General features: G+C 35.0%; 3 protein-coding genes and 1 non-coding gene across 5 annotated transcripts; 2 read left to right on the top strand and 2 right to left on the bottom strand.

Moving 5' to 3' along the window:
- Positions 1-20,399: 20,399 nt before the first annotated feature.
- Positions 20,400-24,168, top strand: LOC127120344 (protein MAIN-LIKE 2-like). The gene is made up of 3 exons (XM_051050757.1): positions 20,400-22,730; positions 22,812-22,902; positions 22,990-24,168. Exons 1-3 carry the CDS (start codon positions 21,946-21,948, stop codon positions 23,176-23,178), a joined length of 1,065 nt encoding a protein of 354 aa, XP_050906714.1. The 5' UTR covers positions 20,400-21,945; the 3' UTR covers positions 23,179-24,168.
- A 6,410-nt stretch (positions 24,169-30,578) lies between these two features.
- LOC127120343 (serine/threonine-protein kinase SRK2I) lies at positions 30,579-34,268 on the top strand. 2 transcript variants are annotated; one of them, XM_051050756.1, is made up of 9 exons: positions 30,579-30,887; positions 31,172-31,246; positions 31,327-31,428; positions 31,513-31,566; positions 31,702-31,794; positions 31,940-32,032; positions 32,379-32,483; positions 32,568-32,666; positions 33,706-34,268. In XM_051050756.1, the coding sequence occupies exons 1-9, from the start codon at positions 30,741-30,743 to the stop codon at positions 33,763-33,765; spliced, it is 828 nt and encodes a 275-aa protein (XP_050906713.1). In that variant the 5' UTR covers positions 30,579-30,740; the 3' UTR covers positions 33,766-34,268. The 2 variants fall into 2 exon arrangements, with proteins under 2 accessions (XP_050906713.1, XP_050906712.1); XM_051050755.1 differs by having other exon boundaries at positions 30,583-30,887; positions 33,624-34,268.
- Positions 34,269-34,390: 122 nt separating this feature from the next.
- Positions 34,391-38,067, bottom strand: LOC127120342 (probable disease resistance protein At5g66900). Its single transcript, XM_051050753.1, has 4 exons — positions 37,146-38,067; positions 36,427-36,830; positions 35,682-36,318; positions 34,391-35,400 (listed from the first exon to the last, which is right to left on the bottom strand). The coding sequence occupies exons 1-4, from the start codon at positions 37,774-37,776 to the stop codon at positions 34,565-34,567; spliced, it is 2,508 nt and encodes an 835-aa protein (XP_050906710.1). The 5' UTR covers positions 37,777-38,067; the 3' UTR covers positions 34,391-34,564.
- An 8,930-nt stretch (positions 38,068-46,997) lies between these two features.
- Positions 46,998-47,069, bottom strand: TRNAW-CCA (transfer RNA tryptophan (anticodon CCA)). Its single transcript has one exon. It is a non-coding gene; the product is annotated as a tRNA-Trp (tRNA).
- Positions 47,070-72,089: the final 25,020 nt, after the last annotated feature.

Below are 72,089 nucleotides of genomic sequence, written 5' to 3'. Positions count from 1 at the left end.
CTCGTGATGTCAATGTTCCGCTAAGTGGCGCATACCACCCGCTTCCCATGAATCACTCTATTCCTAAGTTTCCTAGATTTCACTCATAGCCTGGGTATTGGGCCTTTTACCTCGAGTAACTCCCACCCCAAACAGAGAGATCACAGCACAGCCAGATGAACAGATGAATATGAATGAATGCAAACATAAATGCAAACGATAAATGCAAACAATAAATAATGAATGCAATAAATAACAGCACAAAGCAACCAAAACCCCAACCTAGAGCGCTAGGAGAGACTCGCTTAGGGAAGAAGGACCAGCACAGGTCAACTTCTCTAGCATTTCCCCAGCAGAGTCGCCAGCTGTCGCATCCGCGAAAAACAACCGACGGGCTAAAACAAAACAACACAGAGCCGCCACCGTGCGTTATTTATCCCAAAAGAGGGAAAGGAAACGCTCAGAGTAAACCTGGAAAAAGCATGGTCTCGCGACCAAAGAGAAAGGGTACGGGAGTCGGTTACGCAAGGGGAAGGTATTAGCACCCCTCACGTCCGTCGTACTCGACGGGATCCACGCTCTAAGAAAAGAAAAGGTTGCTAAAACACCACACACACACACGCACCGAAGACAACACAGGTGGGGTTAAGAGGAAGAGATCTCGATAGGACATCCCATCTTATGCCTACGTATCTCGTCTGGAACGAGAATCAGAGCTGCCGTAGTTCGGCTCACGCACGCCAAACAAGACACACACACCCACAGGCAAACCTGGAACCCGAATGCCAATCGCTGGACTTACATCGGCTTCCGAACCAAACAAACACAATCAAGATACGGACAGCCAATCGCTGGGCTTACATCCATATCCTGACACACAAGAAGATTAACAAGCAAACGCACACAAAAAGAAAAAAAAGTGCCCGGAGAGACCTCGCACGGTCTCCTGCCTACATACCTCGTCTGGAACGAGGATCAGGGCGATGTAGTTCCCCTGAAAGGGAAAGAAATTCTAGCCAGAAACCAAGGGGAGACACACTACCAGGGAGCTGTACTCGAGCCTAGTGTTATCATGCATCATTGCCCTATGTTATGGTTTCTATCTACTTGCACAACAGCAAGCTAATCCTAACCAGGAAGAACAAGCATGCAAGCATAAATCAAAATAAAACAAACATTTCAAACAAATATTCACAAAGCACACACTATATCCAGTCAAGTGAGGCTCAAACAAGGGTGGACTGCCGAGGCAAGTCATCTGTACAAGGTAGAGTTAGCTCTTAACCTTGTCATTGAGAGGCTAAGGTGAAGCTGATGAGAGGTGAGTGAAGATTAGACTTCACAGCTCTTATCCCTGACCAGGGAAAGCTTCAGACAAAGGAGCGTGGGTCCAGAATGGAGGGACCCTTCTACGCTCAAAGACTCTGACACAACTGTACAAAGTACAAGATCTTGGGTTTGTGCCCCAATGCATCTACATAGTGGTGTGAGCAGAGGGACGACTCAACAGAATAGCGGGGGATAGATTGCATATCCCTTGGGTTCCGCCAATTGCCTCATAGAGGTCTTTACCTGCTTGGCACAAAAGTAAACAATCACAAACATCGCCTCTTAAGGAGGACTTCAGACAGTTGTCTGGCTAAATAACAAGCCAGGTCTTCCAGACTACATGAAGACAAGAGAGTCTACCTCAACTGGTTTATACAACCAAGCAGCAGCAAGCAAGTTCTTAAAGAACTTTAAGCGACTTAATGTACCTGAAATCAATCAAGTATCATCAGTACTCAGACAAACCAGCAGTAAACAGTAAATGTCAATCTGTACAGTCAAACACAAATTAATGCACACAAGTGCAAGCCATGAGCCCAAGCTCAAGCATCAAATCCTACAACACAAAATCAATGTTAGTTGACAACATCAAACAAACTCAATTTACAACTTGCATTGTTCTCCTTATGCCTTTTGCATTTCAACCTGAAAATCCAAACCAAATGTGAGAAACTAGACCACTAGGCCAAGCCTAGGGTCCAAAGGAGATAAAAAATCCTAAACAGCAAGTGAAAATTATCCAAAATCACAATCAAACAAATTAAAAGCAAATGCAATTGGTCCCATGCTCATATCAATCACCCTTATCATTTCATGCACAATTTAGTATCAAACATGCAATTTGCAACCTCAAAAGACCAAACAGAAAGATCTCAATCAAATCCATATCAAAACAATCCAATTAATTCCACAAACATTCACACCTAAACAGGACACATTAAATGAATATCATGTCAAATTTCAGCTCAATTGGACAAAAGGAAGTAGGTCAATGAAAATCAAGAAGTCCAGACACATTTATACAAGCCAAAACAAGGCATCCAAACAAGCATTAACTTCCATAAATCATAAAACAGTGACAACAATTAAGAAATGAATGGGATCAAAACCACAATGTCCTATAATGTGTCTACAATCCCCATGTCAAATTTCATCTTCATCCAATACACTATGAGAATTTCACAAACAAAATGCCAACATGTGTCACACAAAGTTACCAAATGAACCAACAGAGAAGAAAATTATCAATCAATTAGAAAATTCCATCAAAAATTCCAGAAACAATCACATGTGATCTCAACATACAAATGATCATCCACACAAAATTTCAGCTCAATTCAACATCTCTAAGCTTTTTAAATAAAATCATGAAGTTGACCTAGCTTGGTGTGACACAAATTGTCACACCTTTAATCAAAAAATCATATCTCAACAACCAAGTATCCAAAAATCACAAACTCTACATGAAAATCACCATCAACATGTCCAAAACAAGCACAAAAAATTTCATCCATTTATTTGAAAGTATCATCATTTCATGAAGGATATGGCATGGTATGTGCAAATGTGACAACATCAAGCAAACCCTAGGCCAATTAATTTTCTACACATGCAAAAAATTCTCAAAAATCATGATTAAATTCTACACATTACAAGGAGAATCATGGAAAAAATCTCACAAAATTTGGACAAAAAATGAGTGAGTTATGAATTTTACAAGTTGTGGCATCAAAATGAAATAAAGAATGAAAAAGAAATAGAAATAATATAAATAAATTAAAGAGGAAATGGCATTCTTGTAATACTAATGCGCCTGGCCAAAACGGCGTAGTTTCAGTTAGATTGCATGGCGCGCTCTGATAGGCTAAAACATGGCGGTAAACACGATTTGAAATGAGGCCAGGCGAAATGAAGATCAAACTCACTATTTCATCGCGTTCTTCATCAAGAACCAGTCAGAAATTCCAGAAAATGAAAATCATCAAATCGCAACCAAAATCTACAAACTTATAACCAAACGAACCGTCTTCCAACATAGATCAAAGATATACAAACGATTTCTCCTAATTCCTAACATAGCAGCGGGATCGAGCAAAAAAAGATATGAACACAAAACTTCCAAACACGATTTCTCATCCTACACCTAACCAAATCAAAAACTAAGAGCATCATGTTCATCTACGTTGCAAGCTCTACAAAAGCCATGTAATAGTTGAAGCAATGAGGAGATTCGAAAAATACCTTGTAGATGATGGCAGATGTTGATTTTGATGTTTCACGATGCCAAAGCCAAAAACAGATGGAGATTAAGGTTGAGGAAGATGAATGGAATAGCTAGTTTAGCTTCAGCACGATCCAAATGCAAGAATTATCAAATCACCATTGATGAGCAAGCCTTGAACAGTCCACGATCTTGAGGTTTTTGGCACCAATTCAGCAAAACAGAGGGAAATTGAGGCTTGTGGAGAGTGAATCCAAGAAGAATCAGCAAAAATGATGAAGAATTGATGAAGTTTTGATAAAAAATGCTTGATGAGATTTTGAGAGTTTTGAGAAAATGGAGGGAAAGTTTGTTATGGATCTTGAGAATTGTGATTGTGATTAGCATTTTCTGTTACAGTTAACCATTTATACCTCACACTAATCCATCTCTTAATCTCAATTATCCAAAATTTGGAAGATTAGTGTAATTGCATTTTTAGGTGCTATGTCAAAAATGACCTTGCCAAATATTGCAATGTGACAGCTCATGACAGTTCACACAACTTCTAAATGGTATTTGGAGTGTGTTGGAATGGTTCTCATGTTCAAATTCCAAGTATTGCTCAAAATCACATATTCACACCAAAAATGCACTTAAGTCCACTTGAAATTTGACTTTTTGCATTGACCATTTTTGATGAATTTGGACCATACACCATGAAAGTACATGTGAAATGGGGTTTGCTCATAAAAAGATCACTCAATTTGGACATTCCATGTGAAAGTTATGCCACTTTGATTATAGGCATTTTTGGAAAATGAATGGACCATAACTTGCCAACCATACATGGGAATTTCGAGTTCTTGGACTTTTTGGAAAGGTGAGAGCAAGATCTACAACTTTCATGTTGAACAAATTTTCATTTGAAGCTTTTTTGGACATGTAATTTTGTAGTGAAAAACTTTCCATTTTTGGAAACTTCCATTACAAGTCACTTTCTATTTTTGGAAATTTTTGTCCTGACTTTATTTTCTTCATTCTTGAGCTTTGACATGTCAAATGAAACTTGTTTCAACATGAATGAAGTGTATCCAACTCTCTCCCACCTACAAATCCATAAAATCAAGCACAGTTGACCACAATTGACTTTTTCAACTGATAGATGAATTTGGCAATGCACTGATCCATCTGAGCCCCAATTCTCTGATGAAATGGCTCAAGGATGAAACCCTAGCCTCCATAAGCTCAATACAATCATGAAATGATCCCCATATCCATCATAGACCCCATCTCCTTGCCAAGCCCTGATTGACCCAATGCAACTGATTAGGGTTGACCATTGGTCAAAACCCTAATCTCAAGGTATCTGATCAATCTTCTGAATCTCCTGGATGATAACAAAACCATGATGATGATGATGTATCATTTCAACCAAGATCAAGACCAATCTCCTTGAGAAACCCTAATTTGGACCACAACCCTCAGACAGTTAATGATCCAGTCCAATGAAACCCTAACTTGCACCATGACCTCTTCATCTTCTGATCAAGACTTAGGAGGATGCCTTGCATAATGTAACCACATGATATGCAATATGCAATGCCTAATGACCTAAAAATGATATGCAATATGTTGAGCCAGTCCCAAGAGAGGAGGGCAAATTTTGAGGTGTTACAGATAACCATACAACTTATAGCAGAAGGGCTTCAGGTGACCAAATTTCCCACAGTAATGGCATCTCCATTTTTGGTGTTCCCCTTTCTGTTGTCTTCTCTTCTGATGTTGTGACATATGACGTGACATCACAGGTTTGCTTTTACTATGGCTGCATTTAGGTTTGGCTTGAGGTTTGAAACCAGTGTAACTACACTCAAGCTTAGATTCATTATACCCAATGCCAGATTTGTCTCCTGTTATTTTTCCAGTTTGGAGAATCTTATCTAGGGAGTCAGATCCATTGTTTAACATTCTTACATACTTGGTCATCTCTTCTAGTTTAGAATTCAAGGACATAGCTTCAGTTTTTAACTTGGAGATGATTTCCACATGGTCTGCCTTCTCATTCTCCAGCTGTACTATCTTATGGCTTTCAACTTGTTGACTTTCATCTATCTTGGCCTTCAGAACCACTACTTCTGTTTTTAATTTGGAGATGGTTTCCAAGTGTTCTACCTTCTCATTCTCAAGTTGAGTTATTTCCTTCTTCTGGCTTTCAACCTGTTTACACCACTCTACACTTTTGAGGCACAACTTTCTGTAGGTAGTGGCCAACTCTTCAAAGGTTACTTCACCATCACTTGAGTCTTCATCAGAATCCCATCTTCTAGTCAAGGCAATCATAAGATTTGCAGATTCTTCTGTTTCACTTCCATCTGACTAAGTGGCAGCAAGACTCCTCTTCTATTTCTTGAGGTAGGTCCCACATTTAGTTCTAATGTGTCCATACCCATCACATTCATGGCACTGAACTTCTTTGGGCTTTTCATCTGACCTTGTTCTTCTTCCAATATTGTTGGATTTACTGATGTCAGATGCGATGTTCTTGACATTAGCCTTAGATCTTTCATCCATCTTTTTTTCACTAGCTTGTTGAACTATCTTCCCAGCATTGCTACATCATCTGCCAGATCTTCATCAATATCTGGACCACCTTCCTCCTCTTCCTCCTCAGTGTTTGACTTGAATGCTATGCTTTTGGCTTTCTTTTCAGATCCATCACACATTCCCATCTCAAATGTTTGAAAGGATCCAATTAGCTCATCAACTCTCATATTGGAAATGTCTTGAGACTCTTCTATGACTGTCACTTTCATGGCAAATCTCTTAGGGAGTGACCTGAGTATTTTCCTCACTAATTTTTCATCTGACATCTTCTCACCAAGGGCTCCTGAGGCATTATCAATTTCAAGGATATTCATATGAAATTCATGAATATTTTCATCTTCTTTCATCCTTAAAATTTCAAACTTGGTAGTGAGCAGCTGCAGTCTAGACATCTTCACTTTAGAGGTGCCTTCATGAGTGGTTTTGAGAATGTCCCAAGCATCTTTAGCCACTTCACAGTTGTTTACCAATCTGAAGATATACTTATCTACACCATTGAATATAGCATTCAATGCTTTAGAGTTCCCAAGGGCTAAGTCATCCTCCTCCTTGGTCCATTGTTCTTCAACCTTCTTATCAGCAGTAGCTTCTCCATTCTTGGTAACAACTGGATGTTCCCAGCCTGTTAACACAACCTTCCAAGCCTTATTATCCAGAGATTTTGGGAAGGCTATCATTCGAGGTTTCCAGTAGTCATAGTTGGATCCATCCAAAATAGGTGGTCTGTGAACAGATCCTCCATCTCTCTCCATAGTACCAAAGTATCGTCCCTAAATCTCACCCAGAACCAGAGCAGGATGCCTGCTCTGATACCAATTGAAATTCTGGTATCAGATATGAGATGTCGAAGGTAATGTCACGACACTAATATCTGAGTAATGCAAACAGAATACAAATAGAGAATAGTAAATGCAAGAGACACAAGCAATCGTTAACCCAGTTCGGTCCAACTCACCTACATCTGGGGGCTACCAAGCCAGGAAGGAAATTCACTAAAATAGAATCAGTTCAAAGACTCTCCGTACACTTCAACAAGTTACAGTCTTTCTCACCTAATCTCTACCCGTGCAATTTCTACCTAAGCACTCTTAGATATGAGAACTCACTCACTTCCCTACAATCACACCTGTGATCTTAAACAACAAACCCTTGAGAAAAGAAAACACTTTTCAATAACACACTCTTGATTTTACTTCACAGTTTCAATCAAGAAGACACACTCTTGATCTTGCTTCATAGCTTTGATCAAGAAGACACACACTTGATCTTGCTTCACAGCTTTGATCAAGTAGACACACATTCTTGCTTAACAGCTTTAGAGTGACAAATTACAACCACAAATCAGTCCAATTCAATCATCAAAAGATGACTTGAATGGCTTACAAGTCTTACGACTAAACAGACACAAACCCTAGCTCTCTCACTATATTTCGCTCAGTACTGGTTGTGTGTCAAAACAGGTTTTCTAAGTCCCTTTTTATAGAAGCTTTCAGCTGGGCTTGGACATCTTGAAAACCCTAAATCTATTTTCCCATCAAATTTTTTTATAACAGCTGGTTAGATCTCCTTGGAAAAATAAGTAAATCAGGTTGTAATCCATGATTGAATGCGCCAGCTAATCAGATCTTTAATCATACATAGATTGCCATTAATTGTGCAATCACAAAACACCAGACATTCACACTGAATGTTCTGTGTACAGGATGTCATGACATTGGGTCTGACATTCTGGAAAAATCCTGCATAAATCAATAATTCCTTTTATAACTTCCAGCAGGTACAACCATATCAGATGCCATGACCTTGTGTATGACATCTTGAAACAATCCTGCATGAACATGTCTTTCATTTAAGCTCTAGCAGGTACATCCCATATTAGATGTCATGACCTTGTGTATGACATTCTGAAACAATCCTGCATGAACATGTTCTTGAACTCCAGCAGGTACATAGGATATCTTATGTTAAGACATCACACATAACATCTTGTGAACACTATTTGTTTTACCAAAATTGCTGCCAATATTAAGAATCAACAGTTTGATTGAAGTGGGTGTGACAATTCAAAGATTATCCAAAGATATTATAAGGATGTTGCAACATTCTGAACCACCCGTTTGTAATGACATGTAATGTTTAATTTATGTAATGTTTATCTATGTAATATTTATTTTGATATTAATTTATGTTGGTTTTCCATTTTGCAATTGTTGTTCATGTTTGTTCCTATTTTGAACTAACATAGCATATTCTAGAAATCTCACAAACTAATGAGCTAATGAAGGTTACAAAGAGCATCTCGGAATCAACTTTTTGTGTATACAGAGATGTATCTCCGAACCAAATTTTAACAGAATAAGTGTTTCTCAACAATTTCATTTGAGGTGTGTGTAGTTAAGGTGCGTTCAGAAATGCATCTTTGAACGCTGAGGGTATTTGAGTCCTTTCACAGTGGTGGGGGAGAACACATAAGATTTTTTAATATATTTGAAAATTTTGGTATGTACCATATTTTTCAAAATATCCATTAGGTATTATAGGTTACCAGATTTTTCAAAATATATGGTAAGTATTATAGGTTACCATAATTTTCAAAATATTTGGTAAATATTATAGGTTATCGAATTTTTCTAAAAACTCTGATATTCATGCATCAGGTTTTTCAAAAAAACATTATTTCGTCCATAATTTTGCACAAACCCATGCGTTTTCACTGAAAATTTACGATATTTCATAAAAAATTTGTAAAATATATGGTATTTTTTTTTAAATATCGGATATTTCATCATATAAAGGAAAAAATTGCAAAATATGAGGTACCATATTGAAAAACCTGATAACTTTAGACAATTTCAAAAAATTTGGAAATATTTAGTTAAGACATACCGATAATAACAACCCTCGTGTATTTTATATACTAGTTAGGTGAATTGCTTAACACACACTTATGATTACTTCCCCACCTTCGTGAAAAACCAAAAATACTCTTAGAACCCATAAATGAATATTCATACGCATCTCATACACACATATTTCATTCGTTTTTAAATCACACCCCAATTCTATGAATAAATTCATTTCAGAAATGCATTTTTGAAGGCTTTGTGAAAATGCATTTTTATGTAAACTATTGAACTAGAAAAAAATGCAGAAACTTATTTTATAGTCATCTTTGCAAATAATATTTTTATTATATAAAATCAAAAACTAAAGATACCTTATATTTTGAGATAAAACATATTTCACATTGAATAAAAAAACATGTGTTATCCTGTCATAATTATTGTATATACTTTGGACTTATTTTGTTAAAAACAGGGGGGAAATCCATAAATTAAAAGGTAATTTAGCCTCAATTTAATTGTCTGTTGTTAGAAGTATCTATGACTTGGAGTCAATTCAATGGTGTATTACAACTTGGAGAAAAAAATGTATGATCATAAGCTATCATTTTTACTATGCATTACGCTAAGAAATCAATAGAGTGGTTGAATTTTCACTTGTTATTTTGCTCTAGTAATATGAGCACTAATCGTTGTGAGGTAAGGGATAACTGCTACGAAAAACCAGTGATAGGGTCACTACCACTGAAAACCCCTCTCACAACAATTGAAAAAGGGATACCACCACGCATGACCAATAATTGTGAGATAAGGGATAATTGTATGTATGCTCTTTTCTATCACGGACATCTAACCGTTGTGATAAATTAGGTAGTGTGCTACCTATCATAACGGTTATATTAAATAACCATATATATATATATATATATATATATATATATATATATATATATATATATATATATATATATATATATATATATATATATATATATATATATATATATATATATATATATATATATATATATATATATATATATATATATATATATATATATATATATATATATATATATATATATATATATATATATATATATATATATATATAACAATTTAAATTGGTTTGAAAGATAATAATCTGAAAAATTAAATTATTCTTGAAAAACAACTCAGACGCTCCACTGTCTTTCGAATTGCATGCATCTTGTAATTCATCTATCCCTCTTTAACATATATAATTTGGTTCAATGCCCCAAGTTCTTCAAAGCAACCGTTCATTCTCTTATATTTTATTTTGCAAAACATCAATTTGTTGACGAATTTCGAGTCATCATCATCACTATCATCATCATTATTTTAATCGACGATGATGATTATTATGATGACAATGATGAAGATGATTAAAAAATTCTCAACAAATTTGATGTTTTATAATATAAAATAGAAGAAAATGAATTGTTGCTTTGAAGAACTTGAGGCATTGGACCAAATTTTATATGTTAAAGAGCGAGAGATCAATTGCAAGATGCATGCAATTTGAAAAACATTGATTGAGGGGTTAGTGAAATAAGCTAATTTTTAGATTATAACCTAATTTTTAGATTATCATTTTCAAAATAAATTTAAATGAAGGCATGTTTAGTGAGGGGTTAGCGAAATAAGCAATCTATATACGATATGATAAACTCGACTAGAATTACAAAATGAGACAAACATTTTGAACAACAACAACATATCAACTCATAAAATATTTCATAAATGTACCTTTTATTGAAAAGATTCACGGAGAATGAAGACGAAGAAATGATCTACTTGTCTCAGAATGGAATCCATAATGAAAGGAGGATAAAGTTGAAGTGAGAACGGTAAACTTGTGTCTCATGATCTGGGTCTTTAACACAAGTATGCAACTTTCATATTAGCTTCTTTCTCCTTGTATTTTTTTTCATTGCAACATATAAAATTTATGAACCACACCTACAAGTCAAAATGTAAATTATCATATTAACCTGATTTGGAAACATAAACCAGCATGACATTCTAATCATACAAACAACATGTTAACTTGATTTAGAAACATAAACTTGCATGACATTAACAACATGTTAATATAAATGGAAACCCAAGTAATGTCTAATACACTGATATCTCTATTGAACATAAAGTTTTAGATTTTAAAGAATAACTAGTGTCATACATGAAATATATATGGTAATGATTCATTTCAAAAACAAATGTTCAAGTAGAGATAACCCAAAAAACATGAAACTCATGTCAAATGAAAATCCTAAACCCTAAACCCTAAACCCTGAGTTTTCTGCCAAATGAAAGCGTATGAAAAACAAATAAAAATGGAAGAGCCTATACGCAGAAGAATGGAAGAAAACATATGAATAACATGGAAGAAATATTATGGAGAAGAAGAAGAACGATAAAGCGTATGAATTTGACTACCTTTTAGTATGAAGAAGTTTATGAGGACGAGTTCACTACATGTGGAAGAGAGAGATGTCAGGGTTTTATTTTGAGAGTGACGACTATTATGTATGAAAGTTTGATAACTTCACTTATATATATATATATATATATATATATATATATATATATATATATATATATATATATATATATATATATATATATATATATATATATATATATATATATAATTTATCACATCGGCTGTTAACAAAACTCGTAATAAAATGTAAGTACTATTCACAACGATTTCTAGTAATAACCGTGGTAATAAGTATTTTGATATTAATATATTTATTAAGACTATAGCCATATATCACAATGGTTTTTATTAAGGACAGTGATGAAATGTCTTTGAATAAAATAATAAAAAATCCAGACACTTGTTATTAAGCCCTTAGTATGTTAGCACATACACAACCAAAACATGAGAAGAATAACTAGAACAATATCCAGAGATGCACGAGCATTAGATCTGTTATTGTACATAAGTTCAGTTAAATGAAGTTATAAAACATTTACAAACATAAATAAAATATACTCAAATACAAGGGTCATCAAACTGAAAGAAAAACTTAAATCTTTAGGATCTGAAGCTCCCTTTACCATTGAAGCATTCTGTCTTCATGCCTAATTGAATCTAAGAAGTTATCATAGTCATCATCTGACTCGGAGTCACTTGATTTCATTAGTTCATCAATAATAACTACTATCTTTCTTATCTTCTCAGGATTCAAATTGGTGATCATTATCTTCTTAGTGTCAGGTATCCCACTAGAAGGTTAAATGATGATGTTATTCCTAACATCTCCTGCTTCATTGACCTTATTTAACCAAGACTCCATCATATTACCAACATCCTTAGGAACCTTAATTTCTTTGATAGATACGTTCCCACTAGATTGGTTAGATAAATCTTCAGAATTTTGATTCATGTTGAGATGAAGAAGCTTACAAGGACGAGTATGTTGCATGTGGAAGAGAGAGATGTTAGAGTTTTGTTTTGAGAGTGACAACTATTCTATGTGAGAGCTTGATAACTTCGCTTATATATATATGTAACACTTATCACCACGACTGTTAAAAAAACCCGTAATAAAACGTTAAGTATTATTCACAACATTTTCTGGTAATAATACTGGTAATAAGTATTTTAATATTAATATATTTATAAGACTATAAAGACAAACACTTCTTGTAACAAAAAATATTGGTGTTGAAAATCGAACCAAGTAACTTTTCATCTATTACCATGATTGTTATTAAGGATCGTGATGAAATGTCTTTCAATAAAATAATAAAAAATATTTGTACGAAAATTAGATATTACTACGATTGTTTAAACGACTGTAGTAATACGGTGTTATCAAATGTATATTTTATAGTAGTTGGTGGTTCTAAAGATACATTTTTGTATTCTGTCTGAGGTGAATTTAAAGATGCATCTCCGGATCAATTGATCTCAAAATTAGTGTCTCAGTTAAGAATACATGAGATGCGCATATAGTGAATATGAAGATGCATTTTCAAACTAAATCTTTTAAAAAAAAGATGTGACTCACTTAACGTATTTTGATGTATAAAAAATGCGTCAGAAAATACAAATTCAGAATCAAGCAAATATTTTCAAAATTTTATAGTATAATTTCACCTGTTATGGTGGAATTAACAATTTCCCTAGTTAGTATAGATAGATTTCTAGAAGAAACTCCAAAGGGAAGAAATTCAACTTTTTCTTTGATATTTTGGTGTCATTTTTCACGATGACACAAATGCATGATCATCAATAGTTATGATAACGAGGGGAACATCACTTACTTGAAGAAATGACCAAAAATAAGATAATAAATTTTCATTTGTTTTATGTGAAAGGTACTGATTTTGAAGTGTGTACAACCGTGAAAGTATTACTCCATTTGCCCCTTTAAAAAAAAGAAATTATAAATAAATTGCTCATTTTTATTTGTTGATTTTAAATTTTAGGTGAAATATATCACTTGGTTTTTTAAGTGAGGCGTTTAACACGTTAATTTAAAAAAAATTATGAAGCAAATTAGCTATTTTACTTTGTATAAATATAAATATTCGTCGTTAACTTTTAAAATCATTTATATTAGAGAAAGTTGAGGTTTTTAAGATTTATACTATGGAACTGAAACAAAATGTTAGATTACTCTAAATTTACTCCCATGAAGTCTCAAAATTGATAAGTACATATATATGAAGAAAAAGTGTGTTAAATCATTAATTTGTTTTTAAATTTTAAATTTTTTTAACGTGTTTAGAAATTTTTGAAAATATAAAGATGATATGTAAAGCTTAATTTTGCCAAAGAGTATACATAACAAACAAATCAATATTGTAATAATAAAATTGTTTAAAAAATTATTGAAATAAGTATTTGTGAGAATTTGAATCGAACTCTAATATTGACAAGAATAACTTGATATTTCAACAGGAGTTGTGCATGCTGTAATCGGAGTCTGTTCAAGCATGTTGTCGAAATATGTTAACTTGTATCAAGTGTTGTTATTGTTATGTGTTTTACCAAAGTTGCATGCTCACTTCAAAGAAACTCTCTTGCATGGAAGAGATTCGTTGACGTTTGAAGATGTTCAATTTGCCATGTACTCTAAGGACTTGAACGAACGAAAGGAGCATAAACCATCTTTAGTTGGCAAAGGATTGTCCGTTAAAGGAAAATTCTTGAATAAAGATGGTAGGTTTGAGAATAAGAAGGGTAGATTTCAACATAATTCTTATATGTGGCATCCATAAAATTTGTGTTGAAGATTGAGCTATGGCACAAGAGACTTGGTCATGTCAATGAAATAGGCATGGTCAAATTGTCGAAACAAAATCTATTGTATGGTGACAAGGTCGAAAAACTAGAGTTTTGTGAACCTTGTGTATTTCGTAAATCTTGTAGAATTAAGTTTAACAAAGAACACACGAACCCCTTGATTACATTCATGCTGATCTTTGGGGGTCTGGAAGGAATCCTTCACACTCATGTGCAAAGTATTTCCTATCCATAGTTGGTGATTATTCCAGAAAGTTATGGGTATTTATTCAGAAAGCTAAGGATGAAACTTTTGAAAATTTCAAAAGTTGAAAGACCCTGGTCGAAAACCAAACTGGCAGGAAGGTCAAGAGATTGAGGATCGACAATGGTCTTGAATTTTGTAATGAGGCTTTCGACAACTACTGTGTTGCGTCTAGTATTGCAAGGCACATAACTGTTGCAGGTACTCCTAACAAAATGGTTTGTCTGGAAGGTTTAATCGAACCATTCTGGAAAGTTTCAGACGCATGCTGGTTAGTACTGGATTGAAGAAGGTGTTTTGGGGCAAGGTTGTTGCAACGCAACATACCTGATAAATAAGTGTCCTTCGATTGATTTAGGGATGAAGATACCTGAAGAAGTCTGGTCAAAACATCCACCTGATCTCGATATATAAAGTTATCGAAGCTCCGTGATCAATTATTTTATTACTAATTTCTACCATCGATGTAAAGCTAGAACAACTAAATATTTGAGTGTTTTCAGTTTGACAGATAAAATTACCGGATAAAAAATTATAATGATAAACAAGACTTAAGGTACATGAGTCATTGTCTGAACATACTAAATTGAAACATACTCTCTTAGGTGAATAATTCGTTTGCTTTCGCTAGCGTGAACTATTCATCTGCGAGCATTATTTTGTACAACTATAAAAATGGTAGTTTCTCAACTAAGTTTGAGACAACCTTTCAGCATCGCCTTAAACCCAATTGTTTATAAATCTATTCTCACATACTGATGCATACCTATATAATCGATATCTGAGTTACCTCGACTTTCGCAAACGATGTAAAAAGTTAAAGTCCTCAGACTCTAAAATAATGTATAACCCTAAATTCTCATAATTGATTTACGGATGATTCAAATGGGGATGTTTCATGAGCCAAGTCTCAAGACCCATTGTCCTTAATAAACTACTCACGCATGACTACAAACAAAGCAAAATAGGCGTTCAAGTAAATAGTGTTCATGATTGAAAATAAAAGGAAAGCAATAATAATAAGTAAGGAATAAATATAACTTGAATAAAACGAAGTAGACTTTGATTACTAAAAGAAAATTTGAGTACACAAAGTTGCAACTTTAAAATTCATGAAAATACATTCAAAAATCAAAATTTTACAAGTTTTGATATTCAAAATTCAAATCAAGGTAATGAGTGGTTAAAAACATATCTCTCTTGTTTAAAAATAAAAGTTTTTCAATAATGTAATTCAAATCAATCTAGTTGATGATTAAAATAACTAGGTAAAAATGTTTGATTAAAAAACTTTTCCCCTAAAATTTGAAGAAACACATGAAATTAGCGTTCAATTTAAAATGACAACACAACCCTAACTTTTGGAGCACTATTTTTATTTTTATCACTCACACTTTTATCGATTGATTTAATTATAATGCTATAAGGTTGAAGATGTAAATTTTGTTGTTGTTGTTGTAATACTATGGAATGACTCTTATGTTTTAAATTATCATTTTTCATACTGTTGTCTGTTTATAGTGTTTTTTTTTCTTTCAAGTTATGAAAAAAGATATTAAGGATCTGTTTAATTTAGTTTTAAAAAATAATTTTATTGTTTTTAAAAATTATAAAATTAAAAATCTGTTTGATTACAATGTTTTAGAAAATTATTTATAGAAACACTTTTCATTTTTATTGTTTTTAAAAGTAAAAAGAAAAAACAGGTTACACATGTTTTCATTTTTCAATTTTACGTATTTAATTTGAAATGAAAAACACGGAGAAAAATGATAATTTTCATTAATGGCAAAACTGTAATTATAAATAATTTTATTTTGTTCAACCACTAAATCACTTGAATGCATAATGAAGTACAAATAAAACATGGAATGTGATGCACTTGCTCCATAAGTTTGTAAAAGTTTTTTTTTTCAATTTTATTTTTCTAAACTATCTTTGACTTTGCAAGAATTTTTTTTTTAAATATCCAGAATTTTAAAAAAATTTTCAAAATTAACCCATTTTTCAAAAAAATTACACAAATGGGCAAAATTTGCCCTAATTGTGTACATAGGCGCCACCCTAGTTGGCGCCTACCCTTAATGGGTAGGGCAAGTCGCCACTAGGGGTGGCGCCTATGCCCAATCCCATTTTTTTTTTTTTTTTTTTTTTTTTTTAAATGTTTTATTAATTTTTTTTTTTTAATTTTTTTTTTTAAATATTAGATATTTGATAAATATATTTTTTTTATAAATTATATTAATTTATATTAACACTTATATATAAATAAAATTATTACAAGATATATATATATATTAATTTATATATATATTAATTTATATATATATATATATATATATATTAATTTAATTTATAAACAATTAATATTATACACATTTAATTAATATATATAAATATTTATTTACAAGATATATATATATATATATATATATATATATATATATATATATATATATATATTAATTTATATATATATTAATTTAATTTATAAGTAAATAATATTATTTATAAATTTTTGGGAGAATTAGGGTTAGGTAGACTGGTGTACAACCCAGATCTTTTCCTATAAATAAAGTGTTATTTCCTTGCATTTTCTTCAACACTGTTTCCTACCACCTTCTGTATCAAGTTGAGTTCATGGCATCCCCAAGACCGTCGTCATGGCAGCGAACATCATCAAGGCGCCCGGATCCTGAACCAGTAATCGTAAAAAGGGATGGGCATGTTATTTTCTCGCCTTTGAAACCCCCAATGGAGATGAAATTTTGGAACATCCGTTCGTTGGACCAACTAAAAAGGTCCTTGATGTCTTGGTTAGAGGGAGATTACCAACCTGGTGAAGTCATCAGAAGGATTCAGAGGCTTAGAACAAGGTTCTCATTTGAAACTGGAGAAACGATACGCTGGTGGGTTGAAGTTGAAAGCGACATTGATTGCATCCAAATGATGCATGGATCAGACGACATAGTGTTAACTGTTGTAATTTCTTAGATTTTAATGGTTGTTTGTCATGTTGTTGTTGTATTTGTTATTGTTCTAGTACTTGTTCTTGTTTTAGTACTTGTTTTTGTTCCAGTATTTGTTTTTGTTTTAGTAATTGGTGTTGTAATGTTAGATGTTTGTGTTTGTTGTTCAAGTGTCATCTTCTATTTGGAATAAAAAGTAAACTTTAATTTAAAATGATTTTGGTACACAGATTTATGAAAGTGAAAACTAAGTTGTGGAACTAGATCCACGATATGGACATTTGTTCTTATTATGCCCTAGTTGTCTACATATGCTACACTTCCTCTGCATTTTCTCTGCGACGTCCATTTCAGTTCTAATGCGCCTGCTATTTGGGCGACCACTTTTATTCCGCCGCATCGATTCGTTGTGCCAAACAATTTCCCCGTCATACTCTGGCCAATACGCCTCCAATGCTACCACCGGAAAGGGATTGTCGTATACATTGAGCAATGTTGCAACTTTGTAGATTGGAGACACTAGCGATAATGCATCGAAGTGGCTGTGTGAACACGCTGCAATGACATGGGAACAAGGCATACGATACGCCTGAAATTGACCACAGTCGCACCAACGGTCTGGTATTAGGACCCTATACTCTTGTCTGGGCAGCCCTTGGTTGTGGTCAATTGTTTCCTTGACACTGAAAGTGTGGCCATGGCGGTCGAACTCCGTAACCCGATGGCTGCTGGCTTTGGCGGATTCCTGCCTCATAAACTTCATGCAGGCTTCACTATAAACCTGACTCGTCTGCAACACTTCATTCCAGCGCCTGCCCCTTGTTACGAACAACGTTGCCATCCGAAAATAGGTCGCACTCACCAATGCGGTTACCGGGAGGTTACGTATGCCCTTAAACACGCCGTTCATTGATTCCACAAGATTTGTTGTCATGTGGCCCCACCTCACCCCATCGTCGTACGATCTAGTCCACTTCGCTCTGTCGATATTATCAATCCACCTCCCTGCATCAGAATTTGCCAACACTATTTCCCGGCGATAGTATTGGAATCCAGGCTGGTTTAATGCGTACCCCGCGTTTATCAAATGTTGCTTCAAAAAGTTATCCTTGAACTCCCGCATAAAATTTTGTGCAATATGCCTGATGCAGTAGACATGGGTAGACGGGGGGTCATGCCAGCCATTTGCTGGATTATTGTATGCACTGTCTATTGAGGCGTGCCTGTCAGAAATAACGCAGATGCCAGCTTGTGGAGTCACGTGCGTTCGAAGATTCTTAAGGAAGAAACTCCAACCAGCTGCCGTTTCTCCTTCCACCAATGCAAAGGCTATTGGGAAAATATTTGAATTGCCATCTTGTGCGACCGCCATCAGTAACGATCCTTTGTATTTCCCATACAGCCAAGTTCCATCGACTTGAACAAGTGGTTTGCAGAATGTGAACCCGATGATGCATGGACGGAATGCCCAGAAAAGTCTATGGAAAATTCCATTACCTTCTAGACGAGTTCCGTCAGGGGATTGTGCAGGCAAGGTCTCCATTATAGTAACCGTCCCAGGTGAATACAATCGTAGTGCAGCCAGGTAGCGTGGTAGTTGTTTGTATGATTCCTCCCAGTTACCGTACACCAGTTCAATTGCCTTGGTTTTTGCTAACCAAGCCTTTCTGTATGACGGTGTATATTTGAAAACAGCCACACAATGGGAGATAATTGTTTTGACCTTCAGTGACGGGTCAGCCTCAACTAGAGGTAATATGGAATGGCAGATCATGTCATGGCTAAGTTTGCGATGATCCTGTGCCATGTTGGTGTTGACGCAAATGTGAGCTTGAGATATTGACCCTATCACCCACGCGTTATGCTTCTTCTTGTACGATGCCATCAACCTATATCCACACTCCGGATTTTTGCATTCAATAACGTATCTTTCCGGATTTGATTTGATAACATCGTAGTCAACACAATTTTTCAAGTGCCAGTTCTTTATTGCTAACAGACACTCTTCCTTGGTACGAAATTGGTCACCCTTCTTTAAGTCCTCATCAGACCTCATATATGGGTTGTAGAACATATCTGATGAGGGCTCATCCTCGCCCAAGTTAAGTGTTGTGAAGTGCGCAGGAGGTGAGTAGCGTTGCGCTATAGGTATTTGAGGTTGGTCTTCGTCTTCAGAATGACGGTTCACCAAGTCATCAACCACGTCTTCAGCATCATCAACCACATCGTCTTCAACGTGGTGCTCAGCATCTTGTTCGTCATCAATCACAGGATCAATAACCTGTGATTGAATATTCTGAGTTGGTTGAGGTTGTTCCAACACAATGTACAACACTATGTAGTCGTAACCAGAGTACTCATGGTTACGAAGCATGTATTGTGTCTCCATGTCATTTTGAATCAATGACTTATAAAACTTGACAGAGTTGTTTTCTGAAAAAAAAGGTTGTTGATAAAAAATTTGGGACACTGGTTGTCTTAGTTTGGACTCAATCTTCCTTTTCAGATAAGAGAAGTCAGCTCCTCTATTTAGACAAAACCGAGTGCATTCGGTGTTTCTAAATAGGAAGCCAGACTTATCACATTCATAAGTCTCACCGTTGACGTGAGCTTTGACTTTGTATTGTGAAGAAGATGACATGTTTTGTGAAGACATTGTGAAGGTTTTGTGAAGGTTTTGTGAAGGTTTTGTGAAGGTTTTGTGAGGGTTTTGTGAAGGTTTTGTGAAGATATTTTCAAGGTTTTGTGAAGATTGCTGTGAAGATATTGTGAATACCTTTGCGAAAATGTGTGTGAATATTTATACTGCAAGAATCTTACTGAAGATTGCTGTGAAGATATGTGTGTGAAGATTGCTGTGAAGATATTGTGAATACCTCAGAGATTCCCACGCATGCCTTACACGTGTCACACCCTTGAATGCAACACTCCCACCTAGTCTGTACTAATGCATTCCAACCTATCCACCTAGCCTGAACATAGTCTCAGAGATTCCCATGCATGCCTGTTCCCCATCAAGTCTTCACCACCAAGTCTCAGAGATTCCCTTGCATGCCTTACACGTGTCACACCCTTGAATGCAACACTCCCACCTAGTCTGTACTAATGCATTCCAACCTATCCACCTAGCCTGAACATAGTCTCAGAGATTCCCATGCATGCCTGTTCCCCATCAAGTCTTCACCACCAAGTCTCAGAGATTCCCACGCATGCCTTACACGTGTCACACCCTTGAATGCAACACTCCCACCTAGTCTGTACTAATGCATTCCAACCTATCCACCTAGCCTGAACATAGTCTCAGAGATTCCCATGCATGCCTGTTCCCCATCAAGTCTTCACCACCAAGTCTCAGAGATTCCCACGCATGCCTTACACGTGTCACACCCTTGAATGCAACACTCCCACCTAGTCTGTACTAATGCATTCCAACCTATCCCATGCAGGTGTTTTGGACTTTTTCTACTTTTATAACACATATACGCCAATTAGTATGGCGTAACTAAATGAAGTATTCAATTTAAAGTTGTAATAAAACATAAAATAATTTAATTACAATATAATTATTTGTTTTTCTTTTTGAAAAATATTTGAAAGTGCACGCGTACACCACAATAATAAATATTTGAAAGTCAAATTTCAACCGTTAAATAAATTATTGGGGGATATCAAAGCTAAAATTGGATTCTACTATCTCTGTGACACTTAACTTCTCATCTGACCTGTACAGTGTGACACCTATTCTGCAAGATTCCCACGCATGCCTCACACTTGTCACATTTTTGCATCATCAGATTCCACCAAGTCTTCCCCAAGACAAGACAACTCCCACCTAGTCTGCACCTAAGCATGCCAACACTGCCACGTAGTCTGCACCTATTCTGCAAGATTCCCACGCATGCCTCACACTTGTCACGTTTCTGCATCATCAGATTCCACCAAGTCTTCCCCAAGACAAGACAACTCCCACCTAGTCTGCACCTATGCATGCCAACACTGCCACGTAGTCTGCACCTATTCTGCAAGATTCCCACGCATGCCTCACACTTGTCACGTTTCTGCATCATCAGATTCCACCAAGTCTTCCCCAAGACAAGACAACTCCCACCTAGTCTGCACCTATGCATGCCAACACTGCCACGTAGTCTGCACCTATTCTGCAAGATTCCCACGCATGCCTCACACTTGTCACGTTTCTGCATCATCAGATTCCACCAATGCATGCCAACACTACCACGCATGCCTTACACTTGTCACATTTTTGCATATTCAGTTTACTTGAAAAAGAGTATAAATAGAGGGTCATTCTTGCAAGTTTTCATCTACCACTAACACTTTTATTCAGAGAACTCAGGCGAAACTTCTCATCCACCAAGCTTCTTCCTACATTGCAGTCATGTCGCTTCTTACCATGGGCCAAGAACACAGAGGAACTAGGGCAAACATTGCCTCATTCGTAAGTTTTTCTTGAACATTGCCTCTTTCGTATGTTTGTAGTTAGTTTTTTAAAAGTCCAATATAATAATTTTTTATATTGTTTGTTTTTAAAGGATCCCAAGAAATTTCGTCAACGTTCACACCCAATGCCTTATCCAGACCCATGGTGCGTACCTTACATAGAGCGTGCGGGTTTCGGTCATGTAATGCATGTCGTAAATGCCACCATTGATGCCAAATTCATTTTGGCTCTGTGTGAACGTTGGAGACCTGAGACACACACCTTTCACCTACCAACTGGTGAATGTACCGTCACATTAGAGGACGTGTACATGCTTTTAGGTCTTAGAATAGATGGTAAGCCTGTCACCGGAAATGTTCAACAGCCTAACCAAATATGTGTTGAAATGTTGGGGGTAGATCTGGTCGAGGGTGAGGGGTCTGCCAAAGCAAGGGGTCAGGGTATTAAATTATCTAGCCTACAATTGTACCACGACTCCATAACTTTGACTGAGGAATCCTCCGAACAAGAAAAAGTCATAAAAACCCGGGTTTACATTATGCTATTGTTTGGGAACTTGCTATTTCCCGAAGGGACGGGAAATAGCATAAATTTTATGTACTTGAGTTTGCTCGGGGACATTGATAGAATAAGCACATATAGTTGGGGTTCTGCAGTATTAGCATTCCTATATAGCTCTTTGTGTAAAAATGCACAAAATGAGCACTGTACATTTTCTGGATGTTCTTTTTTGCTTCAAACATGGGGGTGGTGGAGATTGCCGAGGCTAGCCCCAGAAAATCCTAATGACTACTCCTTCCCCTACGCAACTAGGTAAATTTATGATCTTATTTCATTTTGTATATTTATTCTATAAATATTTGTAACTAATATTATTTATCTTTTTTTGTTTAGGTTCATTACAACCGGACTGGATTACAGTCTTACCCCCAAAAATAAAATTATATTTTATCGTCAACTGTTGGATCGTCTCCGAGCACAGGATGTATTACCACTAAATCACTCAACTTCTAACTGATTTATTAATGTCATGCATTATCGATAAATAACATATTTACTTTTTTCTTTGCAGTTTATTTGGAGGCCATATTTGGGATTGGAACATCAACCAAACCCCGAAGATGCAGCTGTTTGGACAGCAAAAACGGCCATAATGCGGTTCACCACTGTGGAGATGCACCAAAGTGACCGTGTCAAGCTTCAATTCGGAATGCATCAAGACATCCCAGGCCCCCAATGTCCATGGAACCTTGGCATCTAAAAAAAGTCAGCCACCAGTGGTATGCCCAAAATTGGAAGGAATTTGCTAAGGAGTTTCGAAAAATGTGGAAAGACCGTGCCCACTATGTTCTACAATTTCCGGTGGCGCCCAACGAAATGAAGCCGACAAGGGAATATGTGGAATGGTATAGAGCAAATACCAATCCAGAAATGATTGTGTCTGACCCGTTCTATTTGGACGATCCCCGGATGCAACAGCCATATTTCCAACAACAACAACCACCACAGTATTCCCAACAACAACAACCACCACCTTATTACCAACAACAACCACCACAACCATTTTACCAACAACAACCACCACCACCTTATTACCAACAACAACCACCACCACCATATTACCAACAACAACAACCACAACACATGTCCACCCCCCAACCAAATCAACAATACATACCACAAACTCAATCCCAATACCATGAAGACTACCAACAACAAACTCAACATTCCCACCACCATCAACAGTCCCAACACCTACCACAATATCAATCCCCCTACTTCCACCAATCCCAACAATTCCAACACGGCAATTTCCCAAGCTCTTCCAGTCCTCCACCTAGCCCCGACACGGGTATACAAGAGGACTACCAACAGGACTACTACACACCACAACAAACATTGCACTTTGGCCAACCCGATTCAACCCTAAACTACCAAAGACCACAATTCGAGGGCGCACCCAGCAGTAGTCAGTTTGTCCCACCGAGACAAAGCTTCGAGGGCGCAGAGGGGACCCGTCTTTCCTACAGCACTGAAGGGACTTCGACCGAACCACAACGGCAAGCGGCAAGGGGGCGCGTTAGGGCAAGGGGTGGTAATAGGGAAGCACCACCACCACGTGAACCGTCTAGGCGAGTAACTAGACCTCCCCCGTGCGGATCGTACAAGGGACCGCATCATATGTGATTAATCATATCTTTGTAATATTTGCCTTGTTTATTATTTAAATAAAAATATTTTCTGTTTATTATCTTTATATCTTTATCTTTATCTTTAAAAATATTGTCTATCATATCTTTATACATATGTAAATTAATTTTTTTTCCAAAAATTTACAAATAATATTAATTACTTATAAATTATATTAATATATATATATATATATATAAATTAATATATATATATAAATATATATATATATATATATATAAATAAAAAAATTTAGACAAAATATATGTGTGAACATAAATTAATATACTTAATAAAAAACATAAATTTATAAATAAAAAAAAATTAAAAAAAAAAAAAACATTAAAAAAAACATTAAAAAAAAAAAAAAAAAAAAAAAAAAAAAAAAGGATTTGGGCATAGGCGCCACCCCTAGTGGCGACTTGCCCTCCCCATTAAGGGTAGGCGCCAACTAGGGTGGCGCCTAAGGGTAAAAAATGGCCAATTTTGGCCATTTGTGTAATTATTTTGAAAAATTGGATATTTTTGAAATTTTTTTGAAATTTTTGGATATTTAAAAAAAAAATTCACTTTGCAAAGTCTCATAGATTCATAGTTACATGATATTGACAATCTATTATATCATTTTTTATAATATTTTTATAAATGTAAAAAGTAAAAGAATATTATAATTTTAAGTTAAATATTTTTTCCTTTCAAAATTATCAAATTTTGTTTTAATTATCATTATAAAAAATTATATTTTAGATTTTATAAAATTATAATGCAAATAGTTTTAGTCTCTAATATTTTATCAACATATTTAAGCTATTTTTGTAAATATTTTTAGAGTATTATATATTTTTTTTTAAATAAGTTCAAAATCTAATATAAAAATTCATTTTTTATCTTGAGAATATATTCAAAATTAATGATCACGTGTGAGATATAGGGATCCCACTTTTGAGAAGGTGAGATTAGGTTAATGGTGAACTAGGTGACTCAAATGCTATTTAGAAGCTCTAAACCTCCGTCGAGGAGTGGTACTAACAAATACTTTATCATTCAAGTTAGTGATTATCGGAGGTGAGAGGTATTTAGGATTACAAAAGTTTGCACCTTGATGTGACCCCATTATGGATACACTCTAGAGACTCAATCTATCCAAAATGATCTATGTGGCTAATATGACAACAAGACTAACATAGTCAACATGGATCACCTTGATTATGAAATAAATTTAGAACGAAACTCTGTTAGAAGTTATAATTCGATGTTTTGTAAAAAAAGCTAGTATTCAACCTTGTAGAAGTAGTTAGTCGAAGTAATAAGAGTCAATTGTATTCGATAGAGTCGAATACAACATATAGTTGTTGTGTCGAAGGTAAAATATAAATTTGTATGTTTTAGGTTTGGTCCTTGATTGCATGTATATAGGCATACATTTGTAGTTTTCAATAACACTTCATTCTGTAATCAGGGCCGACCATTTCATGGTGCAGCATGTGCCGTAGAACAGGGGCCCATATTTTGGGGACCTACTTACTTTTTTATTATTTAAACAATACATTTTACACCTATTTTTACAAAAATATGTGTAAAATCTATATGTTTTCAAAACCTATTTTACACCTTTGTTTTAAAAATAGGTGTAAACTCATAATTTACTTTTTTAAACTTTTTTTTTTAATTTCGGTATAAATTTATATTCTTTTAGGTCTATTTTAAAATTAAAACAGGGCCCCCAAGTTGATTAGGACGACTCTGTCTGTAATCACTTTAGATTTACTCAATAACATTTTTCTCCTCTCTCTCTTCTTCTTTTTGAAACCCTAATTATTCCAATGGTCCCAACAAACTCTTCCCGGAGATCTTCTCGAAGCCATTATTATGAAAAAGAAGAGTCTGCTCATACTTGATCATTGGGGGAAGTTGTACATAAAAGGTATTTCTGTTGAGAATGTATCAAGTGTGAGTAGTGTCGATTATAGTCCCACATTAATTGGAAATATGGAGGCTTGAGCATTTATAAGTGAGAGAACCCACCCACTTATCACCTTAAGGTTTTGGATGAATTATGGTGTGTCTCTCACAAAGGTGTTGCTTTAAAATAAATAAGTCTCACAATGTTCAATGCTCCATAGTGAAAAACTCCCCCAACAAATGGTATTATGAGTCTTTGGTTCGAGAAATGGACCAACTTACTTGTATCGAAAGTCAACGACGCCAGTGTGGTGAATAAGAAACGTTTCGTTGAAGAGTGTCTGCGGCGCCAATGTGGTGAATAAGAAACGTTCTATGCGGTACAAGAGTTTGTGGAAGTAAGAAGAGCTTTCACTTGAGGGGGACCATTGTGGGCTCACACTTGAGGGGGAGTGTTGAGTATGTATCAAGTGTGAGTAGTGTGGATAATAGTCCCACATTGGTTGAAAATAGGGAGACTTGAGTATTTATAAGTGAGAGAATCCACCCACCTATCACCTTAATATTTTGGGTGAATATGTGGTGTGTCTCTCACAAAGGTGTTGCTCTAAAATAAATAAGTCTCACAATGTTCAATGCTCCCTAGTGAAAAATTCGCCAAACAATTTCCACCTCTTTCTTAAATGTTTAAAGCATATGAATTCAAATACATCCTTGCCAAAGTCCATGAAGGTATATCCGAGCAACACCTCAAGGATATGACCTTGGCTAATAAAATCTTTAGAGAAACATACTATTAGACTTAAATGGTCAAGAATGCCGAGTAATTTGTGATGAAGTGTGAAAGGTGCTATAAGCATGAAGACACACAAATCCCCCCTATCTGAACTTAATCATCTAATTGCACCATGACCACTCTTCTAGTGGGGCATGTATATATCCTTGGTTTTTTCCCATTTGCTCCAAGGTAGTCAAAGTTTTTGATAGCGCCGGTGGATTAGTTTTACAAATGGACTAAATTTGTGGTGTTAACAAATATCACAACCACAAACATTCACACATTCTTTAAGTGAAATATCATGGCTAAATATGGCATTGTGCAACCTATCATTAAATACAAACGGTACCCAATTTAAAGTTATTGTCTCCTTATAAACCTTCTAGAAACGACTCATAGTTATTGCATGTTGTGTTATTCATAATTACATACGCAAACAAAATTTACTCAATGAGTTGTTTATGATATGAGAAGAAATGGATCCTATCAAATTCGAGGGGATGAATGAAGGTCCTATCATAGAAGGAACAAATTTCAATGCTAGCAACTTAACAAAGTTATCTAATGAAGGTCCAATTGAAATGAAAATGGACAGAAGTTATATTAAAATGGAATGTGGGTACACCGTAACAATTAATTGAACCAGTTATCTTTCTTTTAGATTTTCTTAGAAGCAACTTAAAAATTTTGGTGGTTATTTTATGAATACTTATGTTTACTTTGATACTTATCCTTATGATATTGATAGATAACAAAATATTCTGTGTAAATGAATTTATAACTCGACTTCAAAAATAGATTAAATTATATGAGTTCTAAAAAATTAATTATTAATTATAATAAAAGTCTTTTTAATTTTACATTAGTTAATAATTTCTTTTTTAAAATAATCATACTATTAAATAGTTTTTTTATTTTCTCATTTCTAAAACTATTTTTAAAAATTAGTTCACCAAATAAATATTTTTATTTTTTCTCTTCTTAAAAATACTTTTCTAAAACATATTTTAAAAAATGAAAAGCAAAACTATTTCAAACGGGCCTTAGTGTTTCATTCTTATAATGTTTCTTCTAATTCATGTTGAGGTCTCAATAAAAATATAAAAACTAAGTATGTGACTATCCTTGCAAGATCATGAACTACCTAATTGGTACGCCTCTTAATAAACTATACACACAAGTTTCTAAAATTAGTGTTTAACAATTGTTTGACAACTATTGATGGATGATACTTTTTCGAGCTAGCTATAAAATCAACAATTCCTTCAAAATATAACTCAAAATCAATCGGACCTAAGAGTTATGAATCAAATTAACATTTTTTTAAATATAACTCAAAATGACACTCATTTTCTTCTTGATCAAGTAGGTCCACAACTTTATGTTGTAATTATCTATAAATGTAACAAAGTATTTGTTACATCCAATTGAACCTACTTAAAGAGAACCACACACATCTGAGTAAATCACTTCAAGAGTGGCTTTTGACTTATTTCTTGCATCCTTATTGAAGTTATTCTTATGTTCCTTTGCTTGAACACATTCTTCACACACTTCATTTGGAATATGAATTTATGGTAATCCTGTAACCATGTTCGCTTTCTTCAGGTTGCTAATGTCATTGAAATTCAAATGACCAAGTATGTAATGCCATAGTCATTCATCTCTGTTAGCTATATTTTCCAGACACCCGTGTTCCAACACATTAAGTTCAATCCTGAAGGTTCTATTCTGAAACATAAGAGCCTTCAAGATTAACTTGTTACTTAAGTCTAGTACTCCCATCATCCAGTTTTTAATTCCCACCTTGTAATTTTTCTTGATAAGCTAGCCCATACTTAGGAGATTACTTTTCATGTCAGGTATGTACAACACATTGGAAATCATTGATTATTTGCCATCATTTCACATGATCATAATATCACAATACCTTCAACACTTAAGATATCATCGTTAGCAAATTTCACCTTATTCTTCATTGAGGGACTGATTTTAATGAACCAATATCTTCTTCCAGTCATGTGTGATGAGCAACCTGAGTTGAGATACCATCAACAACACTTCATCATCTTCTTGTTTTACACGTCTTGCATCACCTTATTGATTTTTTTCTTGCCTCCTTGACATTGACTTACATAATGTCCATATTGCTGACAAATATAATACTGAATATGGCTCTTGTTAGGCTTTCTTCCATCACCTTTTCCTCTACCTACAACACCACTTACGTGATTGCTTTAAGATTGTCTCTGATTTGATGAACTACCTTCTTGTTGGGTTCCTCTACTAGTCGGATTTGTGTATCCTTCTATACCTTTATTTCCATTCCAGTTTCTTTTTCCTTTCTTATTTTTAGATGACCGTGCTTGTAGAGCCACGTCACTTATTGTCTTGCTTGAAGATCTTTCAGCCATTCTTTGCTCATGAGATTCAAGCGTCCCTTGAAAATCTTGTTTTGTCATGATTGACAAATCATTCAATTCTTCCATGGCTACCACCACATGATCAAACTTTGGAAGTAATGACCTTAATATCTTTGCAACTGTTGATCTTGATGTCAACACTTCTCCACATATTTTGATTTGATTCACCTGTATCGTTACTTTGGTGAAGAAATCAGTAACACTTTCGTTTTTGTCCATCTAAAGCAATTCATACATTCTTTTGTGAGTTTGTAACCTCACATCTTTCATCTTCTCAGCACCTCCAAAAAACTTTTCCATGATGTCTCATGGTTCCTTTGATGAGTCTACATCCCCTACATTCTCAAAATTATCTGAATTAACACATTGATGGATTATAAAGAAAACTTTATAATCTTTATTCTTCAAACCTTTATGTGCTACCTTTTGTTCATCAATGATATTGTCGCTAATTAATGTTACATCATTCTTCACAAGATCCTAAACGTCTTGATAGTAGAAAATGACCTTCATCCATTCAATATGAGAAGATTTGGAGGAAAATGCTCATTTGGATGATTCATCTTGATTTAATGTGTCCCATAATCACATACAATGGTCTAGATACCAGATGTTGGAATTAAACCCCAATCTTGGAGATAATACAATCAATCTTGATGAATAATAATCAATCTTTCTGATTGATTGCGTCTCTTGTTCTCCACCATTTATTTGAGTGAATAAACCACACATTGATTGCAAAATGATTTTACTTTACACTTAGATTTGAGGAGATGAAAAGAAAAGATAAATTTTAGTTTCAGAGAATACATAATTGTCGGAAAAAAAAGAAGAATGTATTGGACTTTACAACAACAATGAATTATATTACTAAAGTAATTACAAAGTGATGAGTTAGTTTAATCACATAGAATCTCCTTCTATTTATAACGAGATTTATTACATTTCAAGTAATCTTTAAAATAATTAACTCAACTGTTATATAAAAAATACTAAATCCAACTCTATCAAATTCTAACTGATTCAATTTTATTAAATATAATATTTTTAAACTCTGTCGAAATAAACTTCTATGACAATTTCATCACCTTGGTTTGAATATTTCTACTATAAAAAAAATAGAATTAATATAAATGAATGAATTAATGATACGCCTCTTGATGGGCGTTAAACATTGAACATTTCTCACTTAATTGTCACTTAATTTTTTACTTCCTTTTTATTTCCCACTTGATTTGATAATCCAAACACAAAGCATAAAGTTAAAGAGTTCCAATTCAAACTGAACTCAAGTGGCTGCGTTCTGACAACAACACATGACCAACCCAATTTAACAAACCAATAAAACCGACAAAAAAATAATAAAAAAATAAATCCCACTTGCACCATTTGCATAGTACATTTCACAATTCATTAAGACAGTGACGACCCAATCAAAGCAAACAAAATAAAAAAACGCCACAATGTTGCTTACTCTCCAACAACAACCGTAACCCTCTCGGAATCTCTCCCCCCGCCGGACCACCACCCATGGATATACCGCCGATCATGCACGATAGTGACCGTTACGACTTCGTTCGTGATATCGGATCGGGGAATTTCGGCGTCGCCAGACTCATGACTGATAAACTCACCAAAGAGCTTGTTGCTGTCAAGTATATCGAACGCGGAGATAAGGTTAGGTTTTCTTTTTCTCTTATGTTTCCTAATTCTTTAGATTATGCATTTATTATTGTTATTAAAGATACTAATAATAGAATTACTTAAATGAGGTTAATCACTATTCTTAATCCCTGTGTAATTAGTTACTTTTGCTAATAATAGAGTCTTTTCAGGAACTAGTGTATTACTAAAATTACAACAAAATATGATCTTTTTGAATTGAACTTTACACTGCAATTTTCGTGCTAGTTTCTTTATAACTTTTGCCGATTCAGTGTGATTCTTATTGTGTGTCGCAGATTGATGAAAATGTGAAGAGAGAAATAATCAATCACAGGTCTCTAAGACATCCTAATATTATCAGGTTTAAGGAGGTTAGTATGTTTCTATATTTTTTTATGTTCAAAGAAGGGAATTTATATTTACGGAAAATGTTCTATGAAATGTCCCTCAGGTCATTTTAACACCTACTCATCTGGCCATTGTAATGGAATATGCATCTGGAGGAGAAATGTTTGAACGAATCAGCAAAGCAGGGCGTTTTACTGAGGATGAGGTCTTTATACTATTTGTTTACTTTTCCTATCATTCATTGAGAATAATTTGTACTTGTAATTTACTTCTCATTTCTATGTTGCAGGCTCGCTTCTTCTTTCAACAACTCATATCCGGGGTCAGCTATTGTCATTCAATGGTAATTGGGCTCCTCTCCGTTCTCCACTATTTGATATGAAATAAATCGTGTTTAAATTACCTTAGAATCTAGCATAGGTAGTGTTCTGGGGTGCCAATCTTTTCAGTATTATGTATAATTTGTATCTTTATGAAGCAAGTATGTCATCGAGATCTGAAGTTGGAAAACACGTTGTTGGATGGAGACCCGGCACTTCATCTGAAGATTTGTGATTTTGGATACTCCAAAGTAAGGGTTCCTTTGTTTCTCAAGATTTCCGTTGTTTGAGTTCTGTGTTTTATATATTTTACTGTGATTGGTATGCAGTTGGCGAGTAATTTTTGTTTTAAAGTAATTATTATCTTAGAAATCTAATATATCATGTTATCGGCAGTCTTCGGTGCTTCATTCACAGCCAAAGTCAACTGTGGGAACTCCTGCTTATATTGCTCCAGAAGTACTTCTGAAGCAAGAGTATGATGGAAAGGTTAGAGTATTCAGTTTATGACCTTGTTGTTTTTCTGTATAATATTACTTTCATAATTTGCGTAGAAAAATTCGTGAGCAGTTCTGTATAGTATTCTTTTCAGTTTTTTGAAATCGCACACATGTAATAATGTACCCGCATTTAGTAATTTATGGTTGTAAGAATACTTTATCATACTTTTAATCTGCAATATCACTAGTTAAGTTCTTACCGATGAACTTATATTCTTGAGTCCCACCCCCGTTTTTGGTGGTGCGGTGAATCAGACCTTTCTAGTTTTCATGCTGAGTATGTATATTAAGTATTTTAATGGTTTTCCTTGACGTTTCCATGCATTTTATATCAGATTGCCGATGTCTGGTCATGTGGTGTAACCTTATACGTGATGCTAGTGGGGTCATATCCTTTTGAAGATCCCGATAATCCGAAGGATTTCCGGAAGACAATTCAGGTTGATCAGATATTAAGCTGTTTGCATGTTTTGTTTATGAGCCTCTGATTGTGAGCCCAACTGGTTTTGGTTGGTTCCCTGCAGAGGGTTCTCAGCGTCCAGTATTCCGTACCAGACTTTGTTCAAATATCTCCTGAATGTCGCGACATTATATCAAGAATCTTTGTTTTCGACCCTGCAGAGGTAATTTCTATTTCCCAAGAACTCACTTCTACTCAAATATCACTTGACGAACACTATACAGTTTCTGAAGAATTTGTGAAATATATGCTAGCAATCCACGTGATGTTGAACAATCCAAAAGTAAGGTAGAATTTCGCCATAATATTCTATCCATGACTATGCTTCTATATCCAAATTGTTAATCTCGAGATTACACTCTTCCTGTATGCCGAGCTTTGAGAATAACTTGTTATCTGTGAATTTGTCAATGAATTTTTATTTGTGATGCTATGTTGTCTATTTTGGCCTCGTTGGAGCTATGCAGTATGAACCCATCTTAATTAAACTTATTTGTTGATTGCAAATTGTTTTTGTGGTTTCCTTTGTTACTAAGGCAGAATTCATTATTTACTATGCACATAGTATTAAATTAAATTATGTTAAGGTACTACTATAATGATTTGGATAGAAGCATGGTCATTGATAGAACATTCTGGCGAAAGTTGTTCCATGTAGCCGATCCCATTTAGCGGGATAAGACTTAGTTGTTGTATGTTAAGGTACTACTTTAATAACTGTTTCAAAATTTATATTTTTGTATTAAGTAAACTCATTGAGATTCCAAAATTTCATATTTTTGTATTAAGTAAACTCATTGAGATTCCAAAATTTCGGAGATTCTTAAGTTTAGCAACCTTGAGTATATCTACTGTTTTAACATATCTTAATGTTAAACCTTTTCATTATATAGGTTCTGCACTTCTTTTGTTATATATGAAGCATTGTTTAATTGTATTGTCGGCATAGATGCATCCATTACTATAGAATAAGAAAACATGATCATAATCGGCAGGGAAAATTGTTGATTGCAAATTAAAAGCGAACCTCTTGATTATATAGGATAGGGATTACTAACTTCCATTCTTGCTAGTTTATTCATTTATTTGAATCTTATGAATCTAAATATTAATGTGGCAGAGAATCACCATTCCAGAGATAATGAAAAATGAATGGTTTCGAAAGAATCTTCCCGCTGACTTGGTGAATGAAAATATAACAGATAACCAATTTGAAGAACCGGATCAGCCTATGCAGAGTATGGATACGATCATGCAGATAATTTCAGAAGCTACCGTACCAGCAGTTGGGAGCTGTTATATAGACCAATTTATGCCTGATAACCCTGATACGGATGATGATATGGGCGAAATAGACTCTGACTATGAACTTGATGTAGATAGCAGTGGTGAGATTGTATATGCCATATAATTTAATCATCATAGTGGTCACATTGAAAAGGAAGCACCTTAAATATTGAGCTTTATGGCCTTCTCAGCCTCACAGCTAGAAAAAAATATTCGGAGACTATTTCTCATGCAGACTCGATGATGCACGAAGTTCATCATGTTGATTTATATATTGTATGCTCTTTCGGAACATCCAATGTCCACACCATTTATATGTATCACTTTTGTGAGTCGAGCAACGTGTTTTCTACTACTATGATTTAGGGTGTATAATGACATTTTTTTAGAACGTGGAATGGCATAATATGAGCAAGAGAAGATATCTACCTTGTGTGGTATATCTTATTCCTGTCTGCTATCTTTAGTTCTTTGCGAATTTCTGTTGAAGCATTGATGTACCTGTACTTTTTTTTTTGCTTCAGTGCCAAGTTAAATGCATGGGAAAATACTGTTGTTGTTTATTACAGAATAATAGTCATGCTAAATTAACACATGGAGTAATCTTTCACGCCCCAGTTATGTATATTACATTTACAATACTGTCCCACACAAACTCATGTTTTGTTACAACAGTTTACCTGGACAAGATTATGGTAAAAACAGAAAAACTAACGACATTGTTTTACAAGTATCAACATGACTTCAGGTCACTTTATTTTCAGAAAATAACACTCATGAACGTGTTCCATGAAGAAAATTTAAGTTAATATCTACTTTAGGCATCTCTATCTTTAGATTTGGAATGTTGGGAAAATGTCCCCACAGCGCAGCACCTTCCTCATCACAAATCACAGATATTTTATGCTTTAAATTTCCAAAATTGATGACAGAATGAGGCAATTCACTCAAGTTTGAGCAACCCTTCATGTAAAACTTCTCAAGCCTTTGCAAGTCACCAATATCATTCGGTAACTTTGGAAGACTCACACACTCTGAGATGTCGAGACAACAGAGCTTGTTGAGGCCTCTAACAGATTCTGACATCTCTACTAAATCAGAGCAGGAACAAAGCCTTAGCACTTCCAGATTCTCCAACTTTGCAAGATCTTGAGGCATAGCATTAAGCTTGTGGCAGTTTGTGATACTGAGCTTCTTCAATGTGGTAATGTTACAAAATCCATCAGGCAATTTAATCAAATCATTGCAATAGTCAATGCTCAACTCCACTAGATTTGGCATAGCATCTGAAACTTGAATAGAACAGCTTTCAAAAGCATTCTTTGTATTGCACATATGAAGGGATAATTTCCGCAGATTCTTCAGTCTGCATAGACAAGGGACTGAAACCTTCTCCAACCTTATTCTTTTCAGGTTTGATAAAAAACCAAGTAGCTCAAACTTGGTTATTTCAGAACGATGGAAACCATAATTAGTGATTATTAGAACTTTAAGCTTACTCATTTTCTCTGTGAAATCTGGTAATGAGTACTTGTCAGATCGAAGATTTAAAACCAGAATCTCAGCTTCATCAGGTTCCATGTCACACCAATCCGAAGAAAATGTTTCATCTGTAAAAACATCATATAAGAGAAAATCACCATAATCATAGAAGATGATGTATGACAAGAGAATTAGTATTTCTTATTGCACTTTCTGTTAAAAAACAATACTTTCAATCAAGTGAATGCAAGAACATTGGTAGATTCAGTGAATAGATAACCCTGTCAAATGAACTAATAAACTTTGTGAAACCATTAGCAAAATCTCTTAATACAATTGCTTTGTAACAGCGGAGTTAATTTTTTCATTTGTAAGTAAGTGTGCATATAATTTAGAGATAGAAACATACCAGTTGATATAGACAACACACGCGCATCAACTTTTAGCTGTTTCGGTTTTACAAACATTCCGGAGATGAACGAGTACGCACGACTAATGATTCCTTGCTGATTCTGTCCTATCCACCAATCAGGACGACTATCTCCATTTAAGTCGATGATCAGTCTTTTTCTCTGTTCAATCGGTTCCCCTTTGCTTTGATGAATTGCCAATTCTCTGAGGAGATCGTGCATCATGACATAGTGGTTATTGTAGTACTTGTCTGTTTCTGTTGCAACTTTCCTTGTAGCTATGAGATTAATCAAATTCCTGGTGATTAAATCATGGACAATGGCCATTGCTTTTGTACCGTCTTCGTCTAAGTCATGCAGTTCTGCCCACATATCGATGAGGACGGTAACAGGAATCCTCTGGTCTTCAGGAAAAAGTCCCATATCCATGAAGCACTCCTTCTGATTGATATCCTCCAATATATCCAAGCTTTGTTGAAGGAAACAAAGCAAGTTAGTAGTAGTACTATTAAATTCCAGAATGGATTGACTCTGTAAAAACTCCTTCATGTTTTGCCACTTCTCAAAAGGCTGCTGACAAAGTGATCCGGCGATGACCTGAAGCGCCAGCGGCGAACCCTTACAACCTCTCACTATCTGTTCATGGAAGTGAAATCAATAAGTAACATCTAAGGCTTAGGTAACTAACTAGTATGCATTTGTGTACTACATTTATACTATTTAGTTGGATCGAAGAGAAAGCACCTCGCGAACAAGATTTTTATCAGGCATGTATGAGCTGTTGTGATTCAATTGCGCGAAATGATGGAAAAGGGCCACTGCGGGACCATGATCGAGCGGATCCAACTGGCATGGGGTGCCAAATCTTCTGAATGCAACCCTTGAAGTCACCAAAATCTTATAATCTAACATTTGGAATTTGAACTTCTCAACAAGGCCTTCTGAGTTAGGCCAAACATCATCCAAGACTAACAATATTGGTTTTCTACCAACTTGCCTCAGAAGAAGTCCCAAACGGTTAATTGCTTCTTCATCGGTTTGAAACTCAGGCACACGACATCCACAATGCTCAAATAGTGTCTGTACAATGTTCTTCAAGTTGGGATTTTTCGAGACGGTAACAAAGAAAATGTTTCCACCAAACTTGCCTAGTCAAAACAAAAATAGCTTTCTAAATCAAGGAGAATGGATTGTATTCAAATGAAGCAAAATGGAATACAATGAAAGTGCTTATAGTATAAGTCATTTCTATGATAAAAGATAAAATAAAACCAAATTATTTTCATATAAGCTATAGACAATCCTGGAGAGCTTATGAAAATAAGCTGAAAACACTTTATGAACATGTTATAGCTTATAATCAATAAAGTCTGTCAAACAGTTTGACAAGTTGTTATATAAATAAATAAGCTCAAAAAAGTGAATCCAAACATAGCCTAAAAGCAATTAAGTAGAATTAGTACCTTTGATTTGTGGATGCCAACAAAGCTTCTTAGCAAGAGTGCTTTTACCAGAACCACCGAAACCAGTCAAAACAAGCACAGAAACCCCATCTTTAATCAATTCCATCTTCAACTTATTCAAAGGCTCCACCATTCCCAAACACTCAGGCTCATCCGGAGCACCACACAAACCCCTAACTTGATTCCCATCAAACTGACCCAAATTCTCCTTCCTCATCAAAATCTCCAAAATCCCATTCACCTTAGCCAAAACCTCAATCAAATCCTTCTTATTCTCAACCTGAACATTAACAGACAAATGTCTCTTAAGCCCTTCATCTTTCTTCTGAAGCTTAGATTGGTAACGAGGAAAAGAAAGAAAGTTCCATAGAGTAAGCTTCTTGCTTTTCTGCACAAGCTCGTTACCTTCTCTTATGTGTTTCTCTAACCTCTCTATCTCTTCTCTTGGTCGATCCAACAAATCGTTGTAACCTTTCATTTCTTCAACTATAGGAGCCAAAGCTTTTAAGGTTTCTATGTTTGTTTCGAGTGTTGGACCAAATTCTCGACCCTTCTTGATTGTGAGAAGAGCGTGTTTCACCGCTTCTCCCATTACAGCTCCAACGGCACCTCCACTGAATAGATCTGCCATAGCTATGCTACTCTTGTTTGTGTCTGTAACAAAGAAAGTGATGTTATGGTTTTTTGTTTTTGTTGAATTCAATGTTTTATAATATTCGAGGAAAACAAAACATATGAATGGTTATTTATAGCAGAACTGTTTCGTTGACTTATGATTTTGCTCTTTTTTGCTAGGACTATGGTTACTATGTTTGGTGGGATAACAATAACACAAGTGAAAAAGAAAAGAAAAATGTTAATTTTGTGTTAATAATTCAGGATAAATATATTTTCAACAAATAGATTGACGCTAAACTTTTATATGGATGAGAATGAGGAATAAGGTTTTTAACGCACGTATTTATTTTATTTGGTTTCCAAACACGTATATAGCTTTTTTTGCTTTTAATACATTATTCTAATACCGCGTTTATACGATACGTGCGGCATGAAACTCTACCGCCGAACTAGCCGTCACTCTATTTGTCTTTAAATTCTAACTTTCCTCGCTTTTTCCTTCACCTAACAGCATGTAACAATATTTTGGTTTATTCTTATGTGACATCACGGCATTGTTTTTCTTTCTTTTAATTTAAATAACTGGGTTTTATATCCTTTTGCTATTGTGTTTTTGTTTTCATTAAGATTTTGGTCCCGCGATGTTTGATCCTTTCGTTGCGGTGTTTGACTTTTTATTTTGCCCTTGTTTTTGTTTAATTAAAACTGCTATATAAGTTTCAATATATTAAACTAGTAAGATATTTGTATAGATCTATGTGCACTAATTTAGTATGCACATTTGTATATAAATTAAATAAATATTAAAATTTATTATATTTATATATGATAATGAAAAAAATCAGAGACCAATAAATTCATAATGAATGCAATATAAATTAAATATTATTGTGATTTTACATAGTTGTTACCTAGGTAATGAGGATGAGAATGAATAAGTGATGAAATCATGCTCGCACTTTGTACGAAATCTTCAGAGTATTATTCACATATATATATATATATATATATATATATATATATATATATATATAATATATATATATATATATATATATATATATATATAATATAGTTTGATTTAAGCTTTACAAAGTAAGTTGGAGATTGTGAAAATTAGTTAGGGTTTTAAAATCAATTTTGTTAAACTATTACAACTAACTCTTCACTAACTTATTCAATTTTCTATTCACTCTAATATCCCCCACAAATTTAGAGTTGGATCAAAGAAATAACTTTGAGTTTGGATTTGAATTCATGAAAATTGTATGTGACAAAGGCTTGGTAAGTGCATTGCCACATGCAATGTTCTAGGGATGTGTTGAATGACAAACTTGTTTGCATTCACCCTTTCACGTATAAGATAGATGTTAATCTCAATATGTTTTGCCCTTGCATGAAAGCACAGGATTGTGGAAAACCATGACTGTATTAATGTTGTCACACAACTGCGTTGGTGTTTCAAGCTCTACATTTGTTTCTTCAATGAATGATTCTATCCATAATAACTCAATTGTAGTATGTGGAAAAGCTCTATACTCAGCTTCTACACATGAGCATGCCACCAATAATTATTTCTTGGAACTCCATGATATGAGATTGGGGTCAAAATATACACACGAGGCAGATGTGGAACGTCTAGCATCAGGGTCATTTGCCCAATCAGAGTCATTATAGGCTTTGAGAAACAGGTTATGCACTGAGTTTGTTGGATTCAAAAGTAAGCCATGATTTGCAGTACTGTTAGCCTGAAAATTTTAGCTGGAAGAATTTGACAAAGAATGCTAATAATCACGTTTGAAAATGCTAAGTGTCAAGAACCTCAAGAAACACAAGAAATTGAGTTTTTAAAAATGAAAACTTTTTTAAACCAACACAATCAAACAGTAACACGAACAAGAAAAATAACACAATTATCTTTATATTGGTTCGCTGTTAACGAAGTTATCTCTAGTCCACCCGCCAAGGTGATTTTGCCTTCACAATAAGGACTTAATTCACTATAATCGAAACTGATTACATACACATAAAGACTACTTGCATTTGTCTTCTTGAGTCTATCTGACTAAAACCCTAGTCACTCAAGGAATACACTCAAACAAATGAGATTTACAAGAATGTGTTTACAAGATTGCCTGTAAGAAAGCAGAATAACACAAGTTTAGTACAATGAATTTCTCACACAATAACAAACAAAAACTCTATATGTATTCCTATTATCTATAAGCAATAATATCTAGTTCAACAAAAAAACATTGTGTGTATACGTGAAATAGTAACGTGAATTAGCAACTTATCCAATCTTCCAAGTCTCATCTATATAGGTAATGAAAAGATCAGTTGGATGGTAGAATTTGAATAGGAAAATTCATTGTCTTTTTGTATAACGGTTTCCATAGTGGGAGACAAAATGGTACAATAGTACAGTCGTTAGCCCATAAAAACATCGTAGTGGAGGAAAGGTTGATCTTGTACTGTGTACTATTTTCCTGATGTAAAACCTTTTAAACTTATCTTCTAATCTTTAGAGGCTTCTGAGTAAATGATGTTGAAGCATGCTTAAAAGGATCAAGAGACTAGTTGAGAGAATCTTCAAAACTTTAGTCTTTAGAATCTTGACACAGTTCCTCAGAACCCGATCTTCAGAGTCTTCATATCTTGTTCTTCAGAGTCTTCAAAACTTGAGAGCGCAGAATCTTGAAGGCTTGACATACCTTCAGAGGCTCTTCTATCAGAGTCACATGCAGAAGCTTTAGCACAAATGTTCATCTAAGAGCTTTCTAGTACTTGACATCATCTTGTAAAACATGTTTGTATCTCTTCAGAGTCAGAGTGTGTTGAGCCTAAAATCTACTGACATCACACATTAATTCTTCAAAGTCAGAACCTGTTAGCAAAGGCTGCACACTAGACAAAACCATTAGGGTACAAAATTATTCTCTAAGAACCAATGCACTGTTATCATCAAAATTAAAGGCCAGATGTATAACCAAATCTTGTTCTTAAAATCTCCCCCTTTTTTATGATGACAAAACCATGTAGTTTTATGAATAACTCTTACTTGGTTTAATTACATAAAAACATCAGAGTGAGGTTTGTAAGCCCCCCTTGAATTTTATACTATTAAAATTATTTTACAACTTATAATTTCAGAGTTAGGTTTGCAAACTCTCCCTGAATTTAAGACTTAAAATAATCTTCAGACATATAAAATATCTCAATCAACATAAAATAAATAACTTCCCATAAGGAAGAAGCCTGATTACTTATGGATGTAGTAACTTTTCAGAATGCAAAAGCATTGGTACATAAGTATTTCATTTCAGAAATGACTTTTCTTGAGTATAAGAAAGTCTGGTCATCAGCTTAAAACAGAGCATGATTTGTCAGAGCTTTCATATGACTGGTTGTATGTTTGGTTGTTATCGGAACTTGTATACGCCTGGTTCAGAACTTCATCTAGGTCAGAACTTGTATAAGCCTGGTTCAATACACACCTGATTCACTTGAATTGAGTTCAGAACATGTATATGCCTAGTTAAATGCAAACTGCCTGGTTAACTATTCTGAACATATGCCTGGTTAACTCGAACTCAAATCAGTTTGGTTAATGCCTTAAAATCTGAAACACTTGGTTAACATGATGAACTTATTCAAAGTTCCCATAAAAGTTACTAGTGTTAGAAATAATGTTAACGACATGTTTGGGTTTCAGAGTTAGAATTAGGTATATCAAAATCAATCATTATTCTCCCCCGTTGTCATCAATAAAAAAGAAATAAAGACAAAGTAAACCAAATAATCTTCATTTCATAAAATTGATCAACAAGTATAGAAATGAAAAAGACTGAAACTAAGAAAACAAAAGGTTTTAAAACACAAGGGTTTAAGAAAGGGATTACAGTCTTGATAAGATAACTCCAAGCATCCCTTTAATTTTCGTTGTCTTCTCAGCTTGAAACTTGAACATCTCATCCTATTTATCCAGCCTATCTCTGACCATAAAATTCTTAGCCATCAGGTCTTCCAAAGTCTTCAAAATGATTTCCTCATAAACCAAAGTCTTCTTAACCCCAGAAACACTTCCAACTTCAAGAGTCGTCTCAGAAGTAGCCAAAGTCAATTGTTCTAGTTAAGGATGAGGGATCACTTCTGGAGTAGAAAGAAGAAGCGTTGGATGAACCTTCAGAAGTAGAGATTAAACTATACCAAAGAGTCTGACATGGAAGTTCCTTTTAGCTTCCTTCGGGTACATGAATTCCAATTCTTCAAAGTTGACTTCAATCCAAATTTTGAAGTTGTTGGTCAGAGCATACACTTCATATAGGTTTGCATTAGAAGTGGAAACTTTAGTGAGAGTGTTCAGTATGGCAACAACCTCACTTTCAATCTGTTGAAACAATTCATCCAAAGATGTGGGATGAATGTTGGTTTGAAAGAGTGTTTGATCAGACTAGGGTTGAGTTGTTTTATCTAGGAAGGCAATGAGCTCAACATCTGACTCAAAAAATTATTAAATCATGATCACACACTGTACATGAGATCTTAAGTGTATTGTTCATTAAATATTACATTGCATAAAGCTTGAGATATATAGTTTAATTCAAGCTTCACAAAGTTAATTGGAAATGTGAAAGTTAGTTAGGGTTCTATAACTACCTTTTCTAAATTATTAGTACAACCAACTCTTAATCAGCTTATTTAATATTAAATATTATTGTGCAACAAAAAATTAGTAGTAAGTACACAAATTTTTAAAAGATGACAAAATTCAAACATAATAATAATATAAATTAATGTATTGACAAAGTTGATGTTTTAGGTCCTTCAAATGATTTTTGCATTAAAAAAATTATGTGAATTTTCAACGGTAAAAAAGTATACCATATTCATATAGAAGGTCTAAGAAATATTTTGTGTAAGATAGAGAAATTCCTTCTTTTAAATGTGAAACTTCCAATCCTAAGAAGTACTTAAGTAATCTCAAATATATGTTGCTGAAACTTGTGTCAAAGATGATAGGGAATTGCCAACTAGTATATGTCATTAATGTATACTAGGATAGTTGTGAACGCATCACTAGTTTTGAGAGTGAATAAAGAATAATCTGAGATGGACTATGTATAACCTTCTTGAACAAGTAATGAAGTCAATTTCTCATACCATTTTATGCTAACTTTCTTTAGTCCATACATACTTTTTAAAAGCTTCTAGACCTTGGTTAGGCATGGCACAAGGAACACTTTCAGGGAAGGCATATGTACATTTTGTTGTAACTCATAATGTAGGAAGACATTGTTAACACCTAGTTGGTGCAACAACCAGGTGTGAATAGCAGTAGTTGCAAGAAGGGTTCTAATATTTGTAACCTTTTCCATAGTTGATAATATGTCAAAGAAATCCAAACCTTCAATTTTGTTGTATTCTTTGGCTACCAATATCTCTCAATAATGACATCAACCTTATGTTTAACCTTGCAAATCCACTTACTTTCAATATGATTGATTGGCATGAGGTGGTAGATTTGTTATGGCCCAAGTTCCATTTTTGTTTATTGCTTATGAATGCCAATGATCAGACAGACAAGCTTCCTTATAAATCTCAGGCTCAATGTTGTTTGTTATAGATGTAGTGAAGAAACGATAAGATTTGGACAAACTAGACAAAAAATCAGAGGAAGAAATATGATAAAGAATAGGGGAAGTGCTTGAAGTTGAAATGTATTTTGAAATGGATGAAGAATTTCACACATAATGTGAAAGATAATTTAGTGCATGTCTCATTCTAGTAGAATCAAGTGTACATTTTCTCAATGTAAAAAGAGTGATGTCATGCATTAAGACATAAAAAATCATTTTATTATTATGTGTACAGCGATAATATTTTGTCTTAATGCAAAGGGCTTTTATTATTCCATTGGGCTTTGTAAATATTTAACAAAGTTGATTTCAGAAATGTCATTGCCAAATAAAACAATATCATCAACATATATTAATAATGCAGTAAAAAAAGCATTATGATTTTTTTGTAAATAAGGAATAATCAGCATAAGAAAGTGTATATCCAATAGAAAGTAAAGAATCAGACAGTTTTGAGTACCATTGTCTATTGACTTGTTTAAGTCCGTAGATGGACTTTTGAAGCCAGCAGACCTTGGTAGTAGAAGATGAAGTATGAACAGGTAAAATTAAGCCTTGAGGTGAAGTCATATAAACCTCTTCACTTTAATCACCATGTAAGAAAGTGTTATTTACGTCTAATTATTCTAAAAACCAACATTTTATAGAAGCTAAAGCAAGAAGGGATCTTACCGCAGTGAGTTTAACAATGGGAGAATAAGTGGCAAAGTAGTCGACACCCTCAAAGTGAGTGTATCCTTTGACAACCAAGCAAGCTTTATAGAAATCTATCGAACCATATGCATTATACTTTATTTTATAACCCATTTACAACCTATGGGTGTTTTATTGTGAGGTAAACCTACTATGGACCATATATTGGTTGAAATTAAAGCATCTAATTTCGTTTTCATAGCATTTTTTTCCAACAATCTAATTTGTAGGATTGGTTATAAGTCTTAGGTTCAGTTATAGAAGAAATTGAAAGACATAAAGTTTTATAAACAGGAGAGCAATTATCACAATATAAAATAAAAGATGAAAGAAATGGGTTACCATGAGATGTAGCGTTGGTGGATGGATTTGGGTGAAGAAGATCACAATGGTAATCTTTGAGGTATGTAGGGAGATGGCTAGTCCTTCTTGATTGTCTTACCAGAAGGAGGGGGTGGAGGGGAAGGGGTATCATGAGGTAAGGGAGAAATGTGAATATCAGGGGCATGACTGGTAGGTTGATTTTGAGGTGCGATGTAAGGTGTAGTATGTTCAGGAGGAGGCAAGGGTTAAAGATCAACATTATATGTGTAAGAGGGTAGAGGTGTGGGATTGGTGGTGAGTTTTGAGGAATTGTGAAATGGGAAGACAATTTTATAAAAAACTGCATTACGAGAGATTAAAAATTCATTGGATTTTAAGTCATAAAGTAAGTTTCCTTTGGTTCCATGTCTATAGCCTAGAAAGATGGTTTTCCTAGCACGGGGGTCAAATTTAGTCATATGGGCATGTATGGTTGAAGCATAAGTGAGGCAGCCAAAACATTTTTAATGCATTAAGGCGGGGGCTTTGTTGCATAAAAGTTGGAAAGGGGATCGATGCTTTAACAGGGGGATGGAATTCTATTAATAATGTGCACAATATGTTGTATTGAAAAGTTCCAGAAATGTTTAGGGAGGCGAGCTTGAAAAAAAGAGCTTGAGCAACATTTAGTATGTGCTTATATTTTCATTCTACTAAACCGTTTTGTCGGGGGCATTCAACACACGAACGCTGATGTAAAATTCCTTTGGCATTAAATAAATCATGCATTCATGCATTAACAGTTCTTGACCATTATTACTTCTAAGGCATTTTGGAGACATGGAAAATTGAGTTTCACTAAAAGATATAAAATTAGAGAGAGATGTTATCTTGTTTCACTTTTAAGTTTCATCAAAGTTATCTAGGTAAACCTATTATAATCATCTACAAGAGTAAAAAAATATTTATGTTCATTAATGGATGGGGTAGAATAAGGATCCTATATGTCAACATGCACAAGATCAAAAAATTTAGAAGAAGAAATAGCACTAACAGGGTAGGGAGATTATTATGTTTATAAAAATGGCAAGTATCACAAGGGCCACATTTATTAAGGGGAATTTGGCAGAAATACACTTGTGAATTGAGTCAGAAATGTGTCTTAACCTATGGTGCCATAATTTGGCATTGTCTAAACTAGAAGTAGAGTGAACATAAAGATTCTTGGGACTATTCTAAAAGTTAAGTGAGTAGCCATGTTTGATGAAGCAATGGTCAATGGTGTGATTTGTCCTGCCGTAGCGTGTGCAGACACGAGTGAAGTTCTGATTCTGACCATGACCTATGTGATTTGTACGACAGTCCCTTCCTTTAGAAAATGATTGTCGAGATCCACGAACACCCCCAAAATTGTATCGAACCTGAGAAACTAAGGGTGGAGTTTCAGTGATAGAGGTGGAAGAGGTTAATTGTTTTTCTTGAACAAGAACAAGGGAGAAAGCCTTTTCCATACTAGGCAGAGGATCAATAATCATTATGAGATCGAACATGGCAATATTGCCCATTTAATCCCTTTAAAAACTTGAGAACCTTGTCTTGCTCACGAAATTTTTGAAGGTCCGAGACCGCCCCACAAGAACACAGAATAACACATGCGCAATCATGGGTTGGGCGATAGGTATCAATATGCTCCCATAGAGAAGTGAGTTGCGTGAAGTAACTTGAGACGTCAAGGGTTCCTTGATGATGACGAACCATATCATCTTGCAAGTCAGAAATGCGGAAGATGTCGCCCTTAGAGAACCGGTTACGAAGATTTTCCCAGACAATGTGAGCATTTTTAAACCACAAAATTGATTGAGCAATAGTGTCTGAGAGGGAGCGTTGAAGCCAAGAGAGCATGAGATTGTTGCATCTAACCCATGGATAGTAGAGAACACTTGTGGTGTTAGGTTTTGTGAAAGTTCTATCAACAAAATGCAATTTGTTTTTGGAAATGAGTGCAACCTTCATGAATCGGGGCCATGCTAAGTAGTTTTTACTGTCAAGAGGTGGGGTGACAAGAATCAAAGTAGGATTTTCATTAGGGTGGATATAATAAAGGTTATAAGGGGTTTTAGAAAAACCAGAAAAAAGTATATCCATCATGAATAGGGTTTAGAGGTTATGGTGTTTTGGGGGCAAAATTGGAAAGATCGTGAAGAAAATTTTAACATCGTGAAGAAAAATTTCACAAGGAAAATGAAAGAATGGCAAGATTTGTAATGGAATTTCTCAAAAATGATGAGAATCTTGAAATAATTCAGAATAATTTGACGATTAATTGTAATTCACGGAAACATAAGATATTTAGTCAATGTTGTAACAATTATTCTATAATTAAACTAAATTTTTTTTTTTAATTAATCCAATGATTTTTTAAATAATAGTTTTAACATTCCACCAATATTTGCAAATATATTGTTTAATTTCCTGACGTAACCTTTTTAGAAAGTAAGAAGCAACTTATAGAATAGCTTGTGCCACACAAGCCTTCACAAGAGGGTGTTGGATATGGATTTGTATACAGCGCCTTTGGCGCTATCTCAGTAAAAATAATTGAACCTGACGTGAATCGAACATGCAACCTTCTGATCTGGAGTCAGACGCGCTACCATTGCGCCACAGATCCAATTGTGAAAAATTCTACGCTCGCTTATATAACTTAGCGATATATTCGAATTACGATTCTCCATTCTCAGAAACAAATTTTGAATAACTAACGGTGCATAAAATGTTTACAAAATCAAATCACTATCTACTCTTCTTTTAAGAAAGGTAATTAAAAACTGTAAAATTTTTCTTTTAAGAAAGGGTAAGTCTGTTATAAATTTGAGAAAACATTTTGCTATTAAATATTACCTAAATGTCGTTTTCTTTCCTATTTTAAATATTGCCACATTGATCAATTTTAGAATATTTTTTACAATACATTCATTCACTGGCACCCAAGAATGATAAGCATTGTTACTAAATTATGCATATATTTATTATTGTTTTTTTTTTAATTTCAAAATAAAAAATTGCTCCCATCAATTACATATAATACAATATACTACTTATTTTTTTAACTACACTTTACCACATTCTTCAATATTATTATTGTCATTTTAAAAAATTAAAAAGTATTTTTACTATAAATTATTTTTTATAAAATATTCTTGATTATTTATTTTATATTCTTTTTGTAAATATAATTGAAAAAGTTTCAGTTAAGTATTAAATACTTTATGATTTATATTTATTTTTTTAAACTATAGATTTAAAAATATTTTATTATAAATTTATTTTAAATATAAAAATTGTTAAGAAAAATATTATTGAAATTATTTTTGAAATATTTTATGTTGACATCAGAAACAAAAATAAGGTATCTTACTATCATTTTAAAATTAAAAATACATTAAATAATTTTATTTGCCAATTAAGAGAGAGTAGAATTTTCTTTAACAAAAATAAAATTGTTTTAAAATTGTAACTTTAATTATTGTACAAAGTTCTACGATAAATTGAATTACATTTATAAAAGAGTATATTTTGTTTATATACAGAAAATATATTAGTTTTATTTATTTTAACAAAGTGATATTTTATTAGATTGATAATATAAAATATTTTAGTTACAATTTTTTTTTATATAAGAACAAATTATAATTTGTGAAAGTTAAATTTGTTTCTATTAACACTCAATTTTGATCATTAATAACTTTCTTCTCTCATCTAACAAATAATCTAGATTCGTGAGTGCATTCGTTTAATGATAAAATATATCATTTTAATATAACAATAAAGAAAATTATATATTTCTTTTATGAGATTAATTACTATACATTGTCAGTGTAAAAAGTTTTACAATGTCGATTCATCACCATCACCTGTCTGCATTACTTTATAGACTTTTAAAATAAAAGTCAAATTTGTTTCAATATCCAACGGTCATAATTAACTGACAGTGTAAAATCATTTTACACTGTCAGTGTATTTAATTAAATCTTTCTTTTATATCTTTTGAAATTATATATAAAATAAATATGTATCATCAAGTAATTAATTAAAGTTAATAACACTAATAGAAGAGGTTGCGACATGGTTTGAATAAGTTTTGAGACAAAAGTATACCGATTGAAAAAAAAAATTATCTCCGTTTTGGTTTGATTAAAAATTCGATATGATCCAATCTAATTTATACCATTTAATTTAAATTTATTTTTAATATCTAAAATATAAATATAAATTTTATTTTAATTTTATAAACACATTAAATGAATATTAGATTTAATATAAAATATAATATATAATATTAAAAAATAATAGAGTTAATAGTATTTTACCCCTGTCATATAGGCGATTTCTGGAATTTTTTAAAAATATATTTTTTTAATTAAAATTCTAAAATGTTTTTTTTAAATATTTACCAAAATAACCACATTTCATGAAGCATGCACCAGTTGGACTGACACATCTATTTTCTCATTGAACATATGCGCCAATGGTACGAGCGCATACATGCAATGAAGTCAATGCAATTGGCGCATGCATACAATACATCATGTGTATGCGCCAATGCATGTGGCGCATGCTCTATATAATATTTTTTAAATGTTATATTTTATAGTTATAAATAATTAAATTAAATAGGTAAATGAAAAATATTATTAATATTATAATATAAAATTAAAATACATAACAATTGATCAGAAAATCAATGACCCGTTGAAATGTCTCCCTGTTCCACATCTTGGTACGTTAGTCTGCCTTCGAGGTCTCCCACGATTTTCCTGAGGTGTTTGGGGTCTTTGAGTGCTGACATGATACAATGGTGGTTGGTGTGAAGGTATGGTGGAAGGTCCAACGGTATTTAACATATTTATCATCATTTTTCCCCGATAGCTAGGGGTGTTGCCGTAATTGAGTTTGGTGTCCATGTTGTCGTAGTTGGGTCGTTGTGGTTGGGTTAATTATGGACGGTATGATTTCCCGAATTGGAACATTGAATCGTTTTGGAAACAAAGCAATTGTTCCTATGGTGTATTAAAGTCAAACAATGATTGGATGTTGTGGCGACAAGATGTTTGGGTGTTCAAATTGGGGGCTACAATGGCATGAGGTTGAATCATATGAATCATCTGGGCTATAGACAGATGTGGTGGCTGCGTATGGTTGTTGGTGGTTAGGGTTTGGTTCATGGTTTTGAGTTTGGATGTGTGGCATGAATTGGTTGCGAGGTTCGGTGTATATGGTAGGCATGTCAATGGGACACTATCGAGTGAAACTAGATAGAGGTTTGTGCGACTACGTAAAGTTCCAAGTCTTTCGTATGCCCTGCTCCCATGTCATAGCGATATGTTCAAAGGTTCGACGGGATCCTTCCAACTTAGTATTCGACGTTTACAAAGTCATAAACCTTTGCAATGTTTACAAAATTAGCTTTTTAGTGGTAGCAAAAGAGGATTACTGACCTGCATATCAAAGGGACATTCTCTGACACAATGAAATAATGCGAAGAAAGAAAAAGAGCCGCCCAAACAACACCCGTATTTGAACCGAAATGGATACGGCGAACAAAATGTTAGATTATGTAGTTCATGTCGCTTACCCGGTCATAATCGTACTAACTGTCGTAGTGTTGGAACAAGCATAACAAGATAATTTTAATTATAACTCTTTTGTTTTATATTAAAAACAACATTCATATCATATGATAAGCAGAACAAATACAATAATTAAACAACAACACAAGAAACTACAACAAATAAAATACCATCACAAACAAATACAACACATAAAACTACGTGATAAAATATAACTACGTGACTACAACCATCAAAACAATTTTGTGAGAAGTATACATCATCATGTGAACGTCTCTGTCAGTTTTAATATCCACCCAGAAACGAACTTCTCCATTTTGGTTGAACGTCATATCAAGTCATTGAGTTCTTATGATCCTTTTACCATTTGTAATGTCTCCATCTAACCAACGGTTCAAAGTCCTGTTAAGATGTTCGTGTTAGTGTAAGCTCTAGAGGCCAATACTTTTGGTACTTATATCGAATTATTTATTAATAATAAAAGGCTTTTTTTTATTATGTTTGTTTAATAAAGTCCCTAGAATAACTAGCCCGTTTAATGTATTAAGTGTGACTTGATCATGAGATCCCATTAAACATAAGAACATTATTCTTAAAGTATTCGTAGTCGAGCTTTGTTGTAAAGTGGGATAACATTAAAACATTAAGACTATTATGTATATAGACTGATGATCACATCTCATGGATCATGGATAAAGAGTTATCAAGTCTTAAACATAAGTATGAATATTAGGAGTAATATTTATACTGGAGTGACCCGCTATGAGAATACTACATAGAATGTTATGCAAAATGTCATAAGTTATTCTCATTGTGATAATGGTGTATACCACCCTTCGACCTGAAACCACTATAGACCCTAGATGTAGAGTCGAGTGTTTTATTGCTGATAAAACGTTGTCCTTAACTAGATGACCATAAAGACAGTTGATGAATACTCCACGAAGTATGTTGAGGGACATGAGTGACCTAGGTGGAATTTGTCCATCCTACGTAATAGGATAAATGTATAAGGGCCCAATATTGAACTGGACAAGGATGACACGGTCTATGCCTTGTGTTCAATATAGACATAAGAGCAAAATGGATAATTGTACACACAAGTGTTATCACAAAAAAGGATTTGTCATATCACATGACATTTTCGTGTCATGGGTAGAAGTGATGTGTTGCTAGATACCTCTCACTGTTTATTATGTTAGATATGTGATTTAATATGATTGCCAATGTCGTGAAAACCTACATGGTCACACACAAAAGAACGAAATGATGAGAGATAGAGTAAATAAGGAACATCGTAAGGTACGATGCACTTAAGTGAATTATAGAACATCGTAAGGTACGATGCACTTAAGTAGAATATGAAATATGGTAAGGTACCACACGCTTAAGTAATTTTTGGTATATCATAAGATATGGGCCACATACACTTAAGTGAACTTTTTAGCTTGCAGCCCACACAAGTGGTTCTATAAATAGAACCCTTGTACAGAAGCATTTCATTAGATGAAATTTCGTTTCTCTCTCCCTCTCTCTCTCTCTCTCTCACACACACACACACACACACACACACACACTCTCTCTCTCTCTCTCTCTCTCTCTCTCTCTCTCTCTCAAAGCCTTCATTCATAGTAGCTAGCATTGAGACTAAAGGTATCCGTTCGTGTGGACTGAGAAGAGGCATTGTCATCATTCAATGCTGTGATCACTCCTTAGATCTGCATCAATGGTTTCAATCGCCACAAGAGGTAGCAATTTCTATCACTGATCATGCCCATTCGTAAGGATCACTAAAGGAGAATTTTTAATTTCCGTTGCATTTTGGATTGCAATTTTCCTTCACTGGTATCAGAGCCCCTTACAAAACCATGCATCTGATAGCTGTTTATTTTCTGTATTAATGCGATTAAAAGACAAAATGAATTAAATAATAAACAAGTAATTAAATTTGACATCATGTGTGTATGATTTGGATGATTGATGTTGACTATGCTTCAGAATCCGACGTTAGTATGGTGAAGCAGCGATACATTGATCATCCATAGGTTACACAAATGAGATCAATCAATTTATATATATGATATAAGTAATTCTGATGCAAAATATGGTATATATGATATACTGTTTCTATTTCGTTCATTCAAACACCTAATGATTGTTTTCCTTTGAGCGATCAATGGTCATTTGCTTTGGAATCCGACATTAGTATGGTGAAGCAATGACGTGTTGATCAATCATACTGAATTATCAATCGAGGTGTGTTTGACGGAATGAAATTGCTGCATTATGGTGCATGACGGTACAAGGGTTGTGCTGTCAAAGAGTTATGCGATTAGGGTTGTGATTGCACAAGAGTTGTGCTTTAAAGTATCAAGTGTTGATGTGAAAAACGGTGTCGATTTTAAATGAATTGTTCATTAGAATTTTGCGCTAGGACGCTGCCTACAACCTCGCAGGGGGCGCTGCCCGGGCAGCGGAACCCCCAACTAACTTTGCATAGTGTGATCAATCGCCGAAATTTAATTTGGTTTATTTAATTAACAGAATTTAAATTAATAATAATAATGTGTTTATTATTATTGTCTTGTGGTGATCAATTATGATCTTAGTTTTCCTTTATTTTGTTTTTTTTTGGATATTAAAATACGGTCAGCGTGTCGTGCCTCTCTTTTAATCTCTTAATGTAACTTCTTTTCTCATCTCACTCTCTCGTATGTAAAACGAGTTTCTTTTATATAATGTAATGTTATGAAGAAATAGAAGAATACAATATCAAAGGAGGACAACCTTGAAGATCTTGCTTGGAGAAGCTTAGATCATTATTAGGTTAGCTTATGTTCTCTCATTGGCTTGGGAGAACAATTGCGCTAGGGCCATAACTGTTTCAATTTGTATGTATGTTGATGCATGTGAGAGACGATTTATATGATAAATAAGTCGGTGAGATCAAAATAATTGCAAATTCCCTCATATTAAATATTAAGTTTATGCTTTCAAGTTTTAGTACTCATCAAGACTAGTATCGAATAATGTAGGTTTCACCTATGCAGGGTGCATGTTCTATATTAGTAAGGTGCGATGGGATAATTGTAATATCCAATTGCTAAAATAATGGGTCAAACTTAACTAAATAAATTATAATAAGATTATATACGTTTAGAAGCAAGAGTTAGAATTGATCTATATGGTGGATTTGAATAAGGAGTTATTCACCCAACTAAAATATTCGAGAGTTGTATTAGATACAATTGGAAGAAGTTCCTACCTAAATGATCTATTTTTGTGTAATCCGCCTACGCGGACTTAAAACAAAGTGAAATGTGGATCTCGACCCACTAGAAAATCTTCCAACAAGATTTTCCGAATCAAATGGTGAGGGTCATTTGTTTTGAGTAAAATAGTGGGAGCATATTTAATTAAATGCATAATTGAATATGTTATTTTAATGATACTTATATTTTCATATTTTTCATGTAGATTACCATGACAACAAGTACCTCTAACAACATTTTACGATCAATCCTTGATAAGGAAAAATTGTCTGAGATAAATTTTCTGGATTGACACCGAAATCTGAGGATTATCCTCAAGCATGATAAAAAGCTGTATGTCTTGGAGGAACCTGTTCCTAATGAGGAACCTCCTAGTTATGCATCTAAGGCAGAAAGAGATGCTTATAAGAAGCATGTCAATGATGCCAATGGAGTTGCTTGCCTCATGCTAGCTACCATGAACTCGGAGTTGCAAAAGCAACATAAGAACATGATAAAATTCGATATGATCAAACACCTGAAGATGCTCTATCAAGAGTAGGCAAGCATGGAAGGTTTGAAGTTTCAAAAGCCTTTTTTCAAGGCAAGTTAGCTGAGGGAGCCCCTGTAGGTCCCTATATGCTTAAGATTATTGGGTATGTGGAGAACTTTGAGAGGTTGTGTTTTCCCCTCGGAAAGGAACTTGCGACTGATTTGATTTTGCAATCATTGCTAGAGAGCTTCGGTCAATTTGTCCTTAATTTCAACATGAATGATATGGACAAAACTCTTCCTGAACTTCCAGGCATGTTAAGAACTGCTTAGTAGAATCTGAAGTCAAAAGGGAAGTCCATTCTGATGATCGGAAATGGAAAGAAGCAGAACAAAAGGCCCACCAAGTAAGGTGGTAAAGGGAAAGGCAAGGGAGTTGCCTAACCCAAACCCACTGCTCCTGCTTTGAAGCCTAGTGGAGGCATAGAAAAGGATGACACCTGCTTCCATTGCGGTAAGACCGAATACTGGAAGAGAAAATGCCCAAAGTACCTAGAAGATAAGAAGAATGGAGTAGAGACTTCAACTTCAGGTATTTTTGTTATTGAAATTAATCTATCTACTGTTGCATCATGGGTATTAGATACTGGATGCGGTTCTCACATTTGTACCAATGTGCAGGGGCTAAAAAGGAGTAAAGATTTGGCAAAAGGTGAAGTTGACCTACGAGTTGGCAATGGAGCAAAGGTTACTACTTTAGCCGTAGGAACTTATGTATTGACTTTACCTAGTGGTTTAATAATTCAGTTAGAGAACTGTTATTATGTACCTGCAATTAGCAGGAATATTATTTCTGTTTCTTGCTTGGACAAGTTTGGTTTTTCATTCATAATAAAGAACAATTGTTGCTCCATTTATTTGAATGATATATTATATGCTACTGCACAAATGAACAATGGAATATATGGCATTGATCTTGAAATGCCTATTTATAACATTAATACTAAAAGGATGAAACCTAATTAGTTAAATCCAACTTACCTTTGGCATTGTCGATTAGGCCACATAAATGAGAAATGCATTTCCAAACTACATATAGATGGACTCTTGGACTCTTTTGATTATGAATCATATGAGACATGCAGATCTTGTTTCATTGGAAAGATGACAAAGTCTCCATTCACAGGAAAATGTGAAAGAGCTAATGATCTTTTTGCCCTCATTCATACTGATGTATGTGGACCACTAAACATACCAGCCAGAGGAGGTTTTCAGTACTTCATCATATTTACTGATGATTTCAGTAGATATGGTTATGTGTATTTAATGAAACATAAATCAAAGTCCTTTGAAAAGTTCGAGGAATTCAATAATGAAGTACATTTATCAGTCACCATTTTCACTATATTTTCGTTGCTTATCCGACAAGAGACCAAGGATTTTGAGACACTGTGTACGCATTATGGTACCTTTAAAGTTAATTTTCATTCTAGTAAGTTATTTAAGCAATTTTATTCATTGTTCGTTTTATTTTGTGTTTTCGTGATTTTATCCTTCGGTTGTCGTGTTTATGCCCTCCAAGTCCACGGAGAAGATCCAATGGACTAAATGCGAGAAAATGGAAACTTCTGGTATTTGAAAAAAGAAGATTTCCCAATTCAGGAGGCCTGACACGGCCACCCGTGTCACCTGACACGGGCTGTGTCAGGAGGAAGGCCAAGAAAATACAATAAATGCCCAAAACACTGGCTTGACACGGCCGCCCGTGTCAGCCTGACACGGCTGTGTCAGGTCACCTGGGACGTGTCATTAAGGAAATCACAAGGAAGAGAGCTGACACGGCCCCCGTGTCAGCCTAAAACGCTGATTTTCTAATTTTCGGGCTTTTTCATCGGGCTTGAGCTACATGGACGTTTTGGAGTTTTCCACCTTCTGCCAAGGGATTTTCACTATATTAGGAGAGTTTCTACAAGAGAAAAGATCATCTTGGAAGACGGAAAAATACATTATTGTGAAGCAATCAAGTATTACAAAGAGCAAGGCATTCAGAGAGCTGAAGGTTTTCATGAGCGGGAGCGATTGAAGATCAAAGTCATCCAATTACTTGTAATGTGTAATTTTTATCTTGCATTTGTTTTAAACAATATGAGTAGCTAAACCCCCCCCCCCCAATGCTAGGGGGTGTCCCTGATTTAGAATTGTAACGAATTTGAGTTTACATTTGCATTTATAATATTATTTTTATAGTAACCTTTTGATGTATTTATCGCTTTCTCTTTCGGACCAATCGAGATTGATTTGTGGTTATCAATTAGGCTGGACCGGCATTAATAAGGTTTTCATAAGGTTACTCTACAGTAGATATCACCTAGGACTAGGGATACCCTGTATGAACCAGAGTATTCTTGATATTATAAAGCTTAACGTCACCGTAATTGCCTATGGACAGAGAAATTAAGGTAGATTGATTAAAGGTTTTCTCACCAAGGACTTGGGAGAAAATACCCTTAAGAATTGGTAGTAATTGATATTTGTTAATGCAATAGTGACTCAGAGCTGTTACAGGGATAAATCATACACCTTCCCTAGCATTGTTCCTTTTTCCCTGCAAACCATTATTTTCATTCTTATTTGCTTTTACCTTTATTCTTATATTTTTACACCTAAAAACCAAATTAATATTTTTTGGTTAATTGAATGATAATTTAAATTTGATAATGACTTGCAGTCCTTGAGATCGACATTCGGGGAATTTCCCCATTATTACTATAAAAGGCAAAATAGTACACTTGCTATTTTCCCGATCAAGTTTTTGGCGCCGTTGCCGGGGACTGCCAAAATATAGAGTTTAATATTAAATTCAATTAAAATTTTGTTGCTCTGCAGTAAAATTATTTTTCTGTCATTTATAATTCACTAACTTGTGTATGCGAGGAGAACCCTCAACGAAATTTCTTTTTGACGTAGAAATTGAGAGAACGCTTCACTGGAGACGTAGAAACGTTAGATTGGATTCCAAAGAAGAAGTTCCCTCTGATCACTCAGATTCAGAAAAAGAAACTATGGGTGACATTCCTCCAGTTCCACCGCCTCCACCTCAGGAAAGACTCCTAGGTGACTATGGATGGGCAAATGCACCGGGTGGTAGATTGACCATTGTCAACCAACCGGTGAATGTGACGAACTTTCAACTGCATCCCAGCATAATCAAGCAACTTGAGAGAAAATCTTTCACCGGAAAGGTTATTGAAGATGCCAACAAGCACCTGCAGAGATTCCTGTCCTTGAGTACTACTTTGAAAATTGATGGTCACATCGATGAAGCAAAGAAGTTAAGAATGTTCTCGTTCACTTTATCTGAAGAGGCGGAAGAGTGGTTCTACTCTCTTCCAGCTAGCGTTATTACCTCATGGGAAGAGATGGAAACAACTTTCTTAAATGAGTATTTTCCCGCATCAGTATTTCTGAGAAAAGGTATGAAATCTTGAACTTCAAACAAAAAGATGGTGAGTCTTTGGGAGATACCTACAAAAGATTCAAAAGGGTCCTGATAGCATGCCCAACTCATAATATGAATCAGACTGAACAAATGCAGATGTTTGTGAATGGGCTGAAAATAAAGACAAAACAGTTAATTGATACAGCAGCCGGTGGATCAACAAATTTCTCAACAACCACCGATATTAAAAGGATCATTGAAGCGATAGCCGCAAATGAGCATCTGGAATTATATGATAGGTGTACAAGCAAACCTGAAAGAGTCATTGACCTAAAAGTAGAAGCAAATAAAATCCGTTTGGAAGATACAGTCGCTGCTGAAATGGAGAAGAAATTGAAAGCGATGAATATAGGTACTCAACACGTAGCTCAAATTCAACCTGCTCAGACCATCTCTTGTGAAATCTGTAATGGACCTCACCACACTGTGTATTGCTTTGCAACCCCTCAACAAATTGAAGAGATAAAATTCTTACAGCAGAATAACCCCTACTCTAACACTTACAATCCAGGTTGGAAGAATCGTCCAAACTTCTCCTGGAAAGATCAAGGGAATGTTCCACAACATGGTCAAGGTCAATATCAGACTCAATATCAACAACAACAACAACAACAAGCTCCAAGGAAAGCAGACTGGGAGATTGCCATTGAAAACATGGCAGCTCAAAATAGGCAATTTGAAGAAGAGACGAGAAACAATTAGAAAAATACCACCGCCTCTCTAAAGAATCTTGAAGTTCAGTTGGGACAGATAGCACAACAACTAGCAAGTTCTCGAACACCAGGTTCCTTACCAAGTGAAACAGTTCAAAATCCAAGAGGTCAAGAAAATATTAGTATTGTCACGAAAAAAAAGAAAAAGGCTGCTAAAAAGAAAAAAATTACATCACTGGGCGAGCCGACTGAAGAGGAAACTACAAAAGAGACTAAACCGGTGATTAAGTTGCCCTACCCTCAGAGAATGACAAAGAAGGAACCAAGGGAGTCGGACTTGAAGAAATTCATGACAATGTTTAAAAAGGTTGATGGTCATATGTCTTTGTTTGAAGCACTCGAAAGAATGCCCATGTACAAGAAATTTATGGAATAGGTAATGGTCGAAAAGAAACCAACAGCAGAAGAACAGGTAGCCTGGAAGGAAAAGTATAGTCAAAATTCACGGGAGCAGAAAATTCCAAACAAACATAATGATCCTGGAACGGTAACAGTACCATACACAATTAAAGGAAGAACCTTCAAAAAGGCACTAATAGATTTTGGAGCTAGTGTGAGTCTGATGCCATTATCAATCTATCACAGGTTGGGTATTAAAAATGTCATTGATACAAAGACCAATCTGAAGTTTGCGGATTACTCAAGAAAGGATACATATGGAATAACAGAAGATGTACTGGTAACAATAGAGGACTTGATTTTTCCTGTTGATTTTGTAATCCTGGACATACCCGAAGATGATGAGGCACCCATCATTCTGGGTCGACCTTTCATGCAGACAAGTCGATGCAATCTCGACATGGATCAGGGCAAGTTAACCTTGAAATTTCACGACAAAGAGATGACATTGAATGCTATTGAAGACCAGGAGCTAGAGGAAGATACAAAATCTCACTATCAAGTAGGTTTAATCAAGACAGAGGTGAGAAGGCAAAGTAACATGCCAACATTAGGGAAAGATGCAGGAAGGCCCTCTTGACTCTCATCACTTCCATTAGCCACCCTGAATGGAAAGACTCACATCTTAATTCCAAAAACCAAGAGAAAGAAAAGAAAACGAAAACAAGGTAAGGAGATGGAGGTTAAAAAGGACTTGTGGCACAAAGGAATCCATACTGATGAAAGAGACAACTTCCTAATTTTGGACAAGAGGTGCAACAAGGTTTGGAGGCTAAAGTACCCCCCATAGCAATGGGAATGAACCGTCGAGCTATGAAACGTTAAACGAAGCGCTTAGTGGGAGGCAACCCACGCGTTACTAGTTCTAATTATTGTTTGTGTTTGTTTGTTATTTTAGGTTTGCACAGTGCCTTGCATAAAAGGGAGAAGGTACTCACATGGAAAAAGTTGGAAAAATGAGCAGAACAGGAATTTTGTTTGGAAAATTTGAATTTCGTGTGGGCATGTTGCACTTTCCGCCGTCAGCCTCCCCTTAGTGGGGTACTGTGAGTCACCCCCCTTCTATCCTATTCTAAAACATTGAGGTCAATGTTTAGTTCAAGTGTGGGGGAGGTTTTCTATGCTTTTTGCCTTTATTTTTGTTTTATGTTTTATTTTATTACCAATTTTTACCATTCACATTTGGTTTAGTTTAACTGTCGGGTATCATGTGTTACATGTATTTCAGGTTCTTGGTATTATAGTCGGATGAGGTAATGATCAATAGCTGTAGTGGATGAAATGACCACTCCACTTACTATTGCTTATTGTGAAGGATATTTCCAGAAAGTCGATACTGCTGAAGAAAAGATCAGACGCAATTTCTAAAGCTCAACTAACGTAGGTTCCCTGTGCATTCCGAGTTGAGTAAGAAGCCGCACCATATACGAAGTACTATGGATTCTGTCAAGCTTTACCTAACATGGTTAGTGCATAAAAAGCCAAACACATTTGTCATCATGAGTGATATTCAGGTATGTCTCTATCACTCTGACTTTGCGTAGGTTCTCTGGGAGTTTCACTTCATGTATACACACACTAAGGCACGCTGTTTGATTATAGCCCTAAGCCTTTCTAGTCATCCCGTTAATGCTATCATTTGTTAACCCCATTTGAGCCTGTACCCTTTGTTTTTCTAACTACATAAATGTAACCCGCGACCCAAAACACTTCCTTACCCTGTTCGGAGTCAATGTGATGTCATTAAGCTGTGTTAAACTCTAAGTTTGGGGTAAACCCCATAAGTATCAAAAACCAAGGTGAGTATGAAAAAAAAACATAAAATAAAAATGAAATGTAGTCAATGGGTCAAATGAAGCACTCAACGAAGGAAGAGTACTCAGTAGAAAAAAAAGTGAATATCAAAGAAAAACTGAGCAATTGAAAAGAAGTAAAATGAAAAAACACAGTGAAAAGAATACTGACATTGACTCTAAACCCAAAATCACTTGTTTCCCTTTTTGTTTGTATTTACCACACCATAACCCAAGCCCAATTACAACCCGAAATACCTAAAAAAGTGTGTGTTGTGTGCAGTTGATACGAAAGGAGAAACTATTCAAACTTATGAGTTGATATTGCATATGCTGAATTAAGAGTGAAAACACTTAAACCCCGAGAGACTTGGTGAGAGTGTGATGTAAGCTGACAGGTGAAGCGGTACCTCGATGAGGAAGTGCGGCTGAAAACTCATTAGGAAAAGCAGGAACTATAAAAGGGAGAGTGAAGGCGTTGGCGAAAGATCTCAGCAGTATCATGGTAAGAATACAAATGTTGGGAAGTGACACTTTATCGTATATGACATTACTTGAGGACAAGCAATGAGTTAAGTTTGGGGTTGTGATCAGTCACCATTTCCACTATATTTTCGTTGCTTATCCGACAAGAAACCAAGGATTTTGAGACACTGTGTACGCATTATGGCACCTTTAAAGTTAATTTTCATTCCTGTAACTTATTTAAGCGATTTTATTAATTGTCAGTTTTATTTTGTGTTTTTGTGATTTTATGGTTCGGTTGTCGTGTTTATGCGCTCCAGGTCCACGGAGAAGATCCAATGGACTCAATACGAGAAATTGGAAAGTTCTGGCGTTTGAAAAAAGAAGATTTCCCAGTTCAGGAGGCCTGACACGGCCACACGTGTCACCTGACACGGGCCGTGTCAGGAGGAAGGCCAAGAAAATACAAGAAATGCCTAAAACAGTGGTCTGGCACGACCGCCCGTGTCAGCCTGACACACCCGTGTCAGCCTGACACGGCCGTGTCAGGTCACCTGGGGCGTGTCATCAAGGAACTCACAAGGCAGAGAGCTGACACGGTCGCTCGTGTCAGCCCAAAATGTTGATTGTCCAATTTTCGGGCTTTTTCACCGGGCTTGAGCTGCATGGACGTTTTGGAGATTTCCACCTTCTGCCAAGGGATTTTCACTATGGTAGGAGAGTTTCTACAAGAGAAAAGATCATCTTGGAAGACGGAAAAAAAATTATTGTGAAGCAATCAAGTATTACAGAGAGCAAGGCATTCAGAGAGCTGAAGGTTTTCATGAGCGGGAGCGATTGAAGATCAAAGTTATCCAATTACTTGTAATGTGTAATTTTTATCTTGCATTTGTTTTAAACAATATGAGTAGCTAAACCCCCAATGCTAGGGGGTGTCCCTGATTTAGAATTGTAATGAATTTGAGTTTACATTTGGATTTATAAAGCTTAACGTCACCGTATTTGCCTATGGACATAGAAATTAAGGTAGATTGATTAAAGATTTTGTCACCAAGGACTTGGGAGAAAATATCCTTGAGAACTGGTAGTAATTGATATTTGTTGATGCAATAGTGACTTAGAGCTGTTACAGGGATAAATCATACACCTTCCCTGACATTGTTTATTTTTCCCTGCAAACCCTTATTTTCATTCTTATTTGCTTTTACCTTTATTCTTATATTTTTACACCTAAAAATCAAATTAATACTTTACAGTTAATTGAATGATAATTTAAACTAGATATTGACTTGCAGTCCTTGAGATCGACATTTGGGGAATTTCCCCATTATTACTATAAAAGGCAAAATAGTACACTTGCTATTTTCCCGATCATACATAACCAACTAGGTAAGAATATTAAAACTCTTCAATCAGATCGAGGTGTTGAATATTTAAGCCTAGAGTTTGATGACCATTTGAAAGAGTGTGGGATTCTATCCCAACTTACTCCTCCTGGAACACCCCAATGGAACGGTGTATCTGAGAGAAGAAATCGAACCCTGTTAGACATAGTATGATCCATGATGCGTCACGCCGATCTTCCAAACTCCTTTTAGGGACATGCACTATTGACAGTAGCTTACACACTTAACCGTGTTCCATCCGAAAAGGTTGAGAAGACACCATATGAGATATGGCGTGGTAAGAAACCACATATGTCTTATATGCAGATTTGACGTTGCAAAGTTTATGTGAAATGACAAATTTCAACTAAGTTTGAGCCTAAATCTGACAAATGTTTATTTATGGGGTATCCTAAAGAAACAAGAAGGTATTATTTATACAATCCTTATAAGGGCAAAGTGTTTGTCGCTCGAACTGGAGTCTTCCTAGAAACGAATTTTATTTCTAAAGGAATTAGTGGGAGGAAAGTAGAGCTTAAAGAAATTCAAGAATCACAAAGCATTGATACAACTATAGAGGAATTAGAGCAGGAAACACAAGTAGTTATGGAAGAGCAACCTGCTCAAGTAGAACAAGATCAACGTAGATCAAGCAGGATACACCTACCTGAGAGATATGGATATCTCATAACTGACCAAGGTGATGTACTACTCATGGATCAAGATGAGCTTGTGACTTACCAAGAGGCCATAACTGGTCATGAGTCTGTGAAGTGGCTAGAAGCCATGAAATCTAAAATGGATTCCATGTACACAAACCAAGTTTGAACCTTAGTAGAGCCTCTTGTAGGAATTAACCCTATAGGATGCAAGTGGGTCTTCAAAAAGAAGACTGACATGAATGGTAAGGTACGTACCTATAAGGCAATACTGGTTGCAAAAGGATATAAACAAATTCATGAGGTTGACTATGATGAAACCTTTTCACCAGTTGGAATGCTTAAATCTGTTCGGATTTTACTTGCTACTATTGCATATCATGATTGTGAAATATGGCAGATGGATGTCAAAACTGTTTTCCTTAATGAGAATCTTCTTGAGGATGTGTACATGGCACAACTTGAAGGATTTCACATACCAGAAGAAGCCCAAAGGATATGCAAGTTATAGAGATCAATCTATGGATTGAAGCAAGCTTCCAGAAGCTGGAATCTTCATTTTGATGAAACAGTAAAATAATATGGATTCATCAAGAATGAAGATGAGCCTTGTGTCTACAAGAAGGTTAGTGGGAGCATGGTCGTCTTACTGGTATTATATGTAGATGACATATTACTCATTGGAAATGATGTCCCTATCTTGCAACAAGTAAAGACTTGGTTGGGGAAATGCTTTTCTATGAAGGACCTAGGTGAATCAACCTATATATTAGGAATCAAGATCTATAAAGATAGATCACAAAAACTGCTTGGCATAAGTCAGAGTACATACATAGACAAAGTGCCGAGACACTTTAATATGCATGATTCCAAGAAAGGATTCACACCTATGCAAAATGGCTCGTGTCTTTCAAAAACACAATCCCATTCAACTAAGGAAGAAAAAGATCGCATGAATAAGATTCCATATGCATCTGCAATAGGATCTATCATGTATGCCATGTTATGTACTCGACTAGATGTCTCGTATAACGAGTAGGTACCAATATGATCCTGATGTTGCTCATTGGGTAGCTGTCAAGAATATCCTTAAGTATTTGAGAAGGACTAAGGACTCATTCTTGATATATGGAGGTCAAGAAGAGCTTGCTGTAATTGGATACACCGATGCTAGCTTCCAGAAAAATAAGGATGACTTTAGATCGCAATCTGGTTATGTGTTCTGCTTAAATGGTGGCATTGTGAGTCAGAAAAGTTCAAAGCAAGATACAGTTGCTGTTCTACAACCGAGGCCGAGTATATTGTTGCCTCAAGTGCAACAAAGAAAGCTGTTTGGATCAAAAATTTCATTAGTGAGCTTGGCATAGTTCCTAGAATTGTGGAACCCATTGATCTCTATTGTGATAACAATGGTGCTATCGCACAAGCTAAGGAGCCTAGATCTCACCAATGATCCAAACACATACTTAGGCGTTATCACCTCATTCGAGAGATAATAAATATAGAAGATGTAAAAATATGCAGAGTACCTACACTTGACAATATTGCTGACCCACTGGCGAAGCCTCTTGCACAGCAGAAGCATGATGGCCATACTAGATCTTTGGGCATTAGGGGTATGCTTGATTGGCTATAGTGCTAGTGAGAGATTGTTGTTGTAAGCCCTATAGGCCAATACTTTTGGTACTTGTATCGAATTATTTATTAATAATAAAAGGCTTTGTCTATATTATGTTTGTTTAATAAAGTCCCTATAATAGTTAGTCCGCTTAATGTATCAAGTGTGACTTAATCACGAGATCCCATTAAACATAAGAACACTATTCTTAAAGTATCCGTAGTCGAGATTTATTGTGAAGTGGGATAACATTAAAGCATTAAGATTATTATGTATATAGACTGATGATCACATCTCATGGATCATGGGTAAAGAGTTATCAAGTCTTAAACATATGTATGAATTATTTGAGTAATATTTATACTGGATTGACCCGCTATGAGAATACTACATAGAATATTATGCAAAGTGTCATAAATTATTCTCATGGTGATAGTGGTGTATACCACCCTTCGACCTGAAACCACTATGGATCCTAGATGTAGAGTCGAGTGATTTATTGCTGATAAAATATTGTCCGTAACTGGATGACCATAAAGACAGTTGATGAGTACTCCACGAAGCATATTGAGGGACATGAGTGACCTAGATGGAATTTGCCCATCCCACGTAAGAGGATAAATGTCTAAGGATCCAATATTGAACTGGACAAGGATGGCACAATCTATGCCTTGTGTTCAATATAGACATAAGGGGAAAAAGAGTAATTGTATACACAAGTATTATCACAAAAAGGGATTTGTCAGATCACATGACTTTTTCGTGTCTTGGGTAGTAATGATATGTTGCTAGATACCGCTCACTATTTATTATGTTAAATACATGATTTAATATAATTGTCAATGTCACGAAAACCTATAGGGTCACACACAAAAGAACGGATTAATGAAAGATAGAGTAAATAAGGAACACCGTAAGATACGGTGCACTTAAGTGAATTGTAGAGTATCGTAAGATACGATGCACTTAAGTAGAATGTGAAATATGGTAAGGTACCACACACTTAAGTGATTTTTGGGATATTATAAGATATGGGCCACATACACTTAAGTGGATTTTTTAGCTTGCAGCTCACACAAGTAGTTCTATAAATAGAACCCTTGTGTAGAAGCATTCCATTAGATGAAATTTCGTCTCTCTCTCTCTCTCTCTCTCTCTCTCTCTGTCTCTGTCTCACACACTCAAAGCCTTCATTCGTAGCAGCTGGCACTGAGACTGAAGGAATCCATTTGTGTGGACTAAGTAGAGGCGTTATTCAATGCTCGTGATCACTCCTTAGATCTACATCAAAAGTTTCAATCGCCACAAGAGGTAACGATTTCTATCACTGATCATGTCCACTCGTAAGGATCACTAAAAGAGATTTTTTAATTTTCGTTGCATTTTGAATCGCAATTTTCCTTCAGTTTGAACGTATCTACATTCCAAAGTCGGATCTTCATTGAAGGTTGCACTACTGAAAAGATTAAATCAACATTTCTCTTGTGAATATAAGGACACAAGTATGAATATGCAGACATTTTTAAAGAAAATTGAAGGAGATTGAAGGAAAATGGAAGGAGAGGGTAAAAAATTGTGTGAAAAATTATGAGAGGGAGATGTTGTATTTATAATAGATGAATGGTGGAGCAGTAACCACATGCACTGGCGCACACATAGAAGCACTGTGCACGCGTCATTGCATGTGACGCCTTCATATGACCTACACATGCACGCGCCATTGCATGTGGCGCCAATGAATACAATTTTCAATGGATGCGCTTATAACATTTGCGCCTATGTTCAATGAAAAATAAATGCGTCAGTCCAACTGGCGCATGATTCATGAAAGGTGGTTATTCCGGTCAATATTTTGAAAAAAAAAATTATTTTAGAATTTTAATTGAAAAAAAAATTATTTTTTTAAAAAATCGATTTCAGATTTATCCCCTGTAATATATTTTTGATAAAACTAATTGTATCATGCAAAAATTATGTTGTTTTAGACTTTGAAAAATTATTTTTTTTTAAAACAAACCTTATCATATTAAGATTATGTCTCTAAAATTATATTTTGTAAAACTACTCTCGTAGAACTATTAATGTAAAATTGTTTTTTTTTTAAAACTAATATTGACATATGAAAATGATAATGTTAGTTTTACAGACAAATAATTTTATCGAGTTTAAAACAACACAACACAATCTTCAAATGATAAGGTTAATTTTACAAAAAATAATTTCAGAGGACTTAAAACAACAAAATCTTTATATGACAATGTGATTTTTACAAAAAAATAAATAATCGACTATATTAAAACAAATAGAATAATAAAAATAAATAAATTAAACTAAATAAATAAATAGTATTAAAAAAATTAAATATTTAAATAAATTGCAAGAAATTTATTTTATGATTTTAGTTTCAACTTTTTTTTTTCAAAAGCAAATATGATTGAAAAAGAATATAAGGGATATTCTAATCCATTACAACATAAAAAGCAATTGAAGAAATTCCCAACTAATACTAAACTAACTTAAGCATCTAATAGAATCCATGCTAAAAACAAGGAAATTAGAGTTGAAATAAGGAATTTCTCCGATGCAAAGACCATTTTCAAACAAGAAATTTAATGTTCCAACAAATATCATTAACATTACAAATATCACAATTAAAAACTTTTTCATTCCTAACCTTCCATAAACACCAAACCATCAACAACCAAATAGATCCTATCTTAAAACTCCTGTCTTTGTTGTTGCCCAAACCACATCACTCAAAAAAGAATTTTCAAGAGCATCCTGCATAAGAACTCACACAACCACACCATGCTCCCACCATTTCCCAAACTAACGAAGATATCAAACATTCAAAAAGAAGATGCTTCAGTTCTTTTTCCGTTTGATCACAAAAGACACAAGTTCTATAAAGATTTTTCAAACCTCTTTTGAATAATTGATATTTTGTTGCCAATCTGTTTCAAATTAATCTCCATATGAAAGATAAAATTCTCGTTGACACTTTGATCTTCCATAAACAACTGAAAGCACTGCCCTGGTTGTTTGGCAGCAACTTTAGAGCTTTATTTTCCATCATCAACTGATAAACCTTTTTTACACTGCATACAACAAAATCTTCTTAAATTCAAAAAGTTATATCCTTTGACTCCATTATGGGAGAAACCCCCGGTAACAAGTGCTTCAAGCTTTATATCATGTCCAAAACAACTTCACAACAAAGGAACTCCCAGATCTCCCAATTTCCATATTCTGTCGCCCCAATCCCCCATTGAGATCACGTTAGCTTTTTTTCCCCTGTTGATAACATACATATCCTGAAATGTTTCAGCAAATGAAGAGTTGTTCCAAACAGCAGATCAAAAGGGAATAAATTTTCCCTCCCCTAACTTGAAACCAATAGAACCTGCAAAATAGAAATCAAAGTTAGCTGTTAAAGTTCCACTTTTGATCAAGTCCTACCACCACAAAGATGTTGATTTTTTTGAACAAAGGTTTTTCGACAAAACGTGATGCTCAATGCCACCGTATCTAACTCTGAGCACCCTCATCCATAATGAGTTCTTATCTTCTAAAATCATCCACTTCCACTTAGATAACAAAGCTAGGTTAAACTCCTATATACTATTAACACCGAACCCTCCCCTCTCCTTTGCCTTACACACTAAGTCCCATTTCACCCAATGAATATCCGACTTCACTTCAGAAGCACCCCAAAGGATCTGCTGCCTAATCTTGTCGATATCTTTCCAAATTCTCACAGAAGTAGCAAAAGACATAAACCTCCCTCTCCAAAGAGCCAACTTGGATTTAAACTTGTCAACCATCGGAGACCAAGTTTTAATCCTTATAGGATTGCAACCAAGAGGGATGCCCAAAAAACTAAAAGAAGACTCTTCTATCTTTTCAACTTAATAAATGATTCATTTTGTAATTTAAGTTAATGATTGATAAATAATTAATAGATATGTACACTTTATGAGTCTACATGGATTCCACAGATTCTATGAGTTCCATACCAAAAAGTTCAAACTCCTTTGTTAACATGTTGATCTTAGAATCCTTAATGTATTCATTTCCCTCATAAAGGTTTTGAATAGCGTTCCACATAGCTTGTGCACTCTAATGATGTGAAATTGAGTAGAATACTTTCACGCTTAAAGCTGATATAAGTATGCTCCTCACTTTCAAATCATATGTAGCCTTTTTGGTTTCATCATTTGTCCAATCCTTTGGGTGTTTAACAACGTCATCGTCACCTTTTGGGATAAAAGGACCATTAGTGACTGTAACCCATAGATTTTTGTCAACTTATAGTAAATGTACATACATGCTGCTTTCTTTCCTATAAGCATAATTCCCACTTTTAAAATGGAGTAGATGAAAGGTCTACGGGGTGGAGGCGGGTGGGTGGGTGGGGGGGGGGGGGTGAATTGACCTTTTTTAATTTAAAATTTGATCGATTTTCAAAATGAAATATCAGAGTTTTTTAATGCGGAAACATATAGCAAAAAATAGAGACCTTATACTTGGATTTGAAATTAATCATGGATACAATTACATAATTAACAAATATCTTAGATTGATTAGAGACTACATCTAAAGAGTTACAAACTACAATAAATTGAAACTTTACATTATACACAAGATATATTTCTTATAAAATAACAATTGCTACAGGATTCTAACATCACAGTTTTCAAAATTTAATCAACACTAAAACACAAATAGGTTCCGATTCTGACAAAACATAAACTTATGTAATAAATTGCCACCGACAAGAATTAATGATAAACTACACTAAGAAATGAATACCTAAACATGCAATAACCTATGAAATTTAAAATTATATATATATATATATATATATATATATATATATATAGAGAGAGAGAGAGAGAGAGAGAGAGAGAGAGTACCTCAAATGTATAGTGGTTAGAGGACTAGGTGTTAAAGCATCTACGAATCGCCACATCTCAATTACACCCAGTAGCCCGACCTTCGTTAAGGTGTTTAAATATTGACGTGAGTACCAGGAAAAGAGCCTTTCTTGAATTTATTTTTCAATATTTTCACCGTGACACAAACTTCAGCCACAAGAGATCGGGGATAGCAGGGATCGAGGACCAATACTTACTCATTTGAATCTCTGACCCCGATAGAAGATTCGTTGAAGGAATAATTGGTTGCCTTTTGAGAGAGACTGAGCTATAAATAGGGAGTCGACCCTTTGGACGTACCACCTAACCAGCAGAAAAGGCGTTTTATTAATACATAGGCAGTTATGGATGCTGCCTTTTCTCTTGAGAGAAAAATATGTTTCGTGAGAAGATAAACTATTTTTACGTTTGATTTTATCATTCTCATTAAATGGTTATTATCCTATATTTTTTTGGAGATAACATGGGCCTGAAGAAATAAAACTTGTGGCCATATGAAGGATCATACTTACTAGCATTCAATGACACGACAACCTATCCTTGGGGATACATTGAACTAATGATATATGTGGGAGAGGGAAAAGATGTTAGGACTGTGGACTCTAAGTTCCTTGTGGTCCCTGCAAGAGTGTTTATAATTGCATACTCGAAATACCCTTTGCAGCGACTCTATAGGTTTTGGCTTCCTTAGTTCACCTTAAGGTAAAATTCCACAATCTTCACAATGAGACAGTCACAGTCAATGCTGACCTCACAGAAGCCAAGATGATATACTAGGTATTTTTTGTTTCTTCAACAATCTCTAGCCTTCCTATAAGAGGGTTACTTGCAGGACCGACTACAAAATCCTGGACTTAGTGTTTGAGCGTATGGTTTGTTGGTAAGCAATGTTTTTGAAAGGTTTAAAAGGTGTAAACGCAACTGTCATACCCCAAAATTTGCCCGTTGATATTACAAGGCATTTTTCAAGGCACTCCGACTTATTCTGCAAGGCACTGATCTTAAAGGAACAAAAGCCCAGCTCACAACGGACTCAATCCAAAATGGCCCAAACTAACTTGCTCGCTAGGCGAGCAATTCCTTCGCCTAGCGAACCCTTCGTCATGACACTCGCCCCAGCGAAGCACCAAATCCAGAAAAAGCCCAAACTAGCTTGCTCGCTAGGCGAGCAACCCCCTCGCCTAGCGAAGCTTGCGAACATCAGAATTTTCGGGCTTCACTCTGAGCCCATTAGGTCACAACAAGAGCATTATAAATAGCCAAGCTTCAGTCAGAAAAAGGAAGAGGAAGACGGAGACGAAGACGGACAGAAACCCTGGAGGCTACCTTAGAGAGTTCCGAGTAAAGAAACCCTGAAGGCCGCTCCTCCGCTCCTCCGCTCCGAAGCTACCGCCGCCCAATTCCATCCGATACCAAGAGTGGTCAGTCCCTTCAACATCGCAGCTCGGTTGCAAACAGGTTTGCGTATCTCTAATGTTTTATGCTTTTAATCGATAATCTCTACATACATAAGGCATCATGATTAAATTTTCGGATATGTAATTTGATTTCACATGCGAATTTAAATATGCTTGAATATCCTGAATGTTTGCCCATACTATTCCTGTAATTCAATGCCACAAAGTTCAGGGTTCCGGAGACCATGCTGCTATCAAATTCAAAACCAGCAGCCGCTCGCTAGCACATCGCTAAGCGAGCTTGTAGCGAGCACTCGCTAAGCCTTCGCTAGGCGAAGCAGGAGCGAACGAGACAGTGGCTGTTTTATTTCTTTTCTGTTCTGCCTTATGTTTGTCTAATCAAGCTTCATTATAATTCTGCTTTATTTGGCCTGACTTTATGACTGTTGTGTTTATTTTGTGGTGCAATTTTCAATTGTACTTTATCTCGATGCTCTAACCCGTGTGCTGAATTGTGTAAAGGCTTACATATTCCCGAGGAAACGGCCGGTTAGGTATTCCACCTTATGTGTGGGATATCCCTATGGAGATGGATTCTGAATTACTTAATTTTAATGTGGAGATTCATCCTAAATTCTCTAGTTGATTTTAATGTATTGATTTCATCGATGTTAATGTGGACCTAATTACCTAATTGATTACGGCTATATAATTAATTGTAAAACTTTGCCTTTGAATAAGTGATCTTGGACCTCTCTTTGTTACCCTCCGATTACGGTATTACGGTCATGCCCCGCGAATATGCGGATACACTTAGCAAAGACCCTTCGGTTAAATCATCATAGTCCCTCGAATGTTGCCTTTGTCCCTCGATGACCCTTCGGTGTAGCCTACGGTTAAATGATGATAGTCCCTTCGAATGCTAAGGTATCCTTACAACCGTTGCTTTCAATGACCAATCGATGACCCTACGATGACCCTTTTACATCCAAAGGATAAAACTACTTATTTCTCAATAATAAGGACGGTTTTACCCTCACAAGGATAGGAAATGCCCATCAAGACCTTGGGTAGGTATAACTCTTAATTGCTTACTCACCAATCGAAATACTTTTCACACCTCACACCTTTTCAAAACATCTTTTAGAAAATCACCACTTGGTATACATTCATACTAGAATCATTACCGAGTTATATTTTTCTAAACAATTTTCAAAACTAAACGAGATAACCACTTTGTATACATTCATACAAGAATCATTACAAAGTTAAATTCTCTTTTTTTCAAAACATTTTCGGAACAATTCACGAACACTTTTTTTCAGACAAGAAAAATAATATAAGTGATCAAGCAATTAAGAGCCCATGGATAACCATGGATACAAAGGATGCTAACACCTTCCCTTTGTATAATGTACCTCCCGAACCCAAAATCCAATTAAGGTCTTTCCTG

Source organism: Lathyrus oleraceus, chromosome 2 (assembly GCF_024323335.1).
Source record: "Lathyrus oleraceus cultivar Zhongwan6 chromosome 2, CAAS_Psat_ZW6_1.0, whole genome shotgun sequence".
Classification (NCBI taxonomy): domain Eukaryota; kingdom Viridiplantae; phylum Streptophyta; class Magnoliopsida; order Fabales; family Fabaceae; genus Lathyrus; species Lathyrus oleraceus.
This window is presented reverse-complemented; position numbering and strand designations above follow the sequence as displayed.

Excerpts from the sequence above, each read along its gene's own strand:
- LOC127120344 (XM_051050757.1), top strand. The coding sequence starts at position 21,946 with ATGTTTGTAGTTAGTTTTTTAAAAGTCCAATATAATAATTTTTTATAT. Across the intron at positions 22,731-22,811 it reads TCCTTCCCCTACGCAACTAG|GTTCATTACAACCGGACTGG; the intron begins GTAAATTTATGA and ends TTTTTTGTTTAG. Across the intron at positions 22,903-22,989 it reads ATCGTCTCCGAGCACAGGAT|TTTATTTGGAGGCCATATTT; the intron begins GTATTACCACTA and ends TTTTCTTTGCAG.
- LOC127120342 (XM_051050753.1), bottom strand. The coding sequence starts at position 37,776 with ATGGCAGATCTATTCAGTGGAGGTGCCGTTGGAGCTGTAATGGGAGAA. Across the intron at positions 36,831-37,145 it reads TTGGCATCCACAAATCAAAG|GCAAGTTTGGTGGAAACATT; the intron begins GTACTAATTCTA and ends TGTTTTGACTAG. Across the intron at positions 35,401-35,681 it reads TGTGTTGTCTATATCAACTG|ATGAAACATTTTCTTCGGAT; the intron begins GTATGTTTCTAT and ends ATGTTTTTACAG.
- LOC127120343 (XM_051050755.1), top strand. The coding sequence starts at position 30,741 with ATGGATATACCGCCGATCATGCACGATAGTGACCGTTACGACTTCGTT. Across the intron at positions 31,567-31,701 it reads TCAGCTATTGTCATTCAATG|CAAGTATGTCATCGAGATCT; the intron begins GTAATTGGGCTC and ends ATCTTTATGAAG. Across the intron at positions 32,667-33,623 it reads TTGTTTTCGACCCTGCAGAG|AGAATCACCATTCCAGAGAT; the intron begins GTAATTTCTATT and ends TTAATGTGGCAG.